The sequence below is a fragment of the Herpailurus yagouaroundi genome, unplaced genomic scaffold (genome assembly GCF_014898765.1).
Source record: "Herpailurus yagouaroundi ecotype Mexico unplaced genomic scaffold, PumYag 162, whole genome shotgun sequence".
Taxonomy (NCBI): Eukaryota; Metazoa; Chordata; class Mammalia; order Carnivora; family Felidae; genus Herpailurus; species Herpailurus yagouaroundi.
Genome location: NW_024412403.1, coordinates 39,616,249 through 39,688,337, shown reverse-complemented (window position 1 = coordinate 39,688,337; position 72,089 = coordinate 39,616,249). Strand labels below are relative to the sequence as shown.

General features: G+C 35.3%; 1 long non-coding RNA gene across 1 annotated transcript; it reads right to left on the bottom strand.

Annotated features, from left to right (window-relative positions):
• Positions 1 to 37,321: 37,321 nt before the first annotated feature.
• LOC121035771 (uncharacterized) lies at positions 37,322 to 65,754 on the bottom strand. Its single transcript, XR_005793061.1, has 3 exons — positions 65,580 to 65,754; positions 56,092 to 56,229; positions 37,322 to 37,369 (listed from the first exon to the last, which is right to left on the bottom strand). It is a non-coding gene; the product is annotated as an uncharacterized LOC121035771 (long non-coding RNA).
• Positions 65,755 to 72,089: the final 6,335 nt, after the last annotated feature.

The window sequence follows — 72,089 nt, the reverse complement described above, 5'->3', positions numbered from 1 at the left end:
CTGCAGGGCCTCCAACAGCTATGCGACAATTCATAAGTAATTTGTTAATGATAGTTCCTGTTTTTCTGTCAATGAAAATAGTTCTGAGCTTCTTGACATACAAATGTCCATCTTATTACTCTCCTAGCATATTTTTCTGGCATGGGAGAAATAGGATTGGAGTTGGTTAGAGCTACCAGAAATGCCCATTGCAAATAACACACAAATGGGTCATTTTTGAGATATAAGAAGCAGCAGAAAAACCCACAAAGCTCTGCTTTAAGAAACAGAAAAGCAAGAAGCCAGGAATGTTATATAAACATCTGATAACCTGTGGTTGCAAATACTCAGCAACAATCAACAAGACTTTTTTTAAACATTCACTATGAACCAGGTGCTATATTTATGTAAATAAGTGAACAACATATTCTCTGCCTAAGGAATTTGAATTAGGAGTCCAAGGAGATGTGACCAAGTTTGCACTTGGGTCTTCATGCATTCCCATGTTCTTATAGCATGCTGGGGATATTGCAGACCTGAAAGCCTTGCTGTTTGTTAATGATGAGATAAGAATGAAGAGCAAGTGGCTTAGATTCTGAAGATAAAAAGAAAGGACACTCAGAATGTTCAGTCAATTCACTATTCTGAAAGTATAGCTTAGACAGGTAGGAGCATCACATAAGTCCCTGGCCATGTAATCTTGAAAGCTTTGGTTTTCTTATCTGTAAAGTAAGAGTTTTTTATTGTGTTAAACTAAGGACAAGAGATAAATTAGCAAAATTCCTAGCTTTGACCAGTACTAAGTACTTCACTAGGTACATACACACTTTTATATAAATGTATGCATATAAGATTAAGAGCCTACAGTTCAAGGAGTGGCATCTATGTTCTACATTATAATGGCACTGATGTTACCCTGGTGAGAAGCCCCAAAATGAAGTTCTATAATAGGTCAGTTATTGGCTTATTCAGCAAATTTCTTAGTTTATAAGAGCTGTTCCTGTTTACTTTATTAACTAATGTAGATCTCTTTCACATTTCCCTCTAGTCCTTGCCTCCTAATTTGCTTTCCATCTCCCCCTAAGATAAGGCTTTCAGAATAAAACTACAAGGGTGCCGGGCTAGCTCAGTTGGTGGAGAATGCCACTCTTGGATCTCAGGGTTATGAGTTTGAACCCCACACTACGGGTAGAGTTTACTTGGAAAAATTTTTAAATGAAACTAGAAATATAGTTTGTTAATTTGTTCACACAATAAAATTTATTTTCCTACATGCATTCATTGAATATGTTTAACCTTATTAGCTTGAGGATAATCTTTGAGTGGTGTCCCTATAATATGGATTTAGAAATAAGTATCAATGTAACAGTTGAGTGGATACTGATGACATTAAATAAAAGATGGCAGAAATTTCAACAATAGAAAATTAAACTCTATACAAATACAGAAAATATATAAAATATTAGAAAGCTATGTGCTAAGCATTCACTGTTAAATTTACAGGTTTTTCTTTCTTGTATATGGTTTCTAGTAGAAAAGCTATAGGTTTGAAATAATAAATTATTTTTATGTAATTTGAAGAAAATTCTTTGTTCTGTTTTGATAGCTAATTTCAAATAGCATAGATCTTCAATTCTAGTTACCATTGAAGTTTATGAACTAAGGGGATTTAATCAGACAAGTCCCCTAAGAGATGATTTTATAAATAACTACTATATAATGGAAAATTCAACAGCAAAAGGCAACTAAAGTATAGTGAGATAATAGAGAGATTTTGAATTTAAATTGTTCTCTACATGTCTCATTATTTTTGAGTCTTAATTTTAGTTTGCTTAACAGAAATGCAAGGGCAGATAAAAATACAATAAATAATTTCTTACAGTAGAAAAGCATTTCCCCAAATTCAGAGTTTAGAACTAGAAAGAACAATTTATTGTATTGTGGAATGAATTGTAGCTCAGAGAGGTAAAGTGACATGCTCCAGATTATACATCTTTTAATTGTTTCACAAATATTAAAAACACAGTTGGCCCTACTCTATCTTACAGTCATTACAATATTTATCAAGATGACTCATAGACTGTAAAAGTGATTTGTATGCAATGATAGTATACACCCCTCACTATTCATACAATTTTAAAAAACAGTGATTCTATAGAAATTTGTTTAAATAAATTTTGGCAATAAGATTATATGAATAATGGGCACTGGGTTGCTCAGTCAGTCAAGCGTCTCACTCTTGATTTCACCTCAGGTCCTGATCTCAGTTTGTGGGATAGAGCCCCACATACGGCTCTGTGCTGACATCACGGAGCCTGCTTGGGATTCATTCATTCTCTCTCTCTCTGTCTCTCTCTCTCTCTCTCTGTCTCTCTCTCTCTGCCCTTTTACTGCTTTTCTCTCTCTGACTCTCAAAATAAATGAACTTAAAAAAATAATAAACCTTTTTAGACTTGATGAAATTAAAGTTTTTGTTTTATTATTTATGATGGTGGATTATATTTTTACAATACCTTCATGTATAAATCTCAAAAGAAATTTAGACTTTGTCGATCCAACCATATGGATAAACAGTAAAATATATGTGTTATTTCCTTCTGTCTATAATACAATATCTCTTTATCCATTCATCCTAGTAATTTATAGATCTGTAATTTGAGAGAAATTGATTTGTATGTCATTAATCCATCACTAATACACAATTTACATAGCATAGTGAATATTTGCTAGAGGGGACTGCTTGTTCTCCTACAGAAGAGCATAAGGCTGTAAGGTTCTTACAAGGTTTTCAAACCTGCCTATATTCTCACAAGTTTGGAGTGCTTTATCGATAGTAGCTCATTAATCTTCACAGCATCCTTGCAAAGAAGACAACAGGTATTATCACTGCTCTACACATGGAGCAACACATAATGGAAAGGTCAACTGCCTTGTCTTGGGTTTATGGCGAAGCAGTATGAAAGCAGAGCACATATCTAGATGCAGAGAGAGCACATGTACATACCCCCAGTTAAAACCCCCTGCTCTGAGCTTCCACAGCTATTTTTGATAAGAATCACGGGGAGCTTTTATTAAACACAAATTCATCTTCAATGCACACATTGTGAGGAAATATAAGGGATATTGGAAGGAAACCCATTGGTTTAAAGACCTAAAAGATATATAAGCCAAGTGAATTATGAAATCTTTGTTTGGATCATGATTCAAGCTGTACCAAAAAAAAAAAAAAAAAAAAAGTGTTTAGGAAATAATGAAAAATTTGAACATTCACTAAATATTTAATGATGTTTAGTAATTATTAGTGGGTGTTTAGGAATAGTAATGTGGCTATAAGAAGAGTCTTGCTTATGAGATAGATTATTTTATTTTTTATTAATCTTTTTAACTGTATTTTTGAGACAGAGACGAGTGTGAGCAGTAGAGGGGCAGACAGAGGGAGACATAGAATGTGAAGGAGGCTCCAGGCTCTTAGTTGTCAGCACAGAGCCTGACATGGTGCTCAAACTCATGAACCATGAGATCTTGATGTAAGCCAAAGTTTGACACATAACTGACTGAGTCACCCAGGTGCCCCAAGATATATTATTCTTTAATATATATTTGGATCAATTGATATAATGTCTGGAATTTGCTCCAAAGTCATAAAGGATTTGGGAGAACATGATGTATTAAAGTCTATCTTGTCTAATCATGAGTTGATAATTGAAGCATGTGAGTTCATTACATTAACCATTATATTTTTATATTTAAAATTTCTTAAAGAGTTTTTTTTTTTTAATTTGTTTTGCTCTTTAAAGTTTTTAAAAAAGTGAAAACCACTCCCCCTGACGAAATTCTGGCTTAACAGGTTCGTGGAGCGTGAGAATTTTTATTTTTCACAAACCCCAGGTGATGATGAAGAAATTTTTGGACATACTAACCCTAGAGACCCATTCGCAAACTCCAAGAAGGCTGACATAAAAAGCCAAATATTTTAACATCCATGATTTATATACATATAATTTTTGTGTGTGTGTGTAACATTGGATAATACCCTATTATTGGTACAGAATAGCTTAAGTTTCCTCAAAAGGAAAAGACTAATTCACTGCTTTAAAAAGTGGTAACAATGGCACACCTGGGTAGCTCAGTCGGTTGGGCTTCCGACTTCAGCTCAGGTCATGGTCTTGGGGTCCCTGAGTTCGAGCCCCATGTAGGGCTCTGCTGACAGCTCAGGGCCTGGAGCCTGCTTTGGATTCTGTGTCTCCCTCTGTCTCTGCTCCTCCCTTGCTTCTGCTCTGTTTCTTTCTCTCAAAAATAAATAAACATTAAGAAATTTTAAAAATGACATTTTAGTACAAATCTCCTTTTGAATTGAGTGGGCTCTACAGATCTATCAATAATAGATTTACTGAAAATCAAATGACCAAAGTTCATTTTTTCCTAAGAATTTTTCTGCATGAGATCACGATAATTCTACTGATATAGAATAATGTCAAAGTATATCCTATTAGACAAGAATGCAAGCTATTAGCAAGCCTTGAATAAAGTTTCAATAATTATTTGGAGAATAGAAAAATAATTTGAAGGAAAAGGTCTATCTTTGCCTTTTCAAAAAATCATGTAACTATGCAAATCTGACATCAGTAATGAGAAGTAAAATGTTTCTTTGGGGAAAAAAAAGTCATTCATGTTAGTAAAATAGCAATACTCTCATACTGCTGACTGAATGCAGTTTTTCATGAACTCTAAGGCATTTAACTGACATTAACAGATTGAATTATCATTTAACTGATGCTCATGTGGGGGCATCATTAGCCATAGAGGAAAAAATGAGCAGAAGATGATCTACAGATGATATAGCCTTGTTTTTTTTTTTTTCTACTCTAACATTAGAGAAAACTTTAAAGCAAAGAAACATGGTTATCAAACTTTCTCAATAAATTTTAAGAAATATTTTTACTGTAATTTTTTTACAATATGTTTTCAACCTGGATACAGGTTTAAATCTGTTGAAACATCATATATTCAGTTAGCAAAATTGACTATTAAGTTAAAATTCTTTCATTGATAAGAGCCTAGTACAGATCAGCAATCAACATCTATATCAACTGGTCAGTTCAGTAAGCTTCTAAAATATTGCTCATAGGCTTTCTGGGCACTTATAAAAACTATAATATCTGTACATATGGTTTTTAATCCATGTAGACATTTTCCTCATAATAATGTATTTCTCGCTGCAAATGCATATCAATTACTGTTTGAGTTATTTAACCATGCACCCACAAAACAACCTGCTTCTCTTCATATGCAGGGATGTTCCATTCCAAGATTTCTGACCTATTTGCCCAATTCTTAATTCTTATTCTACATTTTTGAATCAGTGGGAACTCAGCATTGTGTGGGGAGGCTGAGAAAATGATTTCTGAAGCCATCAGCATGAAAAAACTATTGCAGTGTAACTTAGATGTGTTTTCAAAAATTAGATTTGTACTATCAAGCCTTTAAAACATTTGTTTTTACCTACTCATGATTGTTTAAACCTCTGGATGTCCACTATATGGGGAAAGTTTCTGAATACATAAGGATTTTCTTGTTCAAATTTACAAAGCTATATTCATTTCTTACAAAGTATCTGAGGTGACTCAGAAGTGAGTAAATGAGGAGAGAGTTAACAGAGCTAGAAGATTTCTAAATCTAGTGTGGAAATAATATCTGCAAGAAAAGTTTTGGCTAATTAGAGTGATTTCACCACTTTTTTTTTCTATTTCTTTTTCAGAGACAATAAAACAAATTGCAATATTTGCTTTTGTCTTAATGTGCTTGGGACGCCATGACAAAATACCATAGACCTGGTAACATAAATAACGAAAATCTATTTTCTCACAGTTCAGAAGGTTGGAAATCTGAGATTTCCATAGGGGCGCCTGGGTGGTGCAGTCGGTTAAGCGTCCGACTTCAGCCAGGTCACGATCTCACGGTCCGGGAATTCGAGCCCCGCGTCAGGCTCTGGGCTGATGGCTCGGAGCCTGGAGCCTGTTTCCAATTCTGTGGCTCCCTCTCTCTCTGCCCCTCCCCCGTTCATGCTCTGTCTCTCTCTGTCGCAAAAATAAAATAATAATAAAATAAAATGTTGAAAAAAAATTAAAAAAAAAAGAAATCTGAGATTTCCAGCATGGTTGGATGCCAGCATGGTTGTTTGTTCTGGTGACGGACCTCTTCCTGGCTTGCAGACTGCTTACTTTCTTGCCATGTCCTCTCATGACAGAAACACAGAAAAAGAGAGCAATCTTTGCTCCTCGTCATAAAGGCCACAAATCTTATCACACTAGGATCCCTTTTAATCTTATTTCCTAAAAACCCTATCTTTAAATATGTCACATTGGGGATTACTTCAAGATATGAGTTTTGTGGGGACACAATTCAGTCCTTACCCTTTGTCTTAGTGTTAAATTTCAACCCAATTATCTGTCTTCCTTGGGATGATATAGTGTAACTTTGTATATAGTTGATGGGATAAGATTTCCAAATGAGAAGTCAGAAGAACCTGGTTGCACACCCAGCTCCACTACTTAATAGTGTGGGACTTTAAACAAGTTAAATTTTCTAGGCTCAGTTTCCTCTTATCTGATTTGGGAACAATGATGTGTAGAAGTAGATCAATTATCATTTTACAGATACAATGTGTAGCTGTAGATTTAGTTACTTCCAGTAATGTGTCTAGTACAGTTCTTAGTACTTTCTAAATATCTAAATATTTTTTTTATTTTTTTAACGTTTTATTCATTTTTGAGAGAGAGAGAGAGACAGAGCATGAACGGGGGAGGGGCAGAGAGAGAGGGAGACACAGAATCTGAAACAGGCTCCAGGCTCTGAGCTGTCAGCACAGAGCCCCACGTGGGGCTCGAACTCACGAACCATGAGATCATGACCTGAGCCAAAGTCGGCTGCTCAACCTATTGAGCCACCCAGGCACCCTTCTAAATATTTTTTTATTGCAGTAATTGACGTGTCAATTTCAGATGTATAACATAATGATTTGACATTTGTATATAGTGAAATGATCAGCCTAACTAGCCTAGTTAACATTTGTCTTTACAGTTATAAAACTTTTGTGTGTATGACAAGTTTTAAGGTCTATTCTCTTAGCAATTTTCAAATATGCTATTGCATACATATTAACTACAAGCATATGTATTATTAACTACAATACAAATACAGTATTATTAACTACAGGCACCATGCTGTGCATTACAACCCCATGGCCCATTTATTTTATAACTGTTTAGTTTCTAAGTTTATTTATTTATTTTTAGAGACAGCACGAGTGGGGGAGGAGAACAGAGAGAGGGAGAAAAAGTAGCTCAAGCAGGCTCTGTGCTGCCAGTGGCGAGCTCAATACAGAGCTTGATCTCATGAACTGTGAGATCATGACCTGAGTCAAAATCAAGAGTCAGATGTTTAACGGATTGAGCCACCCAGGTGCACCTATAACTGTTTGTACCTTTTGACCATTATCACCCATGTCAGCCACCCCACCAGCCTCTGCTTTTAGCAGCCACCAATCTGTTCTCTGTATCTGTGAGTTTAGGTTTCTTTTTTTTGTTTGTTTGTTTGTTTGTTTGTTTGTTTGTTTGTTTTAGATTCCATATGTAAGTGAGATCACATAGTATTTGTTTGTCACTTTGTTCACTTGGCATAATGCCTTCAAGTTCCATCCATGTTGTCACATATGGCAAGTACTCATATACCTAAATAATATTCCAGTATTTATGTGCGTACACACACCTCACTTTTTAATTTATCCATTCATCCATTAAATGGTTTTTTAATTTATTTATTGTGAGGAGGGGAGGGGCAGAGAGAGAGGGAGAGAGACAGAATCTCAAGCTTGCAGTGTGGAGCCTGATACAGAGATCGAACTCATGAACCATGAGATCATGAGCTGAAAACAAGAGTTGGACACTTAACTGACTGAGCCACCTGGGTGCCCCTATCCGTTCACCAATTAATGGACACTTAGGTTGCTTTCTTCAACATCTTGGCTATTGTGAATAATGGCACAATGAACATAAGGGTGCATATATCTTTTAGAGTTAGTGTTTTCATTTTGTTCATATATATCCAGAAGAGGAATTACTAGACCATAAGATAGTTCTAGTTTTAATATTTTGAGGAAGTTCCAAACTATTTTATGTAATGACTGCACCAAATTACATTCCCACAAGTAGAGCACAAGGGTTCCCTTTTCTCCACATCCTCACCAACATTTATTATTTCTTGTCTTTGATAATAGCCATTCTAACAGGTAAAGGGTGATACCTCTTCCTAGTTTTGATTTGCATTTCCCTGAATAGTAGTGATGTTGACTGGGAACGTTTTCATATACTTCTTGGTCATCTGTATATCTTCTTTAGAAAAATGTGTATTCAGATTCTCTGCCCATTTTCTAATGGGATTGTTTGATATTTTTGTATTGAGTTGTATGAATTATTTATATATTTTGGATATTAACCACTTATTAGACGTATGACTTGTAATTATTTTCTCCCACTTAGTTGGGTTTTGTTTTGTTGATGGTTTCCTTTGTTTGTGCATTTGGCCAATGATTTCATTTCCTTTGCATTGAATTTTGTTGATAGTTTCCTTTTAGTTTGATGTAGTTCTACTTGTTTATTTGTGCTTTTGCTGTCTTTGCTTTCATTGTCAAATCGAAAAAAATCATCACCAAGACCAATGACAAGAATCTTACTGCTTATGTTTCTTCTAGGAGTTTTATGGGGTGAGGTCTTAAGTTCAAGCCTTTAATTCATTTTGATTTAGTTTGTGTATATGGTGTAAGATAGTTGAGTTTTATTTTTTTGCATGTGGCTGTCCAGTTTTCCAAACATCTTGTATTGAAGAGCCTGTCCTTTTCCCATTTTATATTCTTGGCTCCTTTATCACAAATTAATTGACCATATATGCCTGGATTTATTTTTGGGTTTTGTTCTACTGATCTGTGTCTGTTTTTATGGCAATACCATACTATTTCTTTTTTTTTTTTTTAATTTTTTTTTCAACGTTTTTATTTATTTATGGGACAGACAGAGACAGAGCATGAACGGGGGAGGGGCAGAGAGAGAGGGAGACACAGAATTGGAAACAGGCTCCAGGCTCCGAGCCATCAGCCCAGAGCCTGACGCGGGGCTCGAACTCACGGACCGTGAGATCGTGACCTGGCTGAAGTCGGACGCTCAACCGACTGTGCCACCCAGGCACCCCAATACCATACTATTTCGATTACTGTAGCTTCATAATAGACTTTGATATCAGGAAGTGTGATGCTTCCAGCTTTGTTCTTCTTTCTCAAGATTGCTTTGACTATTCAGTGTCCTTTGTGGTTCTGTGCAAATATTAGGATTGTTTGTTATAGTTCCATGACAAATACCGTTGGAATTTTGATAGTTATTGCATTGAATCTGTAGATTGTTTTGGGTAGTATGGACATTTTGACAACACTCATTCAGTCTCTGAGTACAGAATATGTTTCCATTTATTTGTGTCATCTTTAATTTCTTCTTTCATCAGTATCTAGCAGATTTTTATGTACAGATTTTTCACAGCTTGGGTTAAATTTTTCCTAGATATTTTATTTATTTTATATAATTATAAATTGATTTCTTTTCCTAACAGTGCATTAGTTTATAAAAATACAACAGATATTTATATGTTGCTTTGTACATTAGTTCCAAGAGGTCTACATATATCCATCTGCAAATAGTGACAGTTATGTTTCTTTCCAATTTGGATGCCTTTTATTTCCTGTCTAATTTCTCCAGTGAGGACATCTAAAACCATGTTGAATAAAAACGACAAAATAGGCATCATTGTCATGTTCCCAATCTTAGAGAAAAAAAAACTTTGAGCTTTTCACCACTGATGTTAGCTGTGGGCTTGTCACATATGTCCATATTTATGTTGAGATATGTTCTATGTCCATTTGGTTGAAAGTTTTTACCATAAAAGATGCTGAATGTTGTCAAATGCTTTTTCTGCATCTATAAAGATCCTGTGATTTTTATTTTTCATTTTGCTACAATGGTCATCACACTGATTTGCAGATGTTGAACCATCCTAGCATCCCTGGAATAAATCTGATTGATCATGCTGTATAATGTTTTCATGTATTATTGGTGTTTAATGGTGTTTTAATGTGTTGTTGAATTTGGATTGCTAATGTTTGTGCATCTCTGTTCATTAGGAACATTGGTCTGTTGATTTCTTTTCCTGTGGTGTGCTTGTCTGGTTTTGATATCAAGGTACTGTTGGCCTCAAAAATGGAGTTTAGAAATTTTCCCTCCTCCCAGATTTGTTGGGAGGTTTGAGAAGGATAGTATTGATTATTCTTTAAATGTCTGATAGAATTCCTCAATAAAGATCTCTGGTCCTGGACTTTTTATTTGTTGAGAGGGGATTGATTATTAATTTACTCTTGTTATTAGTGAATCAGTCTGTTCGGATTTTCTATTTATTCATGTTTCAGTATAGGTAAATTGCATGTTTCTTGGAATTTATCCATTTCTTCTACATTGTCCGGTTTGTTGATATACAACTGTCCCTACTATTCTGTTATAATCCTTTGTATTTATGTGGTATCAGTTATAACATCTCTTTTTATCTGTTTTTATTTGAATCCTCTCTATTTTTATCTTGGTGATAAAGGCTTAAAGACCTGTAAATTTTTCTTTCCAAAAAATAGCTCTTAGTTTTATTGATAGTTTTTATTATCTTTTTAGTCTCTATTGCGTTTATTTCCACTCTACTATTTATTTCATTCCTTCTACTGATTTTGGGCTTCATTTGCTCTTCTTTTTCTAGTTCCATGAGGGATAAAGGTAGGTTGCTGGAAATTTTTCTTGTTTCTCTAGATAGGCATGTATCACTATGAACCTCCTTCTTTTTTTTTTTTTTTTCAATATATGAAGTTTATTGTCAAATTGGTTTCCATACAACACCCAGTGCTCATCCCAAAAGGTGCCCTCCTCAATACCCATCACCCACCCTCCTCTCCCTCCCACCCCCCCATCAACCCTCAGTTTGTTCTCAGTTTTTAAGAGTCTCTTATGCTTTGGCTCTCTTCTACTCTAACCCCCCTTTTTTTTTTCCTTCCCCTCCCCCATGGGTTTCTGTTAAGTTTCTCAGGATCCACATAAGAGTGAAACCATATGGTATCTGTCTTTCTCTGTATGGCTTATTTCACTTAGCGTAACACTCTCCAGTTCCATCCATGTTGCTACAAAGGGCCATATTTCATTCTTTCTCATTACCACGTAGTACTCCATTGTGTATATAAACCACGATTTCTTTATCCATTCATCAGTTGATGGACATTTAGGCTCTTTCCATAATTTGGCTATTGTTGAGAGTGCTGCTATAAACATTGGGGTACAAGTGCCCCTATGCATCAGCACTCCTGTATCCCTTGGGTAAATTCCTAGCAGTGCTATTGCTGGGTCATAGGGTAGGTCTATTTTTAATTTTTTGAGCAACCTCCACACTGTTTTCCAGAGTGGCTGCATCAATTTGCATTCCCACCAACAGTGCAAGAGGGTTCCCGTTTCTCCACATCCTCGTCAGCATCTATGGTCTCCTGATTTGTTCATTTTGTCCACTCTGACTGGCGTGAGGTGATATCTGAGTGTGGTTTTGATTTGTATTTTGATTTGTATGAGGAGCGACGTTGAGCATCTTTTCATGTGTCTGTTGGCCATCCGGATGTCTTCTTTAGAGAAGTGTCTATTCATGTTTTCTGCCCATTTCTTCACTGGGTTATTTGTTGAACCTCCCTCTTAGAATTACTATTAGGTGCATCCCATAGGTTTATGTTGTATTTCCATTTTTACTTGTTTCATAAATTTTCTTTTATTTCTCTCTTGATTCATTGTTTGATCCATTGGTTGTTCAGGAACATACTGTTTAATCATCATGTGCTTGTGAATTTTTCAGTTTTCTTCTTTTAAAATGATTTCTGATTTCATTCATTGTGTGTGAAAGATGACTGATATGATTTAAATCTTCTTGAATTTAAGACTTTGTTTGTGGCCTAATATATGATCTATCCTGAAGAATGTTCCTGGTGTACTTTAGAGGAATATATATTCTGTTGCTTTTGAAGGAAATATTCTGCATATATCTAGTCCATCTGGTCTATTGTATCATTTAAGAACAGTGTTTCCTTAAAGATTTTCTGTTTGGATGATTGACCCATTGGTAAAGTGGGGTATTATAGCCCATATTATTTTATTGCCTTTTATTCCTCTCTTTAGGTATGTTAATATTTGCTTTATATATTTAGGTGTTTTCATGATGGGTGCAAAATTATTTGCAAATGCTATATCTTGTTGGATTAACATAGTATTATATAATGACCTTTTCTCTTATTATAGTCTTTGTTGTATAATTCATTTTGTCTAGATATAAGTATAGCTTTTCAGCTTTCTTTTTGTTTGTATTTGCATGGAAAATGTTTTTCCATCCACTCACTTTCAGACTGTGTGTTCTTATATCTGATGTGAGTTTCTTATAGGCAGTATATAGTCAGGTATTATTTTTTACCCAGTCAGCCAATCTTTGTCTTTTCATTTGAGAATTTAGTTTATTTACATTTAAAGTAACTTTGATAGGTATCTATTTATTGCCATTGTGTTCATTGTTTTCTCCATGTTTTGTAAATCCTCTGTTACTTCCTTTTTCCTTTGATCCCTTTGCAGTTTGATGACTGTCTTTAGTTGTATGTTTAGACTCCTTTCTCTTGATATATTTTTTTAATCTTCTGTAGGTTGTTGCTTTCTGATTACCATGAGGCTTACAGAAAACAACTTATAACCATCTCTTTTAAGTTAATAACAAATGAAGTTCAAATCCATTCTAAAACCCTACATTTGTACTCACCCTGCAAGAAAAAAGCATTTTATATCTTGATGTCATAGTTTAAATCTTTTTTATGTTCTGTATCTGTTATTAAATAATTGTAATTATTTATAGTATACTTGTCTTTACTCATTGTACTCATTCTATAAATGCTTAATATTAGATTATTAACATTAGATTATTCTGAATTTCACTATAGATTTACTTTTGCTAGTAAGATTTACACTGTCATATATTTCCCTACCATTACTTAGTGTCCTTTCATCAGTTAAAAGAAATCCTCTTAACATTTCTTATAAGGCCAGTCTGGTAGCAATAAATTTCATTAGCTTTTGCTTGTGTGAAAAATTCCTTATCACTCCTTCAGTTCTTAATGACAACGTTGCTAGGTATTCTTAGTTGGCATTTTTCCCCCCAGCACATTGAATACAGCATGCCACTCCCTCTGGCATGCAGTTTCTGCTGAAAAATCTGCTGATAGTCTTTGGGGGATTCCCTTGTATATAACAAGCTGTTTTTCTCTTATTATTTTAAGATTCTACCCTTGTCTTTCACTTTTGACAGGTGATAATGTGTCTTGGTGTGGCTCTGTTTGCTTTTATATTACTTGGAACTCTCTGGCCTTCTTGGACCTGGATATCTGTTCCTTCTCCCAGTTAAGGAAATTATCAGCTATTCAAATAAGTTTTCTGCCCCTTTCTTTTTCTCTTCTCTGTCTTTAGTACAAATGTTGGTCTGCCTAATGTTCCATCAGTCCCTAAAGCTAATTGCACTTTCATTCTTTTTTTTTTTTCTTCTTCTTATTCTTCTTCTTGCTGCTCTTTTGGGTGTTTTACTGCCTTGTCTTCCTGTCTGCTGGTTCTTTGTCCTGCTTCATCTAGTCTGCCTGCTATCAAGTCACTCTAATGTATTTTTAAGCTCAGTTACTGTATTCTTTATCTCTGTGAATTTTATCTTTATCCTCATATTTTCTATCTCCTAAAGTTCTCCATTCTTCTCACAACCTCGGTAAGCATCTTTATCTTCATATTGAACTCTTTTTAAATAAGTTACTTATCTCTTTCATTAAGGACATTCAAGGGGGGTATCTTGTTTTATTTTTCCTTTGGAACATATTCCTATTTCTTTTTTGGCTCTTTTTTGTTTGTTTTGCTTGACTGTCTCTGTTGCTTTCTATTGATTAGATAAAACAGCCACCTCCTCCCTGTCTTGATGGAGTGACCTCACGTAGATGAGGTGCCCTTACTCTTAGTTGTGTCTCAAATCTTTATGATTATCTCAGAAACCTACTTTATTCTTAGTGGTTCCCAGTAGTTGAAGATGTGCAAATGACTATCATTGTCCCAAAGGGAAGGATCTCATTCAGCAACTTAGATTCAGGCTGATTGGAAGCCAGACCTCAGGCAGCAGCTATTAAAGTATGCATATATATATAGTGCTGTGGGATCATAATGTAAGTTATACTGGGCAACAGAGCCAGGTAATCTAGATATGTTCGATGGGCAGCAACTGTAAAAATATGGATGCCAGACAAGGGTATAAGCTCTTTTTGGGGAAATACTTGTGAGCTATGGTGAAGCAGAAGAGAGTGAAATGATGATTCCACTGGCCTCCAATACCCCAAACACCTCAATACGCATAAATGTGTGCCAGACCAGAAGCCTGCCCCTTATACTAAAGCTCTGGGGCAAGCAAATAGGCCTCTTTCACAGAAAAATTGGTGGTATGCCTTAGTCTGCTATCTATGCTTTGCACTGAAGGTGGTGGATGAAGAATTCTCTCTCCAATTTTTATAGTCATGTGGGACTCTAGAAACCAAGCCCCACTGACCACCAGAGCCAGGCAATAAAGGGAAATCCCCTTATTGGTAGCCACAAAAATGAATACGAGATGTAAAAACTAGGACACCAAATGTGTTTACAAGCTTTCTTCTGGGAAATGCTGGTTCTCTGGAGCACAGCAGAAGAAAACCAGGAAGATAGCATCAGCCCTCTGAAAACTCTGGAGAGGATTATAATTAGCCTTTAGATGTGTGTTATTAGATGCCTGCCTCTCAGACAGTAGCTATGATGAGAAGCTAATAGGCCTCTTCACAGGGAGAATGGGTACATCAGTCTGTTGCCTCTTTGTTTTGTCCTGGGGTGGTAGCCAATTAAGAACTTTTTCTCCATTGGTTACAGTCCTAGGTGAGTCACAAGTATAAGTCCCACAGGCCATCAGAGCCAGGCAATCTAGAGAAGTTTCATGAGAGGTACTCACAAAACTTGGGCACCAGATGAGCATGCAAGTTCCTTTCCATGAGATACCAGCAAGCTGGGGCAAGATAGAGGGAGAGCACAAAGATGGTGGCAGTCAGCCTCCATCCCTGTAGGGTATTTCAGTAGGCCCCTACATGTATGCTAAATGCCTGTAATTCAGTCTGAATCTTCAAGATAAGCAAATAAACCTCTTTCATAGAAAGGCTTGGTGCGGTTTAGTTAACCACCTTCCTGTTGGCCCCTGGGTGGGTGAGTCTGTAAATGCAAGCTCTGTAAAAATTGTTTCTCAGTTCACTATAGCCTGTGGGTCCCATGGATGTAAGTCCCTTTAGCTTTCAAAGCTAGATGTTTGGGGGGCTTGTATCTCAGCTGCAGGTCTTAGTAGTTGGGGTACCCAATGTTAAGTTCAAACCCTTTGCTCCTCAGGAAGAAGCTTGAATTTGTGAGTTTCCTCCTGATTGTGGGTTGCTGTGCCATGGATGGAGTTTATGGCACAATCATGTTTCAGGGTCCCCTGTCCACTTTGATGTGGTTTTTTTCCTTGTTCACCTCAATGTGTGGGAGTTGCTTTTTTTCTACCCGCCCCCCCAGAGGAAATTGTTCCACACATAGCTGTAAGTTTGGAGTGTCCATGGGAGCGGGTGAATTCAGAAGTTCCTGTTTCACTATCTTGAATCAGAATCTTGAATACTTTATTAAAATGCTACACTGACCCATTGTCTAAGTGTAAGTGAATTATACTTGGGCATTCCTTCACTCTAGGCATCTTTCTGAATGTGTATCCTGTATCATTCATTGTTCTCATTGAGGAAGAGGATGCGTCAGTGAAGAAGAAAAACAAAGTTTATATTGTCATGGAGTCTTTTTGGAGAAACAAAACACACAGTAAACATAAAACCATCATCTAGTAGATAGCTTGGCACAATACTACATAAAATGATGGTAAAGAGTGAGTATTTTAGATTGGGTGGTTGGAGGGTATTTAACATATGTGTACTAAGAATGAACCGATTTTTCACATACTAGGATACAACAGTTACAGTAGAGAAAGAAATAACAGTGAGTTCAAATAATGAAAGATGAGAATCATTTGAAATCAGGCTGGAACAGACTGGGAACAGCAGACTGTGCAAATTAGCAGAGGGGGTCTAGGCACAGGCCAAAAGGGCTTCATGAGATAGGGAAGCATAGGCATTTTCTTCTATGTGAGATGCTAAGAATTTTAATAGTTTTATACACGGGAATGACATCATGGGAAGTATGTTCAAGAAAAAACACCCTGGCTTCTATAAGAATGGATTATAGCTAATGGTGAAAGCAGAACATGCAGATGAGAGGCTACTGGAGCATCCGTAAACATTGATGAATATCAGCAGCCTCTTCCCATCTGTTCTAGCCAGGTCTCATCAGTGCTATAATTCTGGGAGACAATGAATATGTCTTTTGAAGATTATCATATCTAGCACTTGCAGAAAAAGATGATCTCAATCACTTTGTGCTATTATGGTTGTCAATAGAGTCTGCTTTGCATATGGTTGGTGTTCAAATGTGCCATTTGCCAGACTACATGATATGCATCCCCTTATTGTTGACAGTTAGAAATATTGTCTTTTCCCTTCCTCCTTCTCCTTCTTTATATGGTCATAGAAGAAGATATATATATATATATATATATATATATATATTATATATATATACACACACACATATGTGTGTACATATATGTATATGTATACGTATATGTATATGTGTACATATATGTATATATGTACATATATGTATGTATACATGTGAATATTATATACACATATATACTCATATATGTATATATGGACATATATACATATATGTATATATATAAAGTTACATAAATATACCTCAAAGTCAGGACTTCCAAATTTCAGTTTCAATCCAGTGGTAAAATAACATGAATTTACCTAAGAGGGAAATATAATTGAGATACAACACAGCCAGATGATCAGACTGAGGCCATATATCAAATTAACCTAAAAGTTCAAGTATAAAAAAAAAAATTGAGTACAGAGGATGTGGCAGGGATCTAGTATAATGTGGAAAAAATAATGATCCAAAACTTTAAAAAAACTACTTAGGTTTTGTTATAGACAAAAACTTGCTTTGTATCTGGTGGTGCTGACACTGGGGAAAATTGCAGGTGGGGTGCATATATTATATATATATATATATATATATATATATATATATATATATATATTTATAAGTTAATAGGGAAGGAGCAAAGATAGTCCTAGGAGACATAAGTAACATTAATATGCTTATAATAGTTAATATTACTTGATCTTCTATATTAAAATTTAAAAAATTCACAAACCTAAAGGTAATTAGGGTCAATTAATCCATCCTTCCAATTGATATAAAGTGGATCTTCATCTAAATAATTTTACTCATGTACATATTTCTCTTTTTCCTAACATTCACTTAAAATTCAGCAAAGACTGAAAACCCACTCTGCAGCAAGGGCCAAAAAACAAAAAATGTCACAATTCTGTCTTTGAAAAGCTGACAGTAAAGAAGTTAGGAACCTCAACAAGTAACAAGCTTAGAAAGCTTTTTTCTACACTAAAAACAAAACCATAAAATATTGCCTTCCATTTCTTTGTATAGCATATAGCAAACAGGCCTCTCTGCTTTCCTTCTGATACATCTACTTGTCTAAGGTCAGTAGTACATTTCCTTTTCAAAAGTCATAAATGACCTTCTACATGCTGGGGAGGGGGGTGGGGAAGAGTTTTCAGTCCTTATTTAATGGAACCTCTCTGCTATATCTGACCAAATGTTTATTCCTTCCTTCTTTAAATTTTCTTTTCTCTGGTGTCTCCTTCAGCACATATTCTTGAGTTTTTATTTGCACATAATTCTCCGTATTTCCTTCTTGTTTAATTTTTGGGCTCCTTTTTCTTCCCCTATCCCCTCTCAGGTTTGGGAATTGATCCTTGGCTAATTTGACTCTGTATTACTAAGTCATCTGGTTCATGAAGACCTGCCTGCTGAAATCTCAGACATTCTCATTTCCAGCATCTCTTCAAATAAGATAGACTATAAAATATGGATGAATAAGAATTTTGTTTAAAGTTTAATTTTTCAAAGTATTTATTTTTTAGGTTTATTTATTTATTTTGAGAGAGAGTGTAAGTGGTGGAAGGGCAAAGAGAGAAAATCCTAAACAGGGTCCGTGCTATCAGCAAAGAGCCCACTGCAGCTCTTGATCTCATGAGATCTTGTGAGATCATGACCTGAGCGGAGATCAAGAGTTGCACACTTAACCAAATCATCCAGGTTCCTGTTTGTTTATTTTTAAATCAGTGGCAAAATACAAAATATAGAAATAATTAACATCAAGTACATTATTTTAATTTTCTTTTGATTTTTCTAGGAGATAGGGTCATATATTAAATTTAGTACCTACTTAATAGATGTTCTTAACATGATAAAAATTAATATTGAGCCTACTCTTGTGATAGAAAGGTGTTAGAAAAGTATGTTCTCTGAGAAGTAAAACTCTCCTCTTAGTAAATTAGTACTGCCTGGGACCCTAACATTGTTAAATTATGGCCCACCTTCTTGTACCTTGGAAAGAATAATTGAACAAAAATTTTTTCAAAATAGAAATTTGCTTTCATGACTATAACTCTGCCTGATTCAGCTAGTGAAAAAGTAGTATTGATGGCATTCTCTTTAGGGAAATTCTGCCTATGTATTTAAAAGATAATGAGATTGTGTGTGTGTGTGTGTGTGTGTATTTATTTACTTATTTATTTATAGTTTTTAAGATAAGGAATATAAGAAAAATCCCCTAAAATAAAGCAAATAGAAAATTTCATCATTTAGTTTGTGTCTTCACATGGACTTCATTCTATATTCAGAATTGGATGAACCATTTAGAAAGTCTAAGTGGATTTCATTTCCTTTTGACTATTGCTCACTTAATTTATTTGCTAAGTTTTCAAACATTATTACATACCTAATATATGCCATGATCAACATCAAATACTGAGACAAAGTAACCTATGTCCAGCCCTGGAAATGCTTACTGTTAGCAGAGAGGCTGAAAACTGTCAATCAGTGAATAACATTTCACCTGCAGGTGTGTGTGTGTGTGTGTGTGTGTGTGTGTGTGTGTGTGTGTGTGTCTGGTCTGCTTAGGTGACCACATTCCCCAACACTCTTCATTGTTTTTCATCCCTACCTGGGCCATGTCCCATTCTGTTGACAATCTCTACTCATGTTTGTTTAGCCTTGTGGCTGTCCTAAAACATAATCTACAGGAAAAACGGGAAGAGAGAAATGAACTGTTACTAACTACAAACCCAAACACTAATATGATAGAACATGGTGAACTTATATTTGATTAAATAGGCTTCTTTATCCAATGACATATCTAATAGGTAACCCAAGAAAGAAGACATGGTCTTTTCCATTGGTTCATTTTAAATGATGAAGATGAATGAAATCATCTAGGTAGTGGTGTATTGGCTTTTGACTTTTTTTTTCTCTAATCCACAAATCTTTCACTTTAAATAATAGAATGTCTGGGGCGCCTGGGTGGCGCAGTCGGTTAAGCGTCCGACTTCAGCCAGGTCACGATCTCGCGGTCCGTGAGTTCGAGCCCCGCGTCGGGCTCTGGGCTGATGGCTCAGAGCCTGGAGCCTGTTTCCGATTCTGTGTCTCCCTCTCTCTCTGCTCCTCCCCCGTTCATGCTCTGTCTCTCTCTGTCCCAAAAATAAATAAACGTTAAATAATAGAATGTGTAATGCTGATAAAAGAGTTACTATGATTGAGGTGTATGAGGGAGTATGTATACTCTATTTAGTGTTTGGAAACCACAGGAAGAGAAAAGGGTCAAGAATGGACCTATAAAAGATACCTACACTTTATTGTCAAAAATAAGGAATCTCGGGGCACCTGGGTGGTTCAGTCTGTTAAGTGTCCAACTCTTGATTTCGGCTCAGGTCACAATCTCATGGTTTGTGAGACCGAGCCCCATGTAGGGCTCTGCACTGACAGTGAGGAGTCTGCTTGGGATTCATTCTCTCCCTCTCTGTCTGACCCTCACTCACTTGCTCGCTCTCTCTCTCTCTTAAATAAACATTAAAAAAAAATACAGAAAGCCAGCGGAGGAAAGATTGAAAATGGTCAGTTTAATAGAAAACCAGAAATCAGCATAGGAGGAAGTTTCAAAAAGTGTTTGATACGGTACGAACAAATAAATTAAAAATATCTTTATATTTAGCTATTTCTTCACAGAAGATTATGTAAAATGGAGAGGTTACATAGCAATGTTTCTAGAATTTTTTTTGAATATGGAAAAACATATTAGGTATCAGCTTGAAGGAAAAGTAGGGTAAAAGCTTTTCTTGTTATTTGACTAGCACATTTACAGTTGAGGGAAAGGGATAATACCTGGAGAATTAAAGCAAAAGAAGAGTAACAATCAGCATAGCAAAATGCTGGATTAGGTGAAAAGTTCTTGGATAAAGAAAGCAAAATAAGGGATTTATACCCACTAAGGACAGATACCCATACAATTATAAAAGAAGGGAATGGTGAATTGTTGGAAGATTGAAGAAGTTCACATAGGATAGCTTTTATTTTCTCTCTGATATAAAGGACAAAATGTTTGTTGGAATGGGTAGAAAAACAAAAAAGGATAAACTATTAAGCAAATGAGAAAAGCTGAAAGCAAATTATGTAGGATCAATTTAAACAAAATTGCTATACTGTGCTGAGGGTCTAGTTATTGTTACAAGCCATACATATTTTACTAATGTCAACTTGAACTAACATTAGCATCATTGTCCTGGTTCCATACTTACTCATTGGTAAAGTAGGAATAACTATTCTGATTTTTAAATCAGAGAATCTTTGCCCTAAAATATTTCATGTGCATTGGGGTGATTTATCAATACAGATGTTATAATTGTAATGGGATCAAAATCAGACTGTAATTAAATATTTCAAGATCAATTTTAGAATATTTTCATCACTGGTTCACATTTGGAATCCACAACTAAAATAGGATAAAAACAAAGTGTAAGTCATATATTGGCTCAGATTTGTGATGACTTTGGATCAATTTCACTTGACTGTTAGGATAGATACACCTTGATAGTTCTGCTGTACAAAGATTTGGATTTATATAAAAAAGGGCCCTTTATCTGATACGAATTTTATGGTCAGTAGCTTCTTAATGCCTAGCTGTTACACAATCCAGAACTGTCACTTTTTTAAGATACTGAGTTTCAAAGTAAAGTATATGGAATACATCTTTCCATTTATGATGCTGACCATTCTGGGATTATTATTCAAAATCGTGAAAACTTTAGATATCATAGCAAATTATAATTATACACTGCAAGATTAAAAACTGGTATACATATTACAATTACTCTTCAGTTATAAGTGAGTTCAGCTTCAAATACAATGATGCTACTACAGGTCTATTATTGGGTCTGTTATTAATAATATATGTAATTTAAATTATTTCCCAAATCCACATATGCATGCTTCAGTCTCTTGCCTGCTTCTAATATGAATCTATAGTACATATTTGTAAGAGACCTAGGTTATGAGTAGTGTCCACTATCATGAGGAAGATTTTTTTTTAATTCAAAGCTAAAACTGGCACTTACATGAATCTATGACCTTACCCTCATTAGAACAGTTTAACCAGCTGAGCATATTGCTTTAGGCTACAATTAATATATTTCTTGCAGAAAATTCCTCAATCCTCATTTTAGATGATCTAAATTTCATAAGGTTATTTTAATGGCTTTTCTGATTTACTCCTTTTATGGTCATGCAATCAGAATAGCTGAGATTATATAACCTCAACCTTTAGCCAATCTCAAACCAGATACTGGATCATAATCAAGGGAGGAATTCAAGCCTACCCTCAGTCATCCACTAGACCAGCCATGTCCCACAATCCTACTAGAGTTTTCTACCAGGCACCAGTCTCATGGAGATGCCTAATCACCCTGAACTTCAATCCTCTAGGAGACTAAATTACTGTCCTGACCATATGCCTAGTTCCATCATGACTAATGTAACAAAAGAAAATGGGATATTAAATAACCAAAGTAAGGTTTTGCCAAAATTTCAGGCCACAGTTCTGAAGATATGGGCTGGCAAGTTATTGATAGAAATAAAGATGAGAATAAGTAAAATAAGAATAGAAGGAACAGAAGATCATAAAGTATGGAAGATAGAAGCTTGCTCCATTATAATAATGGAATATGCCATGGAATTAATAATGATGGTGTCCTGAAAGAATGAATAATGGCCCAACACTTAAATTGCCCCATTGTCTTCATTTGCTCTTGAATACTCTTATATTGTCTAAAGATACACATATATAAATGTATGTTTTTCCAGTTTTATTGAGATAACACACAGCACTGCATAAGTTTAAGGCATATAGCATAAAGATTAGAATTACATATATTATGAAATGATTACTACTAAGTTTACTTAACATCCATCATTTCATATAATACCAAAACAAAAAAAAAATTTAAAAATGTTTCCCGTAATGAGACCTCTTCGGACCTACTATCTAACTAGCTCTCAAATATACGTACAGCAGTGTTAACTATAGTCATCATGTCATAGATTACATCCCTAGTACTTATTTGTTATATAATTGGAAGTTTGTACTTTTTGACTGACTTCATCTAGTTTCCCTCCTTCTAACCCCTAATAACCACAAATTTAATATATTTCCCTATTGTTTTCTTTAGGTTTTTTGTTTTTGTTTTTAGGTTCCATATATATGTGAAATAATACAGTACTGGTCTTTCTCTGACTTATTTCACTTAGCATATTGTCTCAAATGGCAGGATTTCCTTTTTTTACAACTGAATAATCTATTGTATATAAGTACCCAACTTCTTTCTCCATTGATTCATAGATGGACACTGAGGTTGTTTCCATGTCTTGACTGTGGTAAAAAATGTTGCTATAATTACTGCATCATAAGGTAATTCTATTTTTTAATTTTTTGAGAAGTCCCTATGCTGTTTTCCATAGTGGTTGCACCAATTTACAGTCCTACCAACAATATAAGTGTTTACCTTTTCTCTACATCGTTGCCGCCATTTATCTCTCTTCTTTATAATGCTACCCATTCTAGCAGATACGAGGTGATATGTTTTGGTGATTTTGATTTGCACTTCCCTGATTTGTGATGTTGAGCAGCTTTCCATGTATCTGCTGATTATGCATATATATATATATATATATATATATATATTTGGAAAAAGGTCTATTCAGGTCCTTTGCTCATTTTTAATTGGATTTGTTTTTTTGCTATTGAGTTGTATTCTCAAATATGTTCTGCAAATATTTTTACCCATTCTGTAGATGGTCTTTTCACCTTGTTGGTTTCTTTTGCTCTACAGCAGTCTTTACTTCATCCCAAATTAACTTATGTAAGTGGTGTAACATAGGGGACTAGTTTCATTCTTGGTTCCTTGTCAAATCTTAGTTGGCCGATATGCCTGGATTTATTTCTGGGCTCTTAATTCTGTTCCAATGGTATAGGAGTCTGTTTTTATGACAGTAACATACTGCTTTGATTCCTATAGGTTTACAATAAAGGTTGAAATACATGGAGTATGATAGAGTGTTTCTCTAGCTGTGTTATTCTTCTTAGGATTGCTTTGGCTATTTGGGGTCTTTTTTGGTTCACTACAAAATTTAAGACCGTTTTTCAACTTCTGGAAAAAAATGCCATTGGAATCTGGATTGGGATTGCATTGAATCTATACAGAGGGCTGTGGGTGGTGTGCAAACTCAAACAATATTCTTTCTAGTGTATGTGCTGCTGAAGAATAAATACATTAATTCTTCAAGTTCATGAACACAGACTGTCTTTCCATTTATTTGTGTCTTCTTCAATTTCTTTCATCAATGTTTTATAGTTTTCAGCATAGTGAGCTTTCACCTCCTTGGTAAAATTTATTCCTAAGTATTTTATTGTTTTCTTATGCTGTTGTAAATGGGATCATTTTCTTTTTCAGCTAAGTGATGGTTAGTGTAGTGCTTAATTATTTACCAGTATTTTATCAAGAATGTTTGCATTTGTACTCACCCAAAATGTTGGCCTATAGTTTTTAGTGTCCTTTTCTGGCTTTGGTTATCAGGATGATATTTGACATTGTAAAATTGGAGTGTTCTTTCCTTATCTCTCTTTTGGAAAAGTTTGAGAAGAATTAACTGTAATTCTTGTTTAAATGTTTGGTAAAAATTAACCAGGGGAGCCATCTGATCCTGGACTTTTCTTTCTTGGGATATTTTTGGTTACTGATTTAATCTCATTACTACTAATTGATCTATTCATATTTTCTATTTCTTTCTGATTCACTCTTGGTAAGTTGCATGTTTCTAATAATTTATCCATTTCTTCCAGGTTGTACAACTTGTTGGTATATAATTGTTCATACTAGCTTCTTTTGACTATTTGTATTCCTGTGGCATCAGTAGTAATGTCTCCTCCTTTATAGATAACTTTGTTGAATTGGGACTTTTTTCCCTTGGTTAATCTAGCTAAAGGTTTGGCAATCTTGTTTATCTTTTCAAAGAACTCTTAATCTTTTTTTTTTATTGTTTTCCCCTTCTCTATTTTATTTGTTTTTGCCCTTACCTTTATTTTTTCCTTCCTTCTGCTAAATTTGGGCTCAGTTTTTTTCCTTATTTAGTTCCTTGAGGCTTAAGAAAGATCTCAAACAATCTAATTTTGCCTTTTAATGTAAATATGTATTGCTATAAACTTCCCTCTTCAAGTAGCATTTTCTGCATCCCAGTTTTAGTATGGTGTATTCTCATTTTCTTTTGTCTCAAGATATTTTTTTATGTTCTTTTTAGTTTCTACTTTGATCTATTGGTTGATTTGATCTATTGGTTCTTCTTTGATCTATTGGTTGTTCATGAATGTTGTTTAATTTTCATGTAGGCATGATTTTTTCCAGTTTGCCTATTATTTATTTCTAATTTCATACCATTGTACTCAGACAAGATACATGGTATAATTAAATCTTCTTGAATTTGCTGACTTGTTTTGTAACCTGACATATGGTCTATCCCAGAAGATGTTCCATATGAACTTCAGGGGAAGAAAAAGTGTATTCTGCTATTGTCAGATAGAATGTTCTATATAATATATCTGTTAGTCCATTTTGTCTTCAGTGTTGCTCAGTGTTTAGTGATTCTCTGTCTGCATATCCATCCATTGTTGAGAATGGGTGTAAGAATCTCCAACAATTACTGTATTGCTATTTATTTCTCTTTCTAGCTCTGTTAGGTTTTGTTTTCTATACTTAGGTAATTCAAAGTTGGGCATGTAAATATTTACAATTGCTATATCTTTTGATGAATTGACTCCTTTACAATTACATAATTACCTTTGTCTTGTTTTTCCATTTTTAAAGTCTATTTTGTCTGATAAAAGTATAGATACCCTGATTTTTTGTTGTTGCTACTGTTACCATTTGCATGATATTTCTTTTTCCATCCCTTTACTCTCAGCTTATGTGTGTCTTCAAGGCTAAAGTGAGCCTTTTATATGCAGCATATCATTGAATCTTGTCCCTTTTTTTAAATTTTATATTCATTCTGTGTCTTCTAAATTGGGGGAATTTGATCTTTCTACATTTGAAGTGATTTTGATAAATAAAGGCTTTTGCCAATTTGTTTATTTTTTCTGGCAGTTTGGTAAACTTATTAGTCCTTGTTTCTTTGTGTGTTGTTTTAATATCTTTTCATAGTAGTATGCTCTGACTTATCATTTTCTTTTGTGTAATTAGTGTAAGTTTTTCTCTTGTAGTTACCATGAGGCTTATATAAAATCGTAAAATTATAACACCCTAAACTGATAATTTTTTTAACTTTTTTTCCATTTTCTTTATTTTTGAAAGACAGAGAGAGACAGAGCTCAAGCAGGGGAGGGGCAGAGAGAGAGGGAGACACAAAATCTGAAGCAGGCTCCAGGCCCTGAGCTGTCGGCACAGAGCCTGACTTGGGGCTCAAACTCACAGACCATGAGATCATGACCTGAGCTGAAGTCAGACGCTTAACGGACTGAGCCATCCAGGTGCCCCATAAACTGATCGTTTAATTTCTACACCACCCCTAAATGTATTTTTCCTTCTCCTCCCCTCGCATTTCATGTTGTCGATATCACAGCATATTATTGTATCATACATCTAATAACAGATTATTGTAGTTATGGTTATATTTTACTATAATTGTTTTTTAACTTTTAAAACTAGAGTTGTGAATGACTTATGCACGACCATTACCAGATCATAGAATCTGACTTTATATTTACCATTACCAGTGAGTTTTACACTACCTCTTATGTTTTTAGGATGTTAAGTAGTGTCCTTTTTTTCCATGCAAAAAGCTACCTATAGTATAACTTGTAAGCCAAATGTAGAGGTGATCAAATCCATCACTTTTTGTTTGGGAAAGTCTTTATCTCTCTGTCATTTCTGAAGGACAGCTTTGCTCCTATATTTCACTAAACTTCACAACGATTATTTAGAACTCTAGAAAAGTTATGTTTAGGCTATCCTGTAAGTTTGTTCAGTGTGTGATAATACAATAGTATGTCTTAATTTAAAAAAATATGCTAAAAAATGCTAGCCATTATCTGAGCTTTGTGTGTGATAATTTCTGGGTGGGGCTCACAATAAACATAATGATAACTTAAAAGTTGGAAATAATGCAAAAATTACCAGAACGTGACACAGAGACACAAAATGAGCAAATACTATTGGAAAAATGGCCAATAGAGTTGCTCAAAACAGAGTTGCCACAAACCTTCAATTTGTTAAACACACACACACACACACACACACACACAAATTATCTGCAAAACACAACAAAATGAGACATTCCTGAATTAGTTTCCTTTTGTGGGGTCATGTTTACCTGATTTTCTGTGCTCTTGGTTCCTCACATTGATATCTGTGAATGTGAATACTTGTCTGTTCATCCAGACTTTATAGTTTTTCTCTGGCAAAGACACCTCTTCACTAGTAAGCTCAGTTTGGATTTCTGGTTATGTCGGGTGGCAAAGTTCTTGGGCAGGTGGGGCTTGCTATCAGAATTTATTTGTGGGTAAGGCCACTGCCCAAGTTCTGAGATGAGGAATTAGAGGTGGTGCAATTGGTAGATAATAATTGGATAGGACTGCTAGCTTTGCTCTCTGGCCAAAGGAGTAGGATTGATTCCACAGTTGCCTGGATTCTCTGGTCAGGCATACTAGATGGTCAAGACCCATTATACTCAGGGACAGATCAGAATATGAGTTAACTTTTCTGCACTGGTAGGAAAGTAGAGCTTTCCCTAGGGCCTGCACAGCTTGTTGTTTGGGGAACCTGAATCAGGCAAGCGTATGCATTGATTTCCCTAGCCACACAGAGTCCCTGGTTTTGCTCTGTGGATGGGGAAAGCTCTCTGTTCAAGGCTGTTGAATGGAGCTATGTAGCTTCCCAAGTGCTCTGGCTAGGTTCCATTGTAGAGCAGGCTGAAGCCTGTCTTCAGCAATGGGCAGAGCTACGAATTAGTTTCACTGCCCAGGTGGAGAGGGAAAACCATCTCCAAGGTTGGTTAAGTTCTTTGTTTACGGTCTTGACTCAATCTGACCAGTGTCCCAAGTTACCTGGCTGAATGGTGTCACTGGCTTTGCTCTGCAGATGATCAGCTATCCTCTATGCTTCTAGATTTTCTGCATAGGCTTTCTGTTGATAGGGGCTCAGCAATGGGCCTGGCTATAACTCAGCTTCCTTGCCTTATTGGGGGCAGACTAGGCTCCATGGTTGCAAGGCTTTTTGTTTGAGGACCTAAATCAAGTAGATTTATATACTCTGTGCTTCCTGGTAAGACTGTCTTGGTTTTGTAGATGAGTCAATCTGCTAGGTGGCACTATGCCTTGAGTGCTGTGGATAGCGACCTGTTCCAACAAGATCCATGTGCTGCTTGCTGCAAGCCCCGATCCCCTTTCCATCATGATTACCAGTGAAAAAGCCTTGGAGATCCCCTCCCCAAATCCTTGTGGAGGAAAACTATATTTGGAACTCACATGTAGTGAGTTCCATAATGCTCAAGGAAGTGGACATCCACTCTGGGCTCTTCTTTGCCATTGGAAGAACTGTGGCCTCAGGGGACCTCTTGACATGATACTGAGCCTATGGGAGGAACACGGAGTTCAGTGTGTAGATGCTCCTCTTACCCTTCTAATGCAGTCTGTCTTGATCTCTGTGGTGCAGGGGCATGTGTCAGCATCAGTCTCATGCTCTGAGATACTCTTATGAATACTTGTCCATGGATAGGTATTAGTTGTCCTTCTTGGGTGTGAGGAGAAATGTCAGGAAAGACCTATGTCACCCTCTTGATGACATCACCCTCACAAATTCTGAATGAAAATGCTTTGTGCAGATTATGGCCTTTATTACATAATCCATAAATATACTGTTATATTTCCTTCTTTCAATTAATCAATCCTCTGCCTATAAATACACATTAAAAGAACTTGTAAATCTGTAATTGAGAACTTGCTTGTTCTGTTCAGCTGTGCATTATATGGGTTATAGAAAATTAATTTTCACTCTTTTCAATAACTTTTATTTAATCCCTAGTATGGAGAGTTAGTATTAGGTTATAAGTGAATAACACACAATGACAACTACTACCATGGGAATTATAGTCCGGAGAGTTAATAAGCATTCCTACCTCACATTAAAGATTAGCAAGTAAAAGGAAGATCTAATGTTTATAAATTGTAATGAGTTTCATGAAGATGGTAAAAATTCACCAGGAAGAGAGTAAATTGACTGGCAGGAATCAAAAAAAACTTTTGAAGAAAATTTATAGTAATGCCTTAGGTAAAAATTTGGGGTTGGGGTGGGGAATGTATTCCTGGCAAAGGAAACAAATCATTGGTGCAATTACCTGAGGTGGGAAAGGACTGGTTATATTAAAGGAAGCGTAAAAAATCCAAGATGGTTGTGGATCACCTGGGTGATTCAGCTGGCTAAGCGTCCAACTTAGGCTCAGGTCATGATCTTGCAGTTCACGAGTTCTAGCCCCACGTTCCAGCTCTGTGCTGACAGCTCAGAGCTTGGAGCCTGCTTCTGATTCTGTGTCTCCCCCTGTCTCTCTAAAAAATAAGTAAAACATTTAAAAAATTTAAAGAAAAATCCAGGATGGCTGTAAAACAGTCCATATAATTAATGACATAAAAAAACCAAAAAACAAAACAGACAGTGGTGAGAATCTTCTAGGTCATGCTAGTGGGTCTGGGAATCAATTAAAGAGCAGAAATCAGAAAAAAATGAAATATTCTATAAGATTATTAAGAGTGTTACATAAATTATGGATGGGAATCCATAAATGTTGCAAATATGTTGATTGGAATAATAGCCCAGAAATTAACAAATAGTGTAATACTAATAAAACAAACATAATTAAACAATTTTAGGTATATATAATACATGTAGAAAATTATTTTGAAAATCAAAAAAAATTAAGGATATACCAAATATTCAAGATAATAACCTACGTGGAAATGTAGGATGTGAAGTAAATACAAAACTTTTGATAACATTCTAGTGCTTAATTTTGGTGTCAATAAACAGCCGTTGTGATTTTGATTTCTAAATGTCTGTTACTATTATGTATTTTAATACATCAAGCATTATTTTAGAACAGAGTGGATTGGTGGTGGAGGATGGAAGGCAAAAGTAGAGGCTAAGGAAAGTTAGGAGGCTTATTAACTTGTTCTCAACTAGATGGAGTAGGTGAGGGAGAATAATGGGTCAAGGATGGCTCCTAGGTTTCTGGTTCTACCAAAGAAGAAAGAGTGTTGCCTATTCCTGACATGGAGAAGATTAAAGGAGGGTTGAGAAAAACAAAATACTTAGTTTGGAACCTTTTGAACTTGAGATTCTACAACGATCTCTTAGAGGAGATGTAAAGCCAGAAGTGGGGATTGGAAATCTACACAGTAGAGACATTGTCTTATTCATTTGCTGACAACCAACCAAATGCCAAGTATAATTGTATCTCAACAATGTACAAGTCTTTTACCCATATTTTTCCTTACATGGCTACCACCCTAGCTTAGAATCTTATTACTTCTTACCTACACTAATCTCTCAAATTCCATTTAATCCATTCAAATACTGTATCTATATCATACCCTCTAAAATGCAGGAGAAATTAAATTTATTTATTTAAGAGCCAGTGTCATCTTATACTTTTCACTAATACTGCCAAATGAATATACTTCTTGTTACCTATTATATCCTACATTTTTAATAATGTATTTTCTATTAAGCTCGAGGTTTTACAACTGTAATTCTCCCACCTTCTAAGCTAATTTTATTCACCTGTACTTTAAGCCAATGTCAAATCCCATCTTTATTATGATGTATTTTCTCATCCTCCCTAGCAGGTAAGATCTTGTTTTCTACTTTACTTCTCTTCTCCTAATTCCCCATAATCTTCATCTGTGCTTTGGTGTGCCTGAAGCTGGGTCATATTCTGCTCCATAGAAGCAGATGACAGGGATTCAGATGTATTCTTTACTTAAAAAAAAAAAAAAAAATCATGGTTAAGTAACTTAAGCCTTTGAGCTTCAGTTTCTTTATTAAAAAAAAAGGGGGGGCATTCTATTATGTTCATATGAAGACGAGACAATACATAACAATAAAATATTAGATCTCAATCCTCTCTTCTCTTTGATTCATTTTTACTCTTCTACAACCTAAAATAATTCCTTGTACAAAATCTCCACCTATTAATATATGCCAACTTAAATTGAATATGTTAAAAGTTGAATTAATAATTATCTTTAATAATCCTTTTTGTTTTAAGATAGGAAATTACGGCACTACACACACACACACACACACACACACACACACACACGACCAAATTGCACTGCTACCATGAGAATAAAGAAAAGGAATGGAAAAAAAAAATGAAGATGGGAAAGAGCAAAGTAAAAACAACTTTCTCTTAAAATTTTAGCTTTGGGCAGGTCCTAAAGAGAACAATTTCATGGAAGAAACACCACAGCTCAAGAGCTAAAGTTACAAAATAAAACAACCTTTTTTTAAGGTCCTATTATTGCCCTTTAAGAGATATAATTGACTGACATCAGCCTTCTAAGTACTAAAATATGTATATATTGAAAACAGAAACCACACACACATTTCATAATTTTCACAAGTATTTGAAATATATTAAAATATTTTCTAGCTACCAATTACAAAATAAAAAGCTTGCTTCTTTTTTGTTGTTGTTAATCACATAGATATTTTCAAAGTCAGCAGGAACCTCTTGATGGCAACAAAGCTTTGTAATTCATATGTGTCTATTTTTATTCCACATTTTAGCATGGTTACCACAAATGTTTCTAATTCCATATAAAGTACAAAACTGTTATATAATCAGTTTGTTACCTGAAGGTCGGATTATGGCTTTGCATTTCTGTGAAGTTTTAAACTCGTGCTTCAGATGAAATATACATGCTTGGTGGAAATAATACTTAGCTGCATTTGTTGTTTACCATTTCAAAATATTGCAAAAAGCCATAGTGACTTAAATCTGCCATGGAAAGTTAAGGCACCTTACCAGAGATCAACATGCTATAAACATAGGAGCAGGAAAAGTAATAGCATTTCAAAACCCAGCACAAATTCTTGATATGTGATTGTTTTGTGGAGTCAGCAAGGAGTTTCTCAACTCCACAAATAATGCTGGTGTTACTCAATTTAGGTTCAGCAACTCTCAAAGGTTTGGAAATCACATATTAGAACATGGGATGGATTTTCCCCACAAAACAATGTTATAAGTGGTAGTATTCCTTATGGCCTCTCACTCCTGAACTTAATGAAACCAAATTCTTTATATATACTATTTTATTATAATATTATTTTATACCCCCATGTTTCTATTTACCATATCTGTGTCTAGGCTTAACAGAATTATGTTCAAATTCTATGCCAAATTTCCCATTTTTTTTTATATGAGGGGAGAAGTGAAATAAGTTCTGGACTCAGAGATCAAGGCTAGATGCCCACTCAGTTTAGCATTTAATATTTATTGGAATTGTTTGTATGCCCATGTATTTATATTCAGTAATAAGCTTACATATATTGATATTCTTGAAATTAGTGTTATCAGTTTAAAATAGACTATATCAATTTCTCTATTAGCAGATGTTCCTTAAAAACAAAATAATAATGATGTCTGTGAGTCTAATGTTCAATAGTGTTCAATATAGCCTATTAGCCTTTCTTCAAGATTAGGTGGGAAGGATTTTTCTGAAATCTTCTGTATTTCCAAAATTTTTCCCTCTTCTTGATTACCTTAATCTTGACTTCTTCATTCAACATCTCATTTAAGAAAACATTTGGGGATAAAGGAAGATTTAGTAGAGTTCAGAGACTGATGATGTACCTTTGTTTTTCTCATATGCATGATATTGAGGGGAATCTTACATATTTTAAGTAGTTACCATATTCCGCAGTAGATAGACACATAGTCTTCTAGATCATCACATTTAATGCCACAGTTTCATGAAACCCCACCCTTTTCATGTTGTAATTTTCCATACTGGTGTTACCTTCCAGTTTCATACCTTCTGCTTCAGTTAGGCATACATTTTAACTCTTTACTCTTTGAACATAGTTTTCCCTGTATTGCTTATTGTCATAATGTCCATAAGGAATATCACTGGATGATATTTGCCTTTGAGTCTCTTGTGCTTAACAACATATCTGACACCAAGTGATTGTTTAAAATTTTTTCTGATGCATATTCTTTAAAGACAAACATTGTTATACTATAAATTAACGATCAAACTCAAGATCACAAAAATTGTCCTTTGGTAAAACCTGCTCTGTAAATAAATGTGTATTTTTAAAAAAAGATTTTGATCAAAATCAGTAAGAAAGAACAAGAACTTGTATAAAATATATATTAAGTATAATAAAAATACATTAAAAGTTCCCCAGAATTTCCAAGTGATAAAATGAACTGTCAAGAGAATCCTTCATGGTCATTAAAAAAGTGAAAACTAAAATTGAAATAACAAGTGATAATAATGAATGCAAGTGTTATAGAACTCACGTAAATACAACAGGCATACCTCACCTCTCTGCTCAAGTATTTTTACATGACCAGATTTTGCTCCAATACTTTATTTCTCTTAATAGGCATGCTGTTAACCTATTTAGGGATCAGAGAATAGGCAATAGGAATAAAGAGTGAGTCTTCATCTTTGTAATGCTCTCAAAAGACCTTAATCAACAACTATTGATTTTAAGTCTAGTGGGAGGTCAGCCACAGTCATGTACATTAATATTTATTAAAAGTTGTAGGTGAGGTATAATAAAAATTAAATTTTCTTTTTATCTGCATTTAGATGGCAAGGAAATGATGCTGTAAAAGCACCAATAATTGATTCCAGGTATTTTCTTTACTTTATCTTGGCAGGCTTTTCAGGTGCTGACTTGTGAGTGAATTCAGAAGTGATGTTTTACACGAATCAGACCGGAGAACAGGGGGCTCCGATAGTTTTATCACAAAATCAGAATTAAGGGACAAGCAGTTATCTACATAGCAGTAGCAATGCAATCTTAAATTCTCCATAATCTGTTTTTATTTTTTTCTTCTTCTTCCATACAGGATATTAAACTTACAGAAGACTAGTAAAGGTGATAAGAGGGAACTTGGTATGACTCCACACATTTAGGAATCTTAAATAACTCAAAGATGGAGAAGTCAACTGAGAGGAGTCCATTCAAATTCAACAAAGGCTGATTTTATCTGTTGAATTGGATGTTTGCAAAATGATGTAAAGGGAAGGAAGGCAGGAAGGAAGAAAAAGAATAATGAAAGACATTTTTAATCTTTCAGTTTTTATATTTCAAATACTCCTACATTTTTAACATCTCAATATCTATAAGCTAGGTTATTGCTGGGGCAAAAGGCTGAAGTTCTATGGCAGACAGTGCTGTGTAAAAAACTAAAGGTTATCACTTGCTGGCCAAGCCCATGATGATGTTCATTGAGTATTGTGGCAATGGAGGGGCAACCTGCAAAACCATATATCTGAAAGTTCAGATCCTTCTTATATTTTAGAGACCAGGAAGAAATTCAGACTTTGCCCCTGTCATCTCTTTGACCCACAGAGTTCACTGCAGGGAATTATTCTCGCACAAAGCAATAGGAAGTTAGAATACATGGCAGCGTAAAAAAGTACAACAGAAAGGAGACAATGCTCCTGATCAAGATAAAGTAGATGTACAGTATTCTGTAGTTTGCCTTAATATTAATTTTCATTTACATAGTTATGCTCTTCCAAAGCATTTTCACAGGTCATTGGAAATCCACAGCAGTTATCTCCAAGTTGTAGGTTGCTGAATAATATCCTATTTGTTGTGATAGGCCCTTAACACAGTGACAGTCATATTTCAAGAAACTATTGCTAGTGAGTATTCACTGATCTTTAAGGAACTTGGAAACAAAAGGTTTGGACAAAAAAGGATTTCAGGACCAGGAGGGAATAGAAACAGGGACATGGCTTGCCTTTGAGAAATCTTGAGTAGTACTAGACAGCAAATGCAACTATAGGACACGACAAAATATGAACTGATCAATATCATTATCAATCCAAAGAGGTGCAGAATGAATATTCAAACCTGGATGTCAGATATATCAGCATCAGTTACATGCCTTTAAACAATCATGCGTTTATAATAGAGACCATCCACCTGTTTAACCACATCCATTTTTCTTTTTGTATTCCTAGATACATAGCTAGACCACAATCCTAGAATCACCACTAAATAGGTGACGATAAGGTTCAATATCATTATCTTGTAGTATTATATGAACAAGAAAAAGTGTCAGTCATGTTTGAGCGACTATATATTCTTCCTTTGTCTTCAAGAATAGCTACAATAACATTGACTTATAGCCCAAATGTACCTAGTCATCCAAATGTCAACCAGTGTGCCTCCATCACTCTAGTGTCCGTCCTGGAAAATGGTCTGATCATTTTTTATTTTACTTCCTCCTCCCCTCCATTTATCGGCTTCATTTGAATGACTTCAAATTAACATTCATTAAGTCAAATGAATGACTTTGAAATTAACACAAGAGTTTAGATTCCCCAGTTCAACCCCTGGTGTACCCTAGAATAAGACTTCCATATAACTCTTCATCTCTTATGCTTGTTGCTACTGGATACTTTGTATAAGATCCTTGTCTAGTTCTGGGACCTGGACCCTACTAAGTACTGGCCCCCTTCACTGTTAGTGCCCTGGCCAATTTTGCTTCATGAAGATACTATAGATTCTGCCACTGGGAATGTTAGAAGATGTTGTGGTTCCTCATGATGAGTCACTAAGCACACAGCACTAATAACCAGAAGTCACTAGCCGGAGTTATGAGCGCTGAAGTCTAACCCCTGCTAGGAATCAAAAACAAAAAACAAACAACAAAAAAAAGTAGAGGACCTATGACATTTGTCAATATCCAGGTCAAAAAGCTTGGCACTCAGTTCAGATCATAAAGTATATTGAAAATATTGTAGTAAAAACAATGTATCAATGAAAATATTTGAAATATTTTAAAGTTACACTATATGTTTGTCTTTGCTTATTCATTTATGTTGAGAAGTTACCCAGTGCAGACCAAACCTCCCTGCTTACAGCTGCAAAACTAATGCCAGATTCTACACTTTTTAACAAGTAGAGCTATGTCCGTGAAAGCCTGCATTAGTAATTTCTCAGGAATTGAGAGTATCTGAACCCAGAGCTCGAGAGGTCAATAGCTAGAGGTGAAAAAGGCTGGGACAAGTAGGCTGACAATGATTTGGGCTAAATAGCCAGTTCAGTAAATGCTTTGTTTGCAGGAATGACCAAGGCTGAGGTCCGTGGTACCATAGCTACCATCTACAGTAGGTGAGCTGAAAGAGGAGAAAAAATCGTAATTAAAAAAAAAAAAAATCTTACTGTGTACGGCAAGGCATTTTGAGTCTCTTCAGTGCATTATACAGATTCATGAAATGAAGTACTCTTAGTTGTTTTTTGTTGTTTTTTTTTTTTTTAACTGCAGGGGTCATGCCAAGTTCTCTCTTATCACTCTTTTTCATTCAATAACCCTCCAGGGAAGATTGCAAGACTTCAGACTTCATTTCTAATAACACATAGACAACACTCAGCTTCACATTTTCTTGCATTCAAATACCAATTTCACAAGGTTTTAATTTTCTTAGGTCTGTTTAGCACATTTAAATGCAGATATAGAGTAACAGAATTACTATAGCCTCAAATCTGTATTATTCTAACAGTATTTATTTCCTTTTAAAATAGTTAATATCTAGAGTGCCCTTGATCTTTTATTTTCTTTCCATTCTAAATTATTACTTCCAATCATTCCTCCATATTGTTATAGTTTCACAATTAAAAACGTTTTCAACATTAAAAATAATGTTCTAATACATGTGATAGATACCCAAGTAAGAGTATAAAAAATGTAAAATGTATTTTGTTAACATAATCTGTAATGTGTTCTGCTTAATATGTTTTCATGAGCACTTTTAAAATTGCCACTGGAAAAAAATATAAGTAGGAAATGCTCAGTTAAAGCTATTATAGCAAAATAGTCAAAAACACTGTACAATACTAGCAAAAAATTGAATGTCTTCATGCAAACAATATTTTATACTTTGTTATTAATGAGAGCACTAATATGCTCTAAGGAAACATTAAATAGATATTCAACAAAACATTTTAGCAAAATTGGAAAGCAACAATTTTTAAATTAGTCCACAGCCGAAGCTAATACACAGCACTATATAATCTGTTTATCACTATCATGATCCATTACTGTTCATTTCTCCCTAACAAAAGGACCTCTGTATACGTAGTCTATTTTTTAAATACTGTTTTAAAAAATTGCAAAACAAAAGCATTCTGACTGAATATATATTATAATATGTAATAATTTAGGGGTACTTGGGTGGCTCAGTCAGTTAATTGTCCAACTTTGGATTAGTTCATGATCTTCTGGTTCCAGAGTTCGAGCCCTGAGTCAGGCTCTGTGTTGACAGCTTGGAGCCTGCTTCAGATTCTGTGTCTCCCTCTCTCTGCCCTTTCCCTGCTCAGGTTCTGTCTCTCCCTCTGTCAAAAATAAATAAACATTAAAGACAATATAAGATAGGAAATAATGTAAACTTTTCTATTACAAATTCACTCTCCAAAAGAAAGAGTATGTATATATATTCCTATATATTATCCTAAATACTTTTGTGTACACATATATGCTTGTACATGTTTGTGTGTATAAACATATCTATTGTAATAGTATTATATATCCTGTTCTACAGTGTGATTTTTTTCACTTAATGTATTACACATAAAATTATTCATGTGAGTATGTATGGACGTTGAGGACTGTTACTCTGTTTCAATGCATAATATTTTAGATATTACCTCCAATGTGTGGATTGTAAAAATTTTCTGTATTCCAAAGGTTTTTTCATTTTGTTAACTTTTTTCCATGTAGACACTTTTATGTTTGATGTAATCTCAATGGTTGCTTTTGCTTTTGTTGTACTTTTGGTGTCCTATTCAAAAAATCACCTGGACCAATGTTGAGAAGCTTCTCTGTTTTCTTCTAGGAGTTTTATTTTAGGTGGTCTAATGTTCAAGTTTTTTATCCATGTGACTTAATTTTTATGAGAAGTATTACACACAGGACCCCAATTTTATTACTTTTTTAATTTTGTGAGCAGTGTTATAGGTGCCCAATTTTATTACTCTACATGTAATACTCTGCATTTATCCAGTTTTCCCAGCACCAATTATTCTTTCTTCATTAGATATTCTTGACTCCCTTCTTAAATATTCGTTGATCATATAGGAATGGTTTAATTCTAGACTTTCTACACTGTTTCACTGATCTATGTGTTTATTTTTATGTCACTGCCATACTGTGGGGGTGTTGTTGTTTTTTAGGTTTATTTATTTAGAGAGAGTGCAAATGGGGGAGGGGCAGAATGAAAGGGAGAGAATTCCAAGCAGGCTCTGCTCCAATAGCACGGAGCCCAATGTGGAGCTCCAACTCATGAACCATGAGATCATGACCCGAGCTGAAACCAAGAGCCATGCTTACCAGACTGGGCTACCAGGCACCCCAATACTGTTTCTATTACTATAGTTTTGTAGTATACTTTGAAATTGGGAAGTGGGATACTTCCAACTCTGTTCTTTCTCGGGATTGCTTTGCCTACTCAAGGTCTTTTAAGGCTCCATGAAACTTCAGGATTTTACTATTTCTGTGAAGAATGTCGTTCAAACTTTGGTAGGAATTGGATTAAATCTAGGGGTGGCTTTTTGTAGTATGGAATTTTAACTATCAATTTTTCCAATCCATGATGTTTTTACATTTGTTTTTGTTATCTTCAACTTCTTTTAGCAATCTTATAGTTTCATTGTACAGATCTTTCACTCCCTTGGTTAAATGTATTCCTATGTATTTTAGTGGGTTTGATCATATTGTAAATGACTTTTATTTATTTTTTATTAGTGTATACAAATGCAACTGATCTCTTTATGATTTTATATCCTGTACCTTTACTGAAATTGTTAGTTTCAACAGCTTTTGATTGAATTTTTGGGATTTTTGTATGTACAAAACTATATAACCTTCAAATAATGACAGTTTTATTTATTTCCAATTTAGAGGTATTTTATTTCTTTGTCTTACTTAATTGTTCTAGCTAGGTCTTCCCAAGCTATAATGTATAAGAGTAGTGACAGTAGATATTGTGTCTTACCCCTGATCTTAGAGGAAAGCTTTCAATCTTTCTTTGTTGACTATAATGTTAGTTGAAGGTTTCATGTATATGGCCTTTGTTATCTTGAAGTATATTCTTTTTATACCCAATTTGTTGAGAGTTTATATGAAAGGATGTTATTTTGCAAATGCTTTATCTGCATCTATTGCAATCATATGATGTTTTTCTTTCATTCTATTAATGTGATGCATTGCATCAATTGATTTGCATGTGTTGAACCATCCCAGGAGTAAAACCCACTTGGTCATAACATATAATCTCTTTAGTGCATTTTTGAATTCAATTTGCTAACATTTTATTAAGAATTTCTGCCTGTATATTCATCAAGGGTATTAGTCAATATTAGTCTCTTTCTTGTAGTATTATATCTGGATTTGTTATCAGGGTAATGCTGGCCTCATGAGCTTGGAAGTGTTCCCTTCTCTTCAGTTTTTTGGAAGCATAAGGATTAGGGAGCTTGTTTGTTTCTGAGAGAGAGAGAAAGAGAGAGAGAGCAAGCACCCAAGTCAGGGAGGAGCAGAGGAAGTGATAGAAAGAATCTTAAGCTCCATGCCCAGAGTGGAGCTGATGTGGGGCTCAATCTCATGACTGTGAGATCATAACCTGAGCCAAAATCAAGAGTTGAAGGCTTATTTGGGTAGTATTAATTCTTAAACATTTGGTAAAATTTGCAAGTGAAGCTGCCTTGTCCCGGAATTTTCTGCATTGGGAGGTTTTTGATTACTGACTCACTGTCTTTTCTTGCTACTGGTCTGTTCAGATTTTCTATTTCTCCCTGATTTATTCTTTTTTTAATTTTTATTTTTTTTACATATGCAATTTATTGTCAAATTGGTTTCCATACAACACCCAGTGCTCATCCCAAAAGGTGCCCTCCTCAATACCCATCACCCACCCTCCCCTCCTTCCCACCCCCCATCAACTCTCAGTTTGTTCTCAGTTTTTAAGAGTCTCTTGTGGTTTGGCTCCCTCGCTGTCTAACCTCTTTTTTTCTTCTTCCCCTCCCCCATGGACTTCTGCCAAGTTTCTCAGGATCCACATAAGAATGAAAACATATGGTATCTGTCTTTCTCTGTATGACTTGTTTCACTTAGCATAACACTCTCCAGTTCCATCCACGTTGCTACAAAAGGCCATATTTCATTCTTTCTCATTGCCACATAGTATTCCACTGTGTATATAAACCACAATTTCTTTATCCATTCATCAGTGGATGGACATTTAGGCTCTTTCCATAATTAGGCTATTGTTGAAAGTGCTGCTATAAACATTGGGGTACAAGTGCTCCTATGCATCAGCACTCCTGTATCCCTTGAGTAAATTCCTAGCAGTGCTATTGCTGAATCATAGGGTAGGTCTATTTTTAATTTGAGGAACCTTCACACTGTTTTCCAGGGCGACCACACCAGTTTGCATTCCCACCAACAGTGCAAGAGGGTTCCCGTTTCTCCACATCCTCGCCAGCATCTAGAGTCTCCTGATTTGTTCATTTTGTCCACTCTGACTGGCGTGAGGTGATATCTGAGTGTGGTTTTGATATGTATTTCCCTGATGAGGAACAACGTTGAGATCTTTTCATGTGCCTGTTGGCCATCTGGATGTCTTCTTTAGAGAAGTGTCTATTCATGTTTTCTTCCCATTTCTTCACTAGATTATTTGTTTTTCAGGTGTAGAGTTTGGTGAGTTCTTTATAGATTTTGGATACTAGCCCTTTGTCCGATATGTCATTTGCAAATATCTTGTCCCATTCCGTTGGCTGCCTTTTAGTTTTGTTGATTGCTTCCTTTGCTGTGCAGAAGCTTTTTATCTTCATGAGGTCCCAATAGTTCATTTTTGCTTTTAATTCCCTTGCCTTTGAAGATGTGTCAAGTAAGAAATTGCTGCGCTGAGGTTAAAGAGGTCTTTTCCTGCTTTCTCCTCTAAGGTTTTGATGGTTTCCTGTCTCACATTCAGGTCCTTTATCCATTTTGAGTTTACTTTTGTGAATGGTGTAAGAGTGGTCTAGTTTCATTCTTCTGCATGTTGCTGTCCAGTTCTCCCAGCACCATTTGTTAAAGAGACTGTCTTTTTTCCATTGGATATTCTTTCCTGCTTTGTCAAAGATTAGTTGGCCATACTTTTGTGGGTCTAGTTCTGGGGTTTCTATTCTATTCCATTGGTCTATGTGTCTGTTTTTGTTCCAATACCATGCTGTCTCGATGATGACAGCTTTGTAGTAGAGGCTAAAGTCTGGGATTGTGATGCCTCCTGCTTTGGTCTTCTTCTTCAAAATTACTTTGGCTATTCAGGGCCTTTTGTGGTTCCATACAAATTTTAGGATTGCTTGTTCTAGCTTCGAGAAGAATGCTGGTGCAATTTTGATTGGAATTGTATTGAATGTGTAGATAGCTTTGGGTAGTATTGACATTTTAACAATATTTATTTTTCCAATACATGAGCACAGAATGTTTTTCCATTTCTTTGTGTCTTCTTCAGTTTCCTTCATAAGCTTTGTATAGTTTTTAGCATACAGATATTTTACATCTTTGGTTAGGTTTATTCCTAGGTATTTTATGCTCCTTGGTGCAATTGTGAATGGAATCAGTTTCTTTCTTTCTGTTGCTTCATTATTAGTTTATAAGAATGCAATTGATTTCTGTATGTTGATTTTGTATCCTCAACTTTGCTGAATTCATGTATCAGTTCTAGCAGACGTTTGGTGGAGTCTATCGGGATTTCCACGTATAATATCATGTCATCTGCAAAAAGTGAAAGCTTGACTTCATCTTTGCCAATTTTGATGCCTTTGATTTCCTTTTGTTGTCTGATTGCTGATGCTAGCACTTCCAACACTATGTTAAACAACAGTGGTGAGAGTGGACATCCCTGTCATGTTCCTGATCAGGGAGAAAGCTCTTAGTTTTTCACCATTGAAGATGATATTAGCTCTGGGCTTTTCATGAATGACTTTTATGATGTTTAAGTATGTTCCTTCTATCCCGACTTTCTCAAGGGTTTTTATTAAGAAAGAATGCTGAATTTTGTCAAATGCTTTTTCTGCATCGATTGACAGGATCATATGGTTCTTATCTTTCCTTTTATTAATGTGATGTATCGCATTGATTGATTTGTGAATGTTGAACCAGCCCTGCAGCCCAGGAATGAATCCCACTTGATCATGGTGAATAATTCTTTTTATATGCTGTTGAATTTGATTTGCTAGTATCTTATTGAGAATTTTTGCATCCATATTCATCAGGGATATTGGCCTGTAGTTCTCTTTTTTTACTGGGTCTCTGTCTGGTTTAGGAATCAAAGTAATACTGGCTTCATAGAATGAGTCTGGAGTTTTCCTTCCCTATTTCTTGGAATAGCTTGAGAAGGATAGGTATTATCTCTGCTTTAAACGTCTGGTAGAATTCCCCAGGGAAGCCATCTGGTCCTGGACTCTTATTTGTTGGGAGATTTTTGATAACTGATTCAATTTCTTCGCTTGTTATGGGTCTGTTCAAGCTTTCTATTTCTTCCTGTTTGAGTTTTGGAAGAGTGTGGGTGTTTAGGAATTTGTCCAATTCTTCCAGGTTGTCCAGTTTGTTGGCATATAATTTTTCATAGTATTCCCTGATAATTGCTTGCATTTCTGAGGGATTGGTTGTAATAATTCCATTTTCATTCATGATTTTATCTATTTGGGTCATCTCCCTTTTCTTTTTGAGAAGCCTGGCTAGAGGTTTATCAATTTTGTTTATTTTTTCAAAAAAACAACTCTTGGTTTCATTGATCTGCTCTACAGTTTTTTTAGATTGTACATTGTTTATTTCTGCTCTGATCTTTATTATTTCTCTTCTTCTGCTGGGTTTGGGGTGTCTTTGCTGTTCTGCTTCTATTTCCTTTAGGTGTGCTGTCAGATTTTGTATTGGCGGTTTTTCTTGTTTCTTGAGCTAGGCCTGGATTGCAATGTATTTTCCAGTCAGGACTGCCTTTGCTGCATCCCAAAGCCTTTGGATTGTTGTATTTTCATTTTCGTTTGTTTCCATATATTTTTTAATTTCTTCTCTAATTGCCTGGTTGACCCACTCATTCGTTAGTAGGGTGTTCTTTAACCTCCATGCTTTTGGAGGTTTTCCAGACTTTTTCCTGTGGTTGATTTCAAGCTTCATAGCATTGTGGTCTGAAAGTATGCATGGTATAATCTCAATTCTTGTATACTTATGAAGGGCTGTTTTGTGACCCAGTATGTGATCTATCTTAGAGAAGGTTCCATGTACACTCAAGAAGAAAGTGTATTCTGTTGCTTTGGGATGCAGAGTTCTAAATATATCTGTCAAATCCATCTGATCCAATGTATCATTCAGGGCCCTTGTTTCTTTATTGATCCTGTGTCTAAATGATCTATCCATTATTGTAAGTGGAATATTAGAGTCCCCTGTAATGACCACATTCTTATTAATAAGGTTGCTTATGTTTGTAATTGTTTTATATATTTGGAGGCTCCTGCATTCGGCACATAGACATTTATAATTTAGCTCTTCCTGATGGATAGACCCTGTAATTATTATATTTAATTTATATTTAAGTTAAAGTCTAGTTTGTCTGATATAAGTATAGCTACTCCAGCTTTCTTTTGACTTCCAGTAGCATGATAAATAATTCTCCATCCCCTCACTTTCAATCTGAAGGTGTCCTCAGGTCTAAAATGAGTCTCTTGTAGACAGCAAATAGATGGGTCTGTTTTTTAATCCATTTTGATACCCTATGTCTTTTGGTTGGAGCATTTTGTCCATTTACATTCAGTGTTATTATAGAAAGATATGGGTTTAGAGTCATTGTGATGTCTGTAGGTTTCATGCTTGTAGCGATGTCTCTGGTACTTTGTCTCACAGGATCCCCCTTAGGATCTCTTGTAGGGCTGGTTTAGTGGTGACGAATTCCTTCAGTTTTTGTTTGTTTAGGAAGACCTTTATCTCTCCCTCTATTCTAAAGGACCAATTTGCTGGATAAAGGATTCTCAGCTGCATACTTTTTCTGTTCATCACATTGAAGATTTCCTGCCATTCCTTTCTGGCCTGCCAAGTTTCAGTAGAGAGATTGGTCACTAGTCTTATTGGTCTCCCTTTGTATGTTAGAGCATGTTTATCCCTAGCTGCTTTCATAATTTTCTCTTTATCCTTGTATTTTTCAAGTTTCATTATGATATGTCGTGCAGAAGATAGATTCAAGTTACATCTGAAGGGAGTTCTCTGTGTCTCTTGGATTTCAATGCTTTTTTCCTTCCCCAGATCAGGGAAGTTCTCAGCTATGATTTGTTCAAGTACACCTTCAGCCCCTTTCTCTCTCTCTTCCTCCTCTGGAATCCCTATTATATGGATATTACTACGTTTCATCGCATCACTTAGTTCTCTAATTCTCCCCTCTTACTCCTTGATTTTTTTTCTCTCTTCTTTTTCCATTATTTTATCTACTAATTCACCTATTCTCTCCTCTGCCTCTTCTATCCGAGCTCTGGTCGCCTCCATTTTATTTTGCAGCTTATTTGTAGCATTTTTTAGCTCCTCCTGACTGTTTCTTAGTCCCTTGATCTCTGTAGCAATAGATTCTCTGCTGTCCTCTATACTTTTTTCAAGCCCAGTGATTAATTTTATGACTATTATTTTAAATTCATGTTCTGTTATATTGCTTAAATCTTTTTTGATCAATTCTTAGCTGTCGCTACTTCTTGGAGTTTCTTTTGAGGAGAATTCTTCTGTTTCATCATTTTGGATAGTCCCTAGAGTGGTGCAGAACTGCAGGGCTCTTCCCCTGTGCTGTTTGGAGTAACTTGTGTTGGTGCATGGGGCCCACCACTGATGGGCCACAGTCAGACTGGTGTGTACCTTATCTTCCCCTCTCCCAGGAGCAGGACTCACTGTGGAGTGGTGTGGCCCCTGTCTGGGCTACTTGCACACTGCCAGGCTTGTGGTGCTGCTTTGATGGGATCTGTCATATTAGCTGTCTGTGCACAAGGTGCACAGGGGTGGGAGGGGCAGGCTCAGCTCGCTTTGCCTTTTGTGGTCTGCGGTGGGAGGGGCCCTGCGGCACCAGGAGGGAGGAAGACCCATCAGAGGGATGGATCCACAGAAGCACAGTGTTGCGGGTTTGTGTGGTGTAAGCAAGTTCAGTGATGGGAACTGGTTCCCTTTGGGATTTCAGCTGGGGGTTGGGAGAAGGATATGGCGTTGACCAGCACCTTTGTTCCCTCCTGAGCTGAGGTCTGTCTTCCGGGGCTCAACAACTCTCCCTCCCATTGTCCTCTAGCCCTCCCGTTCTATGAGCAGAGCTGTTGACTTATAACATTCCAGATGTTAAGTCCCACTGGCTGTCAGAACATACTCCGTCTGGCCCCTCTGCTTTTGCAAGCCAGACTCAGGGGCTCTGCCTTGCCCAGTGGGCTGCCTCTCCACCACCCCGGCTCCCTCATGCCAGTCCGCATAGTGCGCACCACCTCTCAGCCCTTTCTACCCTCGTCTGTGGGCCTCTTGTCTATGCTTGGCTCTGGAGAGTCCATTCTAATAGTCTTCTGGAGGTTTTCTGGGTTATTTAGGCGGGTGGAATCTAAGTGATCACCAGGATGCCGCCATCTTCCTCTGTTATCCAATTTATTCTTGATAGGTAGTTTTTATAAGAATTTATCAATTTCTTCTAGACTAATTTGTTGGCTTTCATAGTAGTCTCTTATGATGCCATATATTTCTGTAGTATCAGTGGTAATGGTAATATCTCATCATTTTTTTAATGTTTACTTTGAGAGAGAGAGTATCCCAAGCAGGCTCTGGCTGTCAGTCAAAACCCATCACAGGGCTCAATCTAAAAAACCCTGAGATCATGACCTAGGCCAAAATCAAGAGTCAGATGCTTGACCAACTGGGCCACCCAAGTGCCCTTCATCTTTCATTTCTTATTTTATTTAAGTCATCATCATCTTTTTTTTTTTTCCTTAGTCTAAGTTAGTCAGTTTTGCTTAACTTTTCAAAAACCCAGCTCTTGGTTTTACCAATCCTTTCTATTGTTTCTAGTTTCTATTTCATTTATTTCTACTCTGACCTTTATTATTTCTATCATTCTAACTTTGGACTTATTTTTTCTTTTTCTAGTTCAAGTTGTAAAGTTAGGTTGTTTATTTGAGATCTTTCTAATTTCTTAATATATGCATTTAGTGCTATAAGCTTTCCTCTCAGAACTGCTTTTACAGCATCTGATAAAGTTTGATATATTTTTCCACTTGTTTTGAGAGAATTTAGTTCTTTTAAAATATTTTAGTTCCTTTTCTTCTAACTAAATTGAATCTCCATCCACTCCTCCATGTCACTTATGCTTTCTTCCATCTGCTCTGCCCTGTTACTGATGCTTTTTATGATATTCTTCATCTTATTCTAGCTGTGGAATTTCTATTTGGTTCATTTTTATCATTTCAATCTGTTTGATAAAGAACTCCTCATGTTCATTAATTTTATTTCAGAGTTCACTGAATTGCCTTTCTGAGTTTTCTTGAAGATCAATGAATTTCTTCATAACTATCTTGAATTATTTTATCAGATTATGATATTCCATACCTTTGAGTTTGGTTGCTGGAGAATTGCCATTTTCTTTTTGTGACACCAAATTTGCTGGATTTTCTTTCATAGTGTTTGAAGATATGTGCTTCCATTTCACATTTGAAGTAACAGACACTTTCTTTAATGTTTTAGATTTTAATTTGGATCTTAAAGTTTGAAACTATTAGAAAAAGTACTTTTGCATTCCAGAAGGTGGCACTACAGTTCATATTTGTGGTTTCTCCTACCTGAGGTGGCTCTTATGGATGCACCTAAAGCAAGCACAAGTTGCTGGTAGCAGAGTGGGGTGTAGGGAGGTGTGGGCCACACCCAGTGATCCCTGTATGGACCTCCTGCTGAAGTCCTAAAGCAGATACCAGGAAGCAAATTCCTTCAGATCCTTTTAATATTCTTGTCTGCCTCCTTCCCTTTCCTTTCTTCCTAGGCAAGAATTCCTGCCTCTGAAGTCCAGGTGCTACTGAAGAGAAACAAGTCCCTCCAGCCACAACCTGCACAAATGGAACAGCCAGGCAATCACTTACCACTTTTGCTTTCCACCTTCTTGGGGACATTGCCACTGTCTCTACTAAAAACTCTGTGCCTTGCAGGTTGCCCTGGGGAGTGGTCCCTTAGTGAGTTCCTCCCTCTCCTCTGGCTCCAAATTCATCTCTATCCAGATACTTAGATGGCATGCTGTATTCTCCAGTTGTGAGGTCAAGCCTGCCTGACTTCTCTGTTGTCTATGGGTATCTATCAAGATTGTCACTCTCCATGTTTCCTTTTTCCTACTAGTAGTGAGTGGGGTGAAGTTGGTTTGACAAATCCATTGGATCAGCAGCACCCACCCAAGTTCTGACCACTTTCAGGTGCACAGGTAGGTAGTAAAGTCCCAGGTGTCCTGCCATATTGTGAAGAGATCATTTTGATTATAGATGTCCAATTGGTTGTTTTATCAAAGAGGAGAGAGAAAAAGAGTGACATGCCACCATGATACTAATGTCACTCTCCAATAATATACACATTTCAAATGGTGATAGATACTTCCAAGTTGAACTCCCCAAAGTCTGAAATCAATTGAAAACAGTATATATTTCCTTTCTTATCACTTGCTAATAGAAAGGTAATATTAAATAGCACTGATTTAACAAAACTAAACATATTTCCATATGTCTATTAGTCATTTGTACTGCTTACTCTTTGATTTGCCTGTTTGTTCTCTCTTGAATTATATTTTCAAAGGATTAACCATGCATTACAATTATTTTCTCCCATCTAATCATTTTTAATTTTGTTAACTGCATATTTTCCTTTAATACATTTTTATGTACTCATCTTTTTATAAATATTTTCTATAAGGCTTCTGAGTTTTCTATTTTTCGTAGGAAGTTCTTCTTGAAAAACAATCTAAACTTTTCCTATCCTCTATTATACACATAAACACATATATTTATCCCTTCACTGCTTCTTATATCCTAACTTTGATTCTCAATATGTACTGTGTCAACATCTTATGGTTTCAATCCAAACAGTGAACAAGTATATATTATCGTTAGTATTATCGTTGAATTTCAGTTTCTTCAGCTACAGAAGTGCGTGGCACTTAATCTAAATGCCATTTTTACATCAGATGTCTTTACCATCTAGACCTATGGAATATGTTTTGCTAAGAGAAATGATAAAAATAACTGTCATTACAGTAGAGAATCTTAGTGGCCAAGGAAGACCCCTACCCTGCCAAAAAAACAAACAAACAAAAAAAAACCCACACACAAAACCAATAGTTAACATATAAATGATGTGTTTAAATGGAAAAACCAATGTGAATTTATAATCTTAGAATTTTCCACCTCTGTAACTCAATGTGGCCCAACAGTGGTAGCTGCCTCACTTTAGTCCCTTAACCAAACAGTACCTCAATTTTCATCTCTAATACTTTCAAAGAAAAAATAAAACCCAGACATGCTTAAGGTATGACAATATCAGAAATAATAATAATAAGGAATATCTGTATCTATCACTGGTTGGGAGACCCTGAAGGGGAGAGAGCAGGCTCAGAAACAAGTTCTTGTCTCCTTTGGAGTAAGAGCAGTTCTGCTAGAGACCACTTGGTAGGATGTACTGGTTAGAGGAAGAAATTGCATGTGGGGTGAGCCCAGCCTCTGTGGGGTTCTTTAAAATGTAGTTAGAAATTTGCATACAGATACAAAATGAGTAGTCCCTGAAGAGGAGAGTAAACTTGAAGACAAGGAACAGTTTAGGAACTGGGTATATCTATAAAATTCTCCTCTGGAACTACTTAATTTTTTTGAAAGTTTTTGCTATCTGTGCTATTTGTCATACTTGTATGACACAGCAATACAATTTTAATGTATTCTCCTCTTTTAAAGTGTAAGGTCGAAAAAGCAGAAAACTTCATATCAGCAGTCCCTAAAACTGTGCTAAGCACATAGATAAGATATATATCAATCATAATTATATTTTTAAAAATTTGATGGGCACATAATTAATGCTATATATGAAAGTAAGAGACATCAGAAAAGGAAAGAAAGCCTGCACTATCCCAAGCCCCAAGTAATGCTTTTTGGAGGCAATATGTCTGATTCAGGAATGAGCACCTAGTTTCTCAAATACATGAGAAGAGATGGCTTTGAGGGAATGTTCTACATTACACACAATGTCGAAATGTATTTGTAATTAAGTTGTAATACAAATATATTTTATAAAAAATTTTTGAGAGAGAGGACAGGGGAGAGGCAGAGGGAGAAGGAACAGAGAGAATCTCCAGCAGGCTCCATGCTCACCGTGGAGCCTGACACAGGGATCGATCTCATGACCATGAGATCATGACCTAAAAACAAGAGTTGGATACTTAACCGACTGAGCCACTCAGGCACCCAATTTTTTAAAGATATAATTATGATTGATTAGATATATACATCTTATCTGCGTGCCAAACACTGTTCTAGGGACTGTTGATACAAAGTTTCCTGCTTATTCAACCTTATACTTTAAAAGAGGACAATACAGGGGCTGCTGGGTGGCTCAGTCGGTTAAGCATCTGACTTCAGCTCAGGTCATGATCTCCCAGTTTGTGACTTTGAGCCCCGCATTGTGCTGTGTGCTGACAGCTCAGAGCCTGGAGCCTGTTTCAGACTCTGTGTCTCCCCCCGCCCTCTCTCTGGTTCTCCCTGGCTCTCACTGTCTCTCCCTCAAAAATAAACATTAACAAAAATTAAACGAGAATACTCTAAAACTGATCTACCAATGAGCACTCAAAGTAATTTCAGAAAGTGATAACCAAGGAAAACAAATGGTATAAAGTGAGAGAAAGAAGCACAGACAATGGAATAGGTCTACTTGAAGTTAAGGGATAAGAAAAAGATCTCTGAGAGAGTGATATTTGATGAGAGACTATCATAGCAAAACCAAAGGAAAAGTGTTTCAGGCAGAGGGATTGAATACTCCAAGAGCATTGGGTCAAAATGAGTTTTCCGTGTTCAACAAAGAGAAAGGAAATAAATAGGGCCTAGGGCAGCAAAAAACAGAGTAGTTTTGTAGTTAATTTATGATATAGAGTGCTTGTTCTCAAACTCAAGCAAACCTGGAAGATCTGTTAAAAAAAGAACAAAACAGATGTCTGGGTCCCCTTCTATCTTCTAACTTCTAATTCAGTAGGTCTGGGATGAGGCCCAAAATTTGCATTTCTGATGAGATTACCCTGGTGATGCTGATTCTTCTCATCTCAAGACCCACCTGGTAAACCAAGGATTTAGAACTTTGAACATAGGATGAGAAATTTTGATTTATTGTCTCTACATGTAATGGAAAGCCATTAGGTGATTTTCAGCAGTAGACTCTGAAAAAAGAATGGATTGGAGGAAGAGAATGAAAGTACACTATGTGCCCAACCTTTTGCATCTTTGGATCTGAAGTGTGTCTCCTGTAAAAGGCATAGAGTTAGATGCAGTTTCTTTGGTTTGGTTTAAAAATGAACGAAAAACCAGTCTGACAACCTCCGGCTTTTGATTGTTTTATCATTTTACATTTAGTGTTATGTCTCATTACTAATTTGTTAAGAATTAACTAACAAATAGAGGAGAAATAGATTCAGTATTAGTTAAGTGCATACTTTCTAGTATATTTTAATTCCTTTAATAATTTTTGCCTGTGTTTTTTGAGTTATTTTGTTAAGAGCTCCCTTAAGGCCTGGAAAGAATGGTATCTTGAGACTGCTATAGGAAATGCTCCAAAATATAAGTAGTATAACACAATAGGAGCTTTTTTTTTTCCTTTTCCCTCTTTCTCTCTCTCATAATATGGAGGTTAGCCTGGTAACTTTTAATGCAGTGATTCAGAGACATAGATTTCTTCCATCTCTTGGCTATTCTATCTCTATGACTTCATAATCCTTGGAGTTTAGCCAATGAATAGGAAACAATAGGTAAAGAAAGTCCACTTGCTTCTCAGCCACCTGGGCTCAGAAGTAATGTTGTGCATTTTAACACATAAGTTATTGGCAAGAAATTATCACATTCCTTACACCAAGCTTCCAATGCAAAGAGCTTTACAACATGATACCTGACTGGGCAGCCAAAGCAGCAATGATGCATGTTAGAAGGGGAGACTAAATCTTTGGTGGCCTTTAAGATGTTCCTGCTATGTGAAGAGACATGCTAGGAAACTACTTCAATAATCTAGGATAGAGATTTTAATGATTTAGACAAAAATTATAGTAGGAGAGGTGGAGAAAATGATAGGTTCAGAATATGTCATGGAGATAGAATTGATAGGTTTGCTGTAGGGATGTGAGCTACACTGTAGATGGTAACAATATTTACTGATATAAGAGTTTGAAGAAGAAAGAAAAAAATTAGTTTTAGACACATTAATTCTGAGGTGCTAATTAGATAGCCAAGTAAAATAAAAAGCAGGTATTTGGTTATATGTATCCAGAACTCAATAAAAAGCTAAAGACTGGATATATATACTTGGAAATCACTGGCCTAGAAGTAATATTTAAAACCATAAATACAATTTTCTAAGAAAAATGCACACATAAGAGAAGTGGTTCACCAGTATTTCAAAGGACAGCAAAGATACCTTAAATATGTGTGGTCATGGAACCCAAGAGAAGATAACCACACTGTTTCTCTTGTAATACTAACTATGCCAATTATTTGACTTACAATGTTACCTAGGTTATTCATAAAAAAAAAAAATGTGTTGAAAAACACAGTTTCAAGTCCTACCCTTGTACTTAGTCCAGATATCATAATTGCTTTAAGAAGGAGGCAGTGATGCTATATGTCTTTGCAAGATAATCCACAATAAGAATGTGGTTTCTCCAGGGTTGTCTTTCTCTCTATTAGAGAGGAAGATTATATGGAGAGAAACAAGGTGCCCAACTGAACATGATTCCAGACGTCAGCCTTAGTATCTTCTAGCTGAAGACTCATACATTTTGGAGAAAAGTCATCTCTGCAGTGCTCTCTCCAAATCCATGATCCTCAAAATCTGTGACCATAATAAATACTTGTTTTACTCCAATAAGTTCTAGGGTACAATGTTTTGCAACCATTTTAAGTAGGATACAAAACTGAACTCACGTAGTGACTAAGCGGTAAATGTGGCTAGGGAGAGAGAACAAACAGTCTGTTGCTACAGGATGGTAGGGTGTAAAGTGTACATGGCATGGGAGGCCTTTAACTTTTACTCCGATTGAGATGAGAGCCTTTGGAGGGTTCTGAACATAGGTATAAAATTATCTGTGTCAAAATATGTATTTGCTTCTTGTGATGGCAAATTTTTTGATATTCCTTGTATTCTTCATTATAAACAAACAGCCCTGTGGCAGTAACTTCTTGCCTAGTAAATTTCTACCTCAATTTTCCTGGAAACGTAACTTTGTTAGCAAAGATGCCATAAAATACAACAGACAATTCTATTTTCAGTTTTCTTGTTTGAAGGAAGTTACTAACAAAACTATTAAGGGATATATTCACCTAGATGACATTTCTATTTATTTCTGCTTCTAATTATGCCAAAGAATGATACCTTTTAGGCAGAAAATACTTTGGGTATATTGCAGATTCTTATCTAAATTAAAGATTCAAAAAAAAAAAAAAGATTCAAGGGGAAAATATTTTGGAATTTCATAGGTCTCTTAAACTCCAGCCCAATATTTTGCTCCAACCCTGTCTGCCTCCTTCAAGAATGCCCACGCAAGGGGTTAAAAATTGAAAGTATCAGGAGCATGCTACTCTGCAATATGGATTAGAAATGCTTCTCATTGGTAAGTTTCTTTGCATTATACATATTTTTCTCATGTGAGAAATAGTACACTATCATATTTGTAGTTTTACTAAATTTTTTTCAGAGATTAGAAAATATAAAGTTGCTATGACTACAAATATTGAGTGCAATATTTTCTAAATTATTTGTGTTTCATTTCTCTTATGAAACTTGCAAAATCAAATATGGGAACTTTACTATAATTAAATGATGAGCAATCCCTATAGAACACATACTTTTCATAAGGCAAAAATGTTTAATGAAGAGGAAGGATCTCAGTGCAACACAGTCCATCTATGATGCTTAAAAGTACTGATATTTGCAAGACATTAAATCAAATACCTAAACTAATTGTATCATATCATGGAGAAGTTGAAGAAAAAAAATCCCTAAAAATCAAACTGTAAGATAAGCACATTATAAAGCATGTAATAGTGTATTTGATTTGTTTAAACAATGATCAGTATGTTTAAATGGCACAATTATTTTCAACACCACTAATTATTTTGTTGCTTCTGTACTTAATCTAATGATATTGTTCCAAACATAAATTTATTTTTGTAATGCACTTCTACTACATGTTTATATCAAAAGAGAGTCATTAATAGATAATCACAGATAGAGACTCAATCAATCAATACAGTTCATAAAAATGAAGTCAAAACTCATGATTTCCATTTCTAAATGACACCATGGAAGCTCAACAAATTGTATCATCTGTCTCATCTTTATCACTTATTGCATATGAGATTTGATTGCTATAGCTGTTATATTAAACTAATATTATGGAAAACATCAGATAATATATATAAATCAGGTCTTCTCATCAGATGAAAAGCACCAGGGAGGGAAATAAATTCAATTATGTATTTCTTGTGTAGGCAAAGAGAATTTCAGTGTCTAGTATATGTTTTCCTTTTATGTTTTCAGGTTGACCCTAGAAAACTGTGTTCTATTTTTTGCTAGCATTCATTATTCAAATTCACCATTGAGTAAGCTGGTCTGAGGTAATTACATTCTCTATATGTAAAGACTATAGATTGTAATAAAATCATCTCATGCAGCCAAAGCCGTTTCTTTCTGTGAGCAGTTAATTTCAGAAATGACCTTGAAGATGCAGGCAAAATTATTTTATTACAAAATACAGATTTATTTTTAAAAAAGGGTACTAGACTAGCTGAGACAGATTTGAAACATTCAAAGATGTGAATAAGAATTAACACAATGTATGTAAGACCTTTCAGCCTATGAAGGAACTAAACTTGAAGTTATTAAAAATAACTTTTGTTATATAGTGGTTATTGACCTGGCTTTATGAAAACAACTTTCCTCTTTCCCTCTAAGGAGGTTTTAGGGCATAAACCTTCAATTTTAATATATGTATAACACATATATATGGGTGTGTATACAGTCATATTTCAATACTGTCATGCTAGATGAGAGAAACAATACAGCTTTTATACAATTGTGGCTGGAATATTAACTGATGTTAATATGTAATTGATGATATAAGCAGAATGATGAAAAAATCCGCACCAGAAATAAGGAAACCACTCTCCACAGAGAAGCAAAAAAGCATGGGGCAGAACATTAACTTAGGGTGTTTAGTGAGGAATTGAGTTTTTATTCTATAGCTGCATTTCCAGCATGAGCATTTTGCCTGAAGAATTTATTTTACTTTTCTATCTCCATTCCTGAAAAGTCACAAGCCCTAATAATAGCTTTAGGAAGATCTATAGCTATTTGATCAGATCTGAATGAAACCTCCATTCATTGCCTCATACTTTAAACCTACTATATTGTAGTTTATACTTCCTTACTATGGTAGTTTTCCATATTCAGATTACCAGGATTTAGAGAGATTGCACTGCTTAGAGTCTTTCACACTACATAAATGGATATTGGAAAATGAGTACCAGGAAATCTTAAGAGAAACAGGAAGGAGTCAAGGAGGGGTGGGGAGGAAAGATTGCTGTGGCTCAGAGTTGAAGGTACTAGTCATTAAAAAGTAAATAATTGGTGAAAGAAGAAAGTGAAGAGACCTTAGGTATAGATTTACATTATTACTAATTAGAGTAGAAAGAGGAAAAATGATGAGCATGAGAGGGCAGCTATCAAAAAGAATGAAATCTTTCTATTTGCAATGAGATGGATAGAGCTAGAATTTATTATGCTAAGCAAAATAAGTCAATTAGAGAAAGAGAAATATCATATGATTTCACTTATAGGTGGAATTTGAGAAACCAAACAGATGAACATATGGGAAGAGGAGAGAGAGAAACAAACCACACTGGGCTCTTAATGATAAAGAACACACTGATGATTGACCGAGGGAGGGTATGGGCTAGATAGGTGATGGGTATTAAGGAGGGAACTTATGATGAGCACTGGGTGTTACAGGTAAGTGATGAATCACTGAATTCTATTCCTGAAACCAATATTGCACTGTATGGTAAGTGAAATTTAAAAAGAAAACACACACACAAAATAATGGAGTAGGGCATTGTGTACCATGATTGGTTTGGGGGAAGGGTTTGCAAAGGCCAGAGAAGGATTTGGTTGAGAAAAAATAAAAGATGAGAGAAGACATGAAGTAAGTAATTTTTTATAACTTAAGAATGTTCTTTGGTCAAAGTAATATTCAGAATGAAAGACTGTCTATCCTTAATAGGAAAGGTTTAGGTCTCTTATGGATTATAAACTTCTTGAGAACAAAGATCTTTGCAAACTTTTCAATTAGCATGAAATGCAATTATATTCACCTTGTGGGAGATTGGGTGATAGGAGATATTTGTTATAGTAACCTAGATTATGTAGCAGCAGAAGATTGATGGTTGTCAATAACTAAAGCAGTAAATACAAATCAATGACTTCTTTAATAAGACAGTAGGGTGCTGTAATCATTAATATCTACATTTTGCTTACTAAAAACACATCCAGTCATTTTCCTATTGTCTCTCTTGTACTGTATATTCTTGTTTATGTAAACTCATATCCATTCAATTCATGTGAAAAAGCAATGTGGAAATGAACTTGTCACCGCTCTGAAAATTCAAATGTTAAAGGAACAACTGTGGTGATTTAACAAAGTTAATTTGGGTCATGCTTACCAGTAAGTAGAAAATAGCATTCTTCTTTAAAATCTAGAGATATTAGGAACAGTTGTATTTTAACTGAATTATTTATATAGGCATATACTTACCTGTGTAAGGAGCTTTCCATGGGCGGTTAAACAACTACAATAACCTCAAGATGTTGCACTAAGAGTAGTCCTTTGATAGACATTGCTGGCCAGTAGATACAAAGAAAATCACCTCAGGAAGAAAAGGAACAGTCATGTCTAGAAATGAAATGGAACCAGTAATCAGCAGGTCTAAGCCATGAAAAGCAGTATGGTAGCATAAGTAAGAACATGGAAGGTATAGTTTGGTATATGTACAGGATGAGAGAGAAATCACTATTGTTGATGTGATCTGGAATCCTAGAATGAATGCAAAGACTCTGCTTATTTGCTCCCAGTACAGAAGTGTTATATAAAAATATCTAGTATAGGGCAGTTCATGAGAGAATTTTTCTAACTTTAAGCTAAAAGCACTACCTTCTAAATCTTCACTTTAGTTATTCCTTCTAATGGTTCATATAATAAAATTAATTTCTTGCTCAAATAGCAGACACTTCCAATTTTAATGAGAGTAATGTCTTTCTAATTCATCTATTTTCCCTAGTTATACATCACATTACTTTGTTCTCCACCTTTACCATAGGATTTGACATGCTTTAGCTTGAAATTTTTTTCTCAAGTATTAAGTATCTGTCCTTAACTGATGTTGAGTGTTAGGGCCCATGGTCAGTCAGTGGAGCAGTTTTCTGGCAAATTTGAATGAAAAAGCAGCATTGTTTTCAGTTTTTTTACTCTGAGCTTTTGATAATTTCAAATTGAACTTACAGAATAGCAGACTTGAGTATAAGTAGACAATGTAAGTAATCTTAGTATTTTCTGCTATATTTGTTGATTTATATACATGCACATATTTATTTCCTTAATGTCCACATCAAGAATTAACTGCATATATTCGTGTATTCATATATCTATCTACCTCATTACATAAAATCAAATGGCAATTTAAACTTTTTGAGGAAAATAATAAATTCATAAGCACAAATGATATTCTTATATGATATCCATAATAAATTAATGTGCTTATATTCCTATGAAAAAGAAAAAAACAAATTTATCACATAAGTCAGAGAAACTGGCAATCTAGAAAAGGTATAAAGTATTCAAAGAAAAGTTATCCCAGCTTAATAATATTGTACAAGTCTATTAAACTGTCTCCAGTGATTTGACTTAATCATCATGTCACATACTGTTGAGTGACCTTGGTCAAGTCACATAGCCTCTTCAGGTCTCAGTCTTCCAGTCTCTGGAATTTGTCAAACTTAGTTAATTTCAGTGTCATTCACTGTCCCCAAGGTGTCTGCATTTTATGGTCTGAAAATGTACCACTAATGTTTATATGAAAAACTCTGTTTACATGAAATGATAATTGTAACATATACTTGGCACTCCATAAAACCATGGGAATGCCTCTTTAACAATAAAACATTTCAGTGATAAGCCTTCAGAAAATAGTATCAATCACAAAAGACACTCATAGAAGAGAAGTAAGAATAAGGTTAAGATGGAGGGTGAAATAAGAAGAAAGGTTATGTTAAAAAATACTAATAAAATTATGAGGCGCCTGGGTGGTGCAGTCGGTTGAGCTTCTGACTCTTCATTTCAGCCCAGCTTGCGATTCTAGGGTCATGGGTCAAGCCCCACATGGGGAACCTGCTTGAGATTCTCTTTCCCTCTCCTCCTCTACCCTGCGTTCTCCCTCTCTCTAGAGAAAAAAAATAACATCAAAGCTAAAAGAAAATACTAGTAAAATTAGTAAACATTGGGTAAAACGTTTAGACATCTTAACCTGAATATGTATTTTATAATCTCAATTTCAACAAAAGAAAACTTTGAATTCTTCAAAAATAGAGAAGACTTAGTTCTATATGGAGGACATCCTACAGTGGTGGTATTTAACAGAAGCTCAATTTTTTCATGTCTTATGTACATTTTACTGAAACTTTTATTAAGTACCCTTACTACCAATTAGAGACACAATAACTGAGGCCAAGCCCCTGCTCTGATACCTGCTAGGTGTATGACATTAAGCAGAAAATAGGATCTCTTTGCCATTAAGTTTTTCACACAACTTTTGGGAGGGTAAATGGGTTGGATATGCAAAGTTCCTGGCACAATATAAGTACTACAATAGTGCTAGTTGTTATGATTTCATAATTCATCAATTTTTTTCTTATATCAATAAAAGAAATTAGAAATTTTCGTGCCTAATAACATTACATATTTAAGCCATGGTTTTCACTAGTTGAAGTGGCATTTTTTTGTTTCAACAGGTATGACTTGGTCATTTTTTAATGATCTTGGTTAAATATAAATTTCCTTTTAACCATTACCTCATTTTAGGTATAAGGAAGAAGAAAATGCAGTCCTTAGACTCAGTTTACTATAACAGAGGCTTTGTAACAGGAAGCAAAACTGCCATATTCCAGATCTAGAATAAAGTATTTCATCCATTCACCCAATAAATAATCATTAAACACCTATGCACATGGTACTAAAAGTTCTGTTCTCAGTCTCATGTACATAAATATGAAACTGTCCCTGCCCTCAAAGAGTTTCAGGCTATAAAAGAGATACCACTTATTACATGCACTAATCTATTCCACACTAAAACTCCCTGACAAAGTGCTTTGTTGAATATGTTATAGTCCTTTCTTCTCAATTTTGCAGAGAACTCATGGGAAAATCTCACAAAAAGCACCATATATAAGGGAGGTGTCATTTGGAATGCAGCAATGAAACATGGATAGGATAGAGTTGAACATTCCAGGCTGAAGGAATAGTCTAAGGAAAATCAAAGAGTAAACAGTGATGTGAAGGCAAGAGTAATTAGATAGCACTGAATTCTCATAAATGACAAATTCACAAACACAAAATTTCCTTGATGATTCAAGAATACTAATTCATATTACACCTTAATAGAATAACTTAATTTAAGTGCTAATACAGAGAGGAAAAAACAAAACAAAACAAAACATAAAGCTCTTTGGGTAGACCTTTTCCAGTTTAAGAAGAATTGATATTCTTTGAGTTCATGGCCTCATAAAAAAATAAATACATTTTCAACAAGAGTAAAGAAAGCTCTATATTTAGGTTACAGTAAAGGAGAGATTAAATACAAAGATGACTTTAAAAACCATTTTCTAACTACATAGTGCAGTATTTTCTAGTAGCGTGGAATTACTTTTAGAATAGTAACTCAATCAGTTTTGGTTTATGCTTAAAACCTTTTTGTTACTAACAGGAAAAGAGTAAGAATTGAGGTAAACAAGATGGTGTGCCTTGAATTGAAAAGGAGTTTTATTTCTTTTTATGATGTTCTATTACTGCTAAGCAATCCAATAAAACCTAGCAACTGGAAAAGAAAAAAACATTAGGGAAGCATTCTAAAATATTTTGTTGGGAATGAAGGAAAGAAAGAAGGCCTGCAAGGAGAAAAATGGAGAGAAGAGATAAAAGGTTATGAAGATCAAGGTAAAATATTTTTCACAATAATTTAGCATGTTCATATATCTGACACAAAAATATTATCCTTGAAAGATTACTTGCTCTAGTGGATTTAATGGGCATTGTAAAGGAAACTGGTGGCATTGTTCTCTTACTAAAATTCAAGACCACTGAGAAAACATATCTTTTCCCATGGAAATGAGCAATTTCACAAACCTTCTAGAGAGCATATGGTCACCACTAATCTAGTGACTTAATCCTTTCCTTTGGGTGTTTCATTCTATTTCAGGTTATCTATCCTTTGCCTCCAGGCAGGACTACAAGTAAGCCATGTAAGACAGATGGGTTTCTAGCCCAGTCAAGATTTCTAGGGAAGTCATTTCCACAGCCTCTCAACATTAATCAAAATAACCAGCCCCACAATTGAGGAGAATAGCAAAATATCCCAGGTAGGCAACAGTTTTTAATAAAGTGTTATCTGATTCCACATCTGACGATGGTTCCTTTCCTAACAAGAGGTAGGAACCTAAAACAGTGTAAAATATATACCAGGAGATTTGATTCCAAACAACCTATTAAATCTATATATTTTCAAATAATTTTTCTGGCTGTCAACATAAAATCTAATTGGTAAAGAAACACAAATAAAATACTTTGCCTCCTATATCAGGCTCTTTACAGGTACACATCTATGCTGTTTAAGGTCTTAAAGTCATAATGTTGATTTTTTCCCACAATCAATTTAATCCTCAAAACATTTGAAAATTTTATCTAATGACAATGTGAAATTTTACAAAGGGAAAGTATGTCCCACAAAGTAAAATTTAGGAAAATATGGACAAAATCAACCTGCTTAACTGACTTGCAAAACATTTTTCCGTATATTTAATAGCTAATTTAATATTTTTATCTTTCTCAAATACTTGTTAACAAGTTCTGTGTCCAAACACTCAACCCCAGGCTTTGTAGGCATTAATTTCATTCTATAGTATCATGTCTAAATCCAACACATTCATAAAAGTCTTTTTAAAAATGATTCATGCAAAATGATGCCTCCTCCTATCCACTGTGAAAACATTAACCAGCAGTCTTTATCAAACTATATTTTATTTACTGCTTAATATAGCTCAATACGAGAATTATAATGCATGCATCAACTCATTTGTTCCAAAAGACATCCATCCCATAACTAAGTACTAATATCCCCAATTTTAAAAAGGAAAAAAAAAAAGATGAATGGAAATAGTAACATTTACTAACAATTTATTTGGGCCTTACTATGTCTTAGGGACAGTTCTAACATAATTCATAAATATTTTTTTCTATTATAGTAACCGGTTGCCCAATGAAACAGATTAGTGACAAATATTTTCAAAGTAGTGTCTTTTTTTTCCCCATTTGACATTGTTAAAAATTTAATTTCAGGACAGTGAAAAAAATAACAATGGAATTTTCTTCATAGAGTTAGTGCTGTATGAAAGACGGATAGTCTGAAGTAGTGATTCATATTTAGAACTAATTACTGAATTAATACAATATTGATATTATACTGAAACTCCTAAACAATGAAAGAATACTGATCTTGATGGTAAAGAAGGTGAGAGGAACCTTTTGAGGCAATGGATAGGTTTATGGCACAGGTTAATTAATAGAGTTACTTTCAGGGACTTATATCCTCTCTAAACTCATCGTGTCGTTTTGTTAAACAGGTACAGCTTTTTTGTATGTCTATCATACTTCAATAGTTTCACAGTCTCCGTACCTGACTGTTAGTATATTATCTCTAAACAATATACATGTATACATATTATACACACACCATACCCACTTACCCATGTGGAGTTACTAAAATAGTTAATCTAGGTAAATGATCGATCCAATTTTTAAAGTTAATTTATTCACTCTAATAAATATGATTAAACTAATGGAACTTCCAAGACAGATTTCTTCAGCTCAATTTCAGAGTAATATAAATTACTATAGTTTAGTAAATTCTTACCAATTACACTAATGCTTTTAGAGCCCTGTAGTAGAAACTGAAATTATTGATAAACACTGAACAATTATCTTATGAGAGAAAAAGTGTCACTTGTTCCTGCCTTTTTCCAAAAGTTGATGTGATATCACTTTCAATCATATTCTCTATCTTAATTATCTAAAAATTAAATCTAGAGGTATGTAATAAAAAGTCACTATAAGGCATATAACAAAAAGCTGACAGACACATCAGGATTTTTAATCATAGGTAGAAGGCTTATCTTCCTGCTGCTGCTCTGAAATTTTCTACAGATTTCAGAATAAGTGGGATTTCAGACAGAAGAAAGTATGTTCAAATGTCAGTTTAACTTGTACTTTTTTTCAAAATATACATCAAGAATTCATCATGTCCTAGATCAAATAGACTTTTAACAAGTTCTCTTTCAAAGAACTCTATCTTCATTTAAAAAAAAAATTTTTTTTAAATGTTTGTTTACTTGCAAGAGACAGAGAAAGAGCATGAACAGAGGAGGGGCAGAGACAGAGAGGGAGACACAGAATCTGAAGCAGGCTCCAGCCTCTGAGCTGTCAGCACAGAACCCAACGCACAAGCAGTGAGTTCTGACCTGAGCTGAAGTCAGACGCTTAAGCCACTGAGCCACCCAAGCATCCCAAAGAACTCTTAATATCTTCATAAAAGAAACAATGTAGATTATACAAAATGTTTGAAGTTTAGGTAAGTAAAATGCTCTGCAATTTACAAAATGACTTTTTTCTCCACACTTACTGATACTTAAGTGGTGCATGCTACCTGATTTCCCCTTATCACTAATTGCCTTTTTAATAAACAATTGCTAGGATAAACAGACACCTATTTCAGTTTGATTGGGACACCTGCCAAAAATTTTTATATAGGCGTTTTTCTTCCCTCACAATATCTTAGCAAACTTATAAAGGAATTCTTTTTTTTTTAATCCAAGCTTTGATTAAGCCACGTCAACTAATCTCATATTGAAGAAAAATCTTTCTTATTTGATACCGCTGCGAATTCTATGTTAACTACAAATGCTTCATTCTAGGAATGGATTTGGGCTGAATATGATGCATTTTCTTCCCTGGAATTTGGGTTTGGATTTTTTTTTTAAGATAAAAGATTATTATTGGTTACCTGTCTTGGTTCCTTGATTCCTATATTGACTATTCTCCAAGGTAATTTTCATTAAGCCTTACAGTGTGACCCTGCCACACCTTCACTGCTTTGTGTTTGCTTCAGTCAGTACCCTCAGACTCAGAAATGTGTAGAGAGATCCTTCTGTGATTGATTTAGGGAAGCAGGTGGAAAATTTTGTGACCTGACTTTTTTTCCTGCAAGTCTTCTCTTTCAAGTCCCTTAATCTGATATAAAGGACATGGTAGTCTGTAATCACACTCTAATCTCTATTGGTCTAAATCCAAATAATTTCCTTCCGCACCCTGCTTGGTTGAGACTTAAATCCCTTATTATTCAATGATCCTATTTTTAAACTCTGCTTGGGAAAGCAGTGGTGACTTTTGATGCTAATCCTATTCAGTCCACTGACTCTATCCCCTTCAGGGAAATGGCCAGGGATTTTTAAGGGGGTAAGTATATAGCAGCTGTACAACAAGAAAAAGAGGAAAGCTAAGTTAGAATTTTCAAAACTACAGAGGATAATAAAAATAAAGCCTTTATATTAAAACCCACATGTATTTATTCTGATGAGCAATCTATTCATTCCATTGGAAATAGCTAGTTAAATCCTTTACTCAGAGTTTTTCATTGCCTAGGAGTTCATAGTTATAGGATTGTAGGATAAGCAGTTGATTTTATATTCAAGGCAACAGCACTGGTAAGTCCTCAGACACTTCCAAAAGAAAACTGAATCGGACCATATTCAGATTCTAAATAAATGTTAATTAATATAATAATCCTTAGGATTTTCTTTGACTTCCCATTTCGAAGTTACAAATGACCAAAAAAATACATAAAATACAATGCAGGAGACAAAGCTCTGAGCTGGGTGTCAGAACACCGGGCTTCTATGTCTGAGACTCCCATCATGGTCAAATAAGTGTATAAAGCTTAAATTATAAACCAATTTTTAATAAAAAGGAGCTCAGATAAATAATGATGAAGCCATTTTTAGCATTAAAAGACTATGAAAGGCACACCTCTCATGAGCAGTGTTTCCATCCCTCTTGGCCACATTACAAAGGGCCTAGCACACTACCTTGCCAAGAGATAACGAGCCCTCATATCCTGTGCTGGGCTCATCACCCTGTGTGGGAATATCTTAGCATGTTTAAGATTCAGTGTCTACTACTTTGTTCTGTTTAAGTATATGGCACCTAGCCAACCATCCTGCCACACCTGTCCCCTTTGAAAAGAGGATGGGATCCTAGTGCTATACAAAAACAATTCTTGTAGGTCAAATGCCTGTGTTGGCTGCCAAAAGAGACCTGCTGGCCACAGGGAACTAACTAATGTTGCCTATGGAAGCTGCTCTTGTTGTGTCTTCTCTCAGTACAACACTGTTACATCCATTACTGGACCACAGTGTGTTTTCCGTACACACTCCAATACCAACAGGCAGTGGGCAGAAGCGTTCAGCTTTCTACTCCTGGAGATAAGTAACAAGATGCCACTTGCTTCACCAAAATTTGTCCTAAAATAATGACTTGATGGACTTGTGGTGAGAATTTAGCTAATACAAGGCTGGTCATGAGTAGCATTAATTTTGGTCCTTTTTCTTGTCATGCCATTACATTGTTAGTCCTTCTAGATGGCATGACCTTCCCTCTGTATCACTTCATTTATCATTCTTTAAGCCTTAACATTTAAGAAAATTTTCTTTTTCCCTTCCCAAAGGATAACCTTGGCCAATCCACAATGTGTACTAATCACATTGTTTTGTAATTGTGTACTGATGGACAAACTAACTTTTTCTATTACAATATGAGCTTTATAAGGACAGGATTCATGCCTTATAATACACATGCTATTAACATGTATCTTAAAGGTATTATTCAAAAACTTCTTGCAAATGAATACCCGAATGAATGCCTGGATATTCTGATATTTCCTTTCTCAGATCTTCTCTTAAAAAGGAATTTGTGATCCCTTAATGTTTATTTTTGAGAGAAAGAGGGAGACACAGAATCCAAAGCAGGCTCTGAGTTGTCAGCACAGAGTCCAACATTTGGCTAGAACTCGTGAACCACAAGATCATGACCTAAGCCTAAATTGGAAGCTTAACCGACTGAATTAAGTATCCCCAAGAATCACAAATTCTTATAAATCAGAAAATAGTCTTTCTTAAGCTACATTGCAGAGTGTTTATGAGCCCAAGTTTGTAAAAAGACTGAGGTTTGAATACTCTCTTTCCAGCTAAGTGACATTAGGAGGTCTCAGACCTTTCTTCACAACTTCACATATTCTCATCTTGTTTTAGAACACCATTATTTTTCCCAATATTTACATTTCTTTTACATATAACAATAGATTCTAGCACATAGCTAATAAACCATAATACTTTTTTACATTTAAAAATATATTCAGGGTTTGTATCCTTAACAAGTGAAATGTATGTGATTGGATTCCACTTGGCTTCTTAAGTAAAATCCTGGAGGTGTGCCTGACTTCGGCTCAGGTCATGATCTCGCGGTCCGTGAGTTCAAGCCCCGCGTCAGGCTCTGTGCTGACAGCTCAGAGCCTGGAGCCTGTTTCAGATTCTGTTTCTCCCTCTCTCTCTCTGACCTTCCCCCATTCATGCTCTGTCTCTCTCTGTCTCAAAAATTGAATAAACGTTAAAAAAAATAAAAAAATCCTGGATAGCAGTAGAGTTACATGTGTGTTTTCTGACTTCTGGTGCTGGCTAAGATAGAGCAAACCCACTCCATCCTATCCCCCTGCCACCGCTTTTACAACTAAAAATCTGGACACAGTACACAAGGTAGCTACACCAGAACTCTCAAAACTGAACAGTGGCAAACAGATTGGATGAAAAGTCAGCACTTGCCGACTGACTGGGAGAGTGGTCAGTTTTCTGATGCCTGCCTTCCTTTCTTACCTGGCTTTGTTTCACCTGAGTGTGGTCTGAACTGAAGAACTGCAGAGCAGGAAGAGAAGGAAATCTTGTAGGGAGAGCCCTTCTGTCGTTCCAGGAGACCAGGGGATTTAAAATCCCAAAGATGAGAGAAAAATATACGTTTTTTTTCTCTGATCCCTACTCTCAGGCCAGCCCCACTCACAGAGCTGAACTGCCATGGTGCTATGACAAGGGCTCCTAAAACACATAAAGAGACAAAACACTTGTCTTTAGCCAGAGAAACCCCTGTGATATGAAGTACGTGTAAAGAATCACCATTATTTTATTCTCATTGTTTGACATCTTCTCTCAAGGATGGACCCAGTCATATATAATTGTGTGACAGGACAGGGGGTAAAATTCTGAGAGAAATTATTTTTCCATCCAGAAGAGCTAGGGAATGAGGCCCTGGGTACTAGAAATTGTGAATAAAATACTGAAGAAGAGTAGGCTAGAAGAGCAGATTCCCTAGCCCTATGCATGAACAAATACATGGACCTTGACTCATCACCAAGATCAACACCCAATAACAGAGTGTAGTGTTTCAGAATTGAACTGTGATATAAAATTTCCACCAAATATTTTAGTCCCAGATGAAGTCCTGAGTAGCACAATTGCTAATTTTGAAGGCACACTGACATTGGAACTACTGCCACTAAACATGAAATAAAATTTGCCTTCTGAACTTGCCATGTCATTTGCCTTTTAAAAGAACAATGATGCAACAAACAACATTCTCCAGAGGATTTGACAAATGTCCAAAGTACAATAGGAAGTAACACTATACCACCAAAGGGTTGTGGGATAAAAATTTGACTAATCGTCAAGTGCAAACACCATCAGTTGTCAACCCAGTATTGCCAGAACAAAGACTGTAGTATCAACCTGTTAAGATTAAACACTCTTGAATGGAAAGTAGAAGTTCATAGCAGAAAAAACATAAATCATAAGAAATATGAACAGAAATTTTAGAAATATATATATAGCTGAATTAAAAAAAAAAAAAGTTAGATGGCCTCAATATCAGAATAGAGGCGCCAGAGCAAAAACATCAGTGAATCCGAAGATCAGTAGAAATTTTCAAATATGAAGAGAATAAGATTGAAAAATTAATGAAGTAGCCTCTTCATTCCTACTCAGTACATGCAGAACGTTCTAAACAGTACAGCAAGGAAAGAAAAAAAATTATAAAATAGGGGTTGGAAAAAATGAAATAAAACCATCCCTATTTATAGACAACACATAAATCTCATGGACTCTTCACAAAAAGCTCCTAGAACTAATAGGTGAATTTAGCAAGATGGCAATATACAAGCTCAATAGTACAAAAATCAGTTGTTTTTACAAATAGAATTAAAGACTTGAAAACAAAAAGGTCTAAATATCATTTACAAGACCACACAAAAATAAAAGATTTAGCTATAAATCTAACACAATATGGTCTTGGTCTGTCTGCTAACAACTATAGAACACTGATGAAAGAAATAAAAAAAGACCTAACAAGTAGAAAGACATACTAAGTTTGTGATTGGAAGACTTACTGTTGTATCAATAAACCTCAAATTGACCTAAGTCAATGTAATCTAAATCAAAATCCAAGTATATTTTGAAGATATTAAAGAGATTACTCTAAAGTGTATATGGAAAAGGATAAAACAGTTGAATTCACACTTGATACTGACTTAATACAGAGTAATCAAGGCAGTGTGGTATTGTCCAAAGTATGCACATATAAATAGAACAAAATGGTGAGTTCTGAAACAGAACCAACATATATGATCAACTGATTTTTGACAAAGGTGAAATCATAATTTTAAGTGAAAGGATAGTCTTTTCAACAAATGGTGCTGGAAAAATTGATCATTCATGCACAATTGATCCTTGACCCATATTTCACATTTTAACAGAAATTAACTCAAATTAGACCATAGATGTAAATGTAAAACGTAGGAAACAGGAAAAAATATTGTGGCCATGTTTTAGGCAAAATATTTTTAGATATGATACCAAAAGTATGATCCATCTAAAAATGTTGATAAATTGAACTTCCTCAAACACATAAAAAAAAAAAAGCAACAACAGTATTAAAACTGAAAATAAAAATAGTGGTGAGGACGCAGAGCAGCTAGAAGTCTCATACATTACCAGTGAGAATGCAAAATAATAGAGCCTCTATATAAAGGAGCTTGGTAGTTTTTTACAAAGTTAAAAATATACGAATATTTATATAGTTTGCAGATACCTACCTAAGAAAAATGATAATATGTCTGTAATGTATAAAGCAGTTTTCTTTTTAACTGCAAAAAACTAGATACCATCCCATTTTTGTTTGATTAAAAAAAAAAACAAAAAACCTGGCACATCGATATGATGAAACACTACTCAACAATAAAACACCATGGATATATCACAAATGAACTGTAAGTGAAATACACCACACTAATAAGACTATAAACCATATGATTCCATTTTTATGTTATTCTGGAACATAAGAATGGAGAAATACTATGGTCTCTAGGATTTAAGAGTAAAGGGAATGGTGTACTACAAACAAGCAACACCAGGCAATGCTTCGGTTGATAAAACTGTTCTTCATCTTTTTTTTTTTTTTTTTTTACGTTTATTTTTGAGACAGAGAGAGACAGAGCATGAGCAGGGGAGGGGCAAACAGAGAGGGAGACACAGAACCGGAAGCAGGCTCCAGACTCTGAGCCATCAGCCCAGAGCCCGACGTGGGGCTCGAACTTACGGTCTGTGAGATCGTGACATGAGCTGAAGTCTGAAGTCAGACGCTTAACCGACTGAGCCACCCAGGCCCCCCTCGTCATCTTTTTTGTAGAGGTGGTTAAATGATATACACTTACCAAAAGTCACACAACTGTAACCAGAAATAAGAGAATTTTATAATAGGTAAATACTAAAAGTTGTCATTTTCTTAACTGCAATGTCTGTTTTTAAGTTTTCCAGCTGTATCATCTTTTCCATTTATTTACTGAAAAAGTATTAGTGGTTATAATATGCCAAGTACTATAGAGAAACATTTAAAAAAGGAAGATATTTTTGCCTTCATGGAACTTACTTTCTAGTGAGAAGAAACAGAAACAGTGAACATGGATATGAAGCGAAATATAGGATATGTTATTTGATAAGAGTTGAGAAAAATAAAGCAGGGGAAATAATTAACAAGTTTGAAAGTGGTTAAATTATTACATAGAATAGTCAGGGAAGATCTCACGTGCCAAAGAAAATCTCACTAACAAGGCAATATTTTAATTAATACTGGATCATCATGCATTCTCTCTCATTTGCATTCTATTAATAGCTGAGGAATGGTGAGAAATCTGTGATAATAAAGGAGAAAAATTCAGGAAATAATAGTAAATATCCTTTCATCCATAAGATTTATTACATTTTTAAGAATCACTCCCAAACCACCTTTAAATTTATAGCCACACTTTGTGCTATATTGCTCTGATAATCCTCAGATGGTCACATCTCTTGTTATTAGGAAGCAGTGGTATAGAAAGAAACAAGGTGTTTCAATAAAATATATGGACAGTTTGATTGTTTATGTGACATTTATAAGCGTGGGAAATAATGTCATATTTTTGTTATTTCATGATAATTCTGGCAGCACTAATGATATTACACAGTAATACTAAATATATATGGGTAAGAAAAAGCACAAATTCAAAACGGCAGAATCAGGTCTTATTTTGAAGGAGAAGATGCCTTATTTAAAGGGTTACTGAAAAAACTAGAAGGTAATAAGGTACAGAGGCATTGAAAACATGAATCCCAACTCAAACACCAATATAAAAATACATACGAATTAATAATTAATTTTTAATGAATGCAATTTAATAGGGATAATTTCAAGCAGCTATTTAAGCTATAAATACTTAATACAATTTTTAATACTCTATCATAATTTTCATTATAATGTTATTAAATGTTCATACATTTTATTAAAATTTTAAAAATTTGTATTTGAATTTCAAAGCATAATATCCTTTTGACTGGTATATTGTAGTAATGCAGGAAACTTGGGTAGGGTTGATTACTGTATAAAGTATTTGAATCTTTTTAATTTTATAGAAAATACTTCCATTAAAAATACAGCTTATAAATTTATTCTTTTAAGATTAAAGCATGAAAATAGAGCTCATCCCCCTCATTAAGAAAAAAAAAAAAAAAACAGAGGCCACTCTTCACAGAGAATCAATACTGCAACAAATCTTGGATTTGTAATAGCGGTTGAGTAATCGGCACTTAATTGTTTTTTTAATGTTTATTTTTGAGAGAGAGACAGAGTGTCTATTTTTGAGAGAAAGACAGGGAGGCACAGAATCTGAAGCAGGCTTCAGGCTCTGAGCTGTCAGCACAGAGCCCAATGCAGCGCTGGAACTCATGAACTGAGAGATCAAGACCTGGGCCAGAGTTGTACACTTAACTGACTGAGCCACCCAGGCGACCCCAGTGTTAGGCACTTTACAGTTTAATTGCTTTGTGGATGCTTCTGACTTTTCCATTTCTGCTCTGAATTTTGCCTAATTTTTCATCTCTTCTTATGAAGATAAATTTAAGCTTTTATTATTTGTGCCAGTGTGTGCATGAAAGGAGGCCCATAAACTTTTTTGCTCTATTGTGGTTTTGTTTCCTTTAAAAATTATCACTGATAATTTTAGGATATTTTTTTCCTGTTCTCTCCATTTAGTATTGTAAAATCAAAGAGAAAAGGGTCTGAGGGGGATAGACTTAAATACTGGAACTTCAATACAGGAATATCAGGTCTTTGTTCACCATGCCCCAGCAATACCCTGGTTTCATCTGGTGTAGAATAATAAGGTCCAAAGACCCAGTACCAATGATCCTTTAATAGATAATGGCTTCCTAGTATTTAAAGATGCTGAGGCAGCTCAGAGAAAGGTTGGTGATAGCCTGCTTACATATTACAAATTCTTAATTGACCCTCAAAAATCTGAGCATTAAATACTGCGGACATTGTAATTTTCCTTATGTTACAATTCAGGATGCTAAGGCTCAGAGAACATAGATAGTGTGCCAGAAATCACCCAGCAAGGAAAAAAAGTCCTGGGAATTACAGCCTGAGCCTTTAGTCCCCCATCCTTCAATCTCAGGCTTTATTTGCACAACTCTACATTGTACCATTTCCTCATTTAAATTTTTTTAAATATTTATTTTGAGAGAGCATGCACGTGAGTGATAGAGGGGGTTCAGTGAGAGGGAAAGAGAGAGAGTCCCGCGCTGACAGTGTAGAGCCCCACATGGGGCTGTACCCCACTAAGTGCAAGATCATTACCTGAGCTAAAATTAAGAGCTCCGGCTTAACTGACTGAGCCACCCAGGCTCCCCTTTTCCTCATTAAAATAAGATATACTGAACGAGATTCTACTAGACTCCACCATCAAATAATTCTTGCTTTGGTGTTCGTAAGATACCTGAACTTGACTTTCTTACTTCAATTATTATATATGAACTTACCAAACCATATGCATAGTCTGATAAGATAGGTGAAATAACTGGATTGTCGGAAGTTGTATTGGGTCAAAATAGCAACAAATCATATAAATTAAAGTTAATTTATTGTTCTTTTATAATGGGGTAAAATTCAACCTCAATGTTTGTATGTTTGACTATATATAACTCTCTTAATTTATAAAAGACTATTTGTTTGCTTGAGTCACCTATCGGCCTGAATATCTAAAAGGGAACAAAAAATCATCCAGATCTCAACTTTACGTCATCATTTTTTTGACCACACTACCCTCTCATTTCTCAAAATCTATAGCTTCATTTCCTTTCCCATTATTTGAGTCATAATATCTATATTTATACTACTGATCTCTGTGTATCAATGTTCCTAAACAAATATTAAATCATATAAGAACAGAAACAATGTGGGGTGCCTGGGTGGCTCAGCTGGCTGAGCGTCGGACTTCGGCTCAGGTCATGATCTCGCCATTCGTGAGCTCGAGTCCTGCGTCGGGCTCTGTGCTGACAGCTCAGAACCTGGATGGAGCCTGTTTCGGATTCTGTGTCTCCCTCTCTCTCTGCCCCTCCCTGCTCACCCTCTGTCTCTCCCTCTCTCTCAAAAATAAATCAACATAAAAAAGAACAGAAACAGAGTTTTATAACTACTTATACATACTTCAAATACGTGCTAATTGAGTGGTTTAAAGTAGACCTGGCAGCATATATACACGTACATATGCACAGATTTCACTGCCTTATTTCAATATTCCATAATCATTTAATGAGCACAACTTCTCTTGTTCCTGTCTACATACCTGTTTCCTGCATTCATTTTTCAGAGGGATTATTATATATTTGAACAACAAATTAATAGCAAAAAAAAAAAATTAGAGCACCAAATTTCTCTGTATTTGAATTAGGATGCACTCATGGTATGTATGGTAATATCATTAGTTGAATTTTTACATCCCATTACTGTAAACTCCAGTTTTAAAA